We start from the raw sequence: 72,089 nt of genomic DNA, 5'->3' as shown, positions 1-72,089 counted from the left end.
AGGATGCAAACTATTTACTTCATACTTCGTAACAGCAAGGTAATGACCACTATGCCAGTATTGGGGCAAAGTTGTTTCTACCCTAAAGTACCATATCCAAAATGGCGCCAATGACGTCATCAAATGTGGGGGCCGTGACGTCATCTGACGATGTCGTTCAAGATGGCGGATTTTGGTGGGAAGTTTGAATTTCGAGATACTTCAATTAACCTAATCCCCTCCCCCACAAAATGGTAGGAAGTTCAAATTCCATCAGGACAATGCAAGACACCTCTGCTAACCTAAGAAAATGGCAGGCAAGAAAGGGCAGTTGGGCTACGTCCACTAACCCAAGTCATCCAATTGCCACCTCTTCCTAGGGATTGGCGCGAAATTTGAAGTTTGGCGGTAAAGAAAGGTCACTTGGACTATCTCTACTAACCTAAGAAATGGCGGGAAAGGAAGGACACTTGGGCAACCTCCACTAACCTAAGTCACCCGACCGCCACCTCGTCCTAGGAGATGGCGGGGGAGGACAGACTGTGCTGGGCTGCTGGAGTGAGGAAGAAGTGTACTTCATTTATTTTGGAACAATTTATTTAGGGATGGATTTTGAGAGATAGTATATTTATCACAGTGATACAGAACACACGCTCTGGCATGCTTGGGGTACGCCACACAGCATACGGACCTGCAAACAACTCGTAAATTACCCATGTATAATGCTCTGCTGATGCGCTTGCTAATTGTAAACAGCCAAAAATAATGCATTGCACAGCCTACAGATCTGCAAACCACTCATAAAATAATGAAATACATTTATGTCCAGAGACCCAAAAACTCGTAAATCGTCGAAATAATAATCCATTTAAAATACTCTGCAAACATGCTTGCCAATTGTCAACTCTCAAAATCATGCACCAGTTTTTATTTAAACAATTTGAGGTACTACAGCCACCCAGTGTGGTCCATTGGATCTAGAGTCCAACTGAATTACTACACAGTACTGCCACCAGAGGGCGCTATTGTCCATTCTGTGACATAATCCAAGATGGCGAGGGAAAATGTCGGGAAACAGCGTGGTCACCATGGGGTCTGGAGTCCAACTGACCTAGTACACAGTACCGCCACCAGAGGGCGCTGTTGTCCATTCCGTGACATAACCCAAGATGGCAGTCTGGTGTGGGGGAAAATGACGGGAAAAGGACTCTGCCTGTGCTGGACATAAGTCTTTATTTTGCAGTCAGTGTCTCCACCATGAGATCTAGAGTCCAACTGACCTAGTACACAGTACTGCCACCAGAGGACGCTGTCATCCCTCATGTGACGTAACCCAAGATTGCTGTCTGGAGAGGTAAATGACTCAGCCTGCGCTGGGCTGCTGGAGAAAGTAAGGAAGGAGTGCACTTTATTTATTTTGGAATAATTTATTTAAGGACCGATTTGAGATAGTATATTTACCACACTGATACAAAACACTTGCCCTGATGTGCTTGGGCTCACACCACACAGCCTACAGACCTGTAAACTACTCCTTAATAACACACCACAGACACACAAACAACTCCTAAATTACCGAAATAATTTCAGTACAAACATGCAAACTCCTCCTAAATAATGCAGTACACTGATGTGCAGAGACGAAATCAACTAGTAAATGGTCCAAACAATGCATAGCACAGCCTACAGGCCTGCTAGCAAAATAATGAAACAGGCACGCAATCAACGTGCACAAGCACTCTCTATCACCTCCTGTCCACTGGATCACACAGGAGGCTACAGGCAGACCCCACGAAATGACGTGGCCATCAGCTGCCAAGCCACACACAGGTGCCCTCAAGCATGAGGCGGCAGTATCCATTTCATTGTTGACACCTGAGAAATTCTTCTCGAAATATGTGATGACCTAGGCACCATTGCTGATGTGACTGGACAGGAGCAAACACCTATTTGCAGAGTGCAGACGCTCCAAGGGCGGGCGCCGTCGCTCTCACGCCGCTGCTGCCTACAACGACTGGCTGAAAGTTGGGTCTATTTTCTGGTATATAGTTAGAGTTCGTCGAGTGTTATACTGACGTCACAGAACTCCAAGGCGCGCTCACGCTGGTCCCATACGCGAGACGCCTCTGGGCAGCACACATGTTTACCATTGCTGATGCGATACCTATGTATACTGATGTCACAGAATAGCACAGGGTGCATTGCTCCTGACGATCCTAAGGGAACATGCAAGCTGCGTCTAGCCATGCAAGCATACCCAGCGTGACTGACACATCATGCGAAATGTTTGTCCTGCTATCCATATACGTTTCAGAAACGTTAAAGGTTCTCACCACTAAAAGCTTGTGCATGCTTGCGAAAACACCATTGATCATAAATGCATTCTTGTTCTTTAGAAAGAGATCACTGTCTAAGCACAGATGGGGGAAAATCAGAACAATTACACAAACAGAATTCGAAGCACTGTCTTACAGAAGAGAAAAAATGGCAGCAATTTTCGGTCTCCTACAGCTACAGGTCTCGATATGCCCTAATGTCACAGTGGTGGATGAGTGACAACATCCCTGCCAGAGATGGGTGGTCTGCTTCAACTTGTGTTTGAGCACTTGCTTTCTCTGAACTTTCCGTGTATACCTTGCCTCCGTTTTGTTCGAATCAGTTTGTAGATGCTCTTATGCCCTGGCACAAAGGATGTCTTGTGAATGAATAGAGCATTACGATTCTACTTTGTACAGATCACCATGCTGCACCAACAAATAAACCTTGCAATGTGCCCTACAGATCGTTAAATACAGAAAGACTCTTACTGAGTTACACTGCTCTCCCACTGAGGACAACAGCTTAAATATTAGAGTGCGAAACAGTTCTCCAACCCAGAAATACGAGGGCTATCCACAAAGTACATTACGCTTTCGTTTGTGTCCGTTAGGGGCGGGGCTAGCGCGGCCATCTTGGTGTCATGGCTTTCCGCCGCTCAGTCGGCATCCTGCCGTGCTAGTGAGAGGTTCGCGCTGTATTCCGTTGAGTTACTGTGACAGTTTGAAATGTCAGCGTTAATTGAAAATGCCGCGAAGTGTGAAGTGCTTGCTGTAATAAGGTTTCTGACTGCAAAAAACTGTACACCGATAGAAATCTATCGGCAGCTTTGTGAAGTGTATGGAGACAACATAATCACTGATGGTGGAGTGCGTCCATGGGTCATAAAATTTAAAAATGGTCGAACTAACGTTCACGACGAAGAGCGAAATGAAAGACCTAGCATAATGACTGCCGAACTTGTCGAAAAAGTCGATGCCGCGGTCCGTAGTTTCATAATAACGGAACTCTCTATGAGTTTTCCACAAATTTCACGAAGTTTGTTGCACGAAATCATTACCGAAAAGCTTGGTTACCACAAGTTTTGTGCAAGATGGATACCAAAAATCTTGACGGAGATTCACAAAAATCAGCGAATGGCTGCAGCATTAACGTTTTTGGACGCTTACGAGAAAGATTGCGACTCATTACTCGATCGCATCGTTACTGGTGACGAAACATGGGTTAAGCATGTGAACTGCGAGACAAAATTGCAGTCAGTGCAGTTGGGGCACACAAATTCCCACCAAAACCCAAGAAATGCATGCAGACAATGTCGGCAAGAAAGGTGTTGGCGACTGTCTTTTGGGACAGAAAAGGTGTGATTTTTGTGGATTTCCTGGAAAGAGGCACTACAATAAACTCTCAAAGGTATTGCCAAACTCTGCACAACCTCAGAAGAGCAATACAAAACAAGCGCAGGGGAAAGTTGGGCTCAAAGATCTTGCTGATTCACGACAACGCCCGGGCCCACTCGGCAAATGCCACTCGTGAAGTTCTCGAATCTTTTAAGTGGGAGTTGTTTCCTCATCCGCCGTACAGTCCCGACCTGGCACCGAGCGACTTGCACTTATTCCCAGCAATGAAGAAGTGGTTGGCTATGCAGCGTTTTGATGACGACGCACAGCTTCAGGAAGAGATAACCACGTGGTTGAAGGCGCAGGCGGCCGAATTTTACGACGAAGGAATTTCCAAGCTCGTCCATCGCTACGATAAGTGCCTTAATTTAAATGGCAACTATGTAGAAAAGTAGTATTTAAGTGTGGCTTTCATCTGTATATAATAAAAATATTTTCCAATACTTTATTTATTTTTAATTCCAAAATGTAATGTACTTTTTGGATAGCCCTCGTATATCACCTTGTACCGTGTTGATGTATAAACATACACTCCATATCCTGTGCCATACAAAATCAGTCCTTTCACATCATCCGTACATATACCGCGAAGACAGGCAGCACCATTTACACTCCTCTCAGCACTAGATATTTCCCTGCGATGTCAGCGGTTATCCACCACCAGAAGGGTGACCAGAGAGCCCTCAGTGGACCGATGTCACTCTCAGAGCTGTTCTACAAATTCGGGCTCGTCGCCCCCTTAGCACAAACGCGTTAGTGTTTCAGGTGCAAACATGCTTGCTTCCTTGCTCTTCTATACCCATCTCCAGACTCAGGGATTACAAGAACACATGTATTTTCGCATAGATTGCCATAATATTATACAATTTATTAGGTACTTCTAGATATCAAGCACACACCAGCATCCTACCAATCGCTCATGCAACATAGTTCAGAAGATACAGACTTGAAATTATTTCTCTACAAACACGAAACTTTAGCTAGTTGGGGCGATCAGTAAACCACTAAAAACTTGTCACGTCTGTGAAGACCTTTACGCGGAAGCTCGGAAAAAAAAGAGAGAGAGAGAGAAAATTGATATTTCCACTCGCTAATACCGATGTCGGTGATGTAGCAGATTTCAAATCATCCCTATAATTTACAAGGTCAACTAAGGTGATTATCAAGTCTAGAGAACTGGCAAACGTGTCTTCCACATGCTAGATGCACAACCACAATCAACCCTCTCCCAACTAAATAAAGGCGCGAAATGTGCAGAAGCAATCAACTGAACAATTTACATCAGAGGGAATAACGGTCCAGCACAAACACACCTCCATACTCAATCTTCTCAAATTTCCATGCGGTCACGAAAGCTATCCAACACATACCAAGTATTAGTTTGTTATTCGGCTATCTCCATTCGGACGGCCTCTATCGTTAGCTGGAAACGAACATCAGTCCCGCCACAGGCCACGCATAGACGGAATCATCCTACGAAATTGGTCAGATTATATTTGATCGCTATTCTTCTTTCTTTATTTCACCGGTTCGTCCGCAGCTCGTGGTCGTGCGGTAGCGTTCTCGCTTCACGCGCCCGTGTTCCCGGGTTCGATTCCCGCCGGGGTCAGGGATTTTCTCTGCCTCGTGATGACTGAGTGTTGTGTGTGATGTCCTTAGGATAGTTAGGTTTAAGTAGTTCTAAATTCTAGGGGACTGATGACCACAGCTGTTAAGTCTAGTGCTCAGAGCCGTTTGTTTTTTCGCTGGTGCAATGTCCCGCACTGACGCAAGGTCGGCATTGTTAGGAACGGATTTGGCAATGTTAGGATGAAGGGGTGGCCGGATGCCCTTCCTGCCGCCACCCCATACCCCCCGGGACGGAATCAGTGTACCCTAGCTGTCTGCGTCTAGTGTAATTCATGGAATAGTGCGAACGTGTTCAGACGTCGGACCTACCCGAGTCGAGCAAGCAGTGCGTTAGCGCTCTCGGCTTTCCTGGCGGGTATATACAGGGTGTTTCAAAAATGACCGGTATATTTGAAACGGCAATAAAAACTAAACGAGCAGCGATAGAAATACACCGTTTGTTGCAATATGCTTGGGACAACAGTACATTTTCAGGCAGAAAAAAAAAATGGTTCAAATGGCTCTGAGCACTATGGGACTTAACATCTATGGTCATCAGTCCCCTAGAACTTAGAACTACTTAAACCTAACTAACCTAAGGATATCACACAACACCCAGCCATCACGAGGCAGAGAAAATCCCTGACCCCGCCGGGAATCGAACCCGGGAACCCGGGCGTGGGAAGCGAGAACGCTACCGCATGACCACGAGATGCGGGCGCAGACAAACTTTCGAAATTACAGTAGTTACAATTTTCAACAACAGATGGCGCTGCGGTCTGGGAAACTCTATAGTACGATATTTTCCACATATCCACCATGCGTAGCAATAATATGGCGTAGTCTCTGAATGAAATTACCCGAAACCTTTGACAACGTGTCTGGCGGAATGGCTTCACATGCAGATGAGATGTACTGCTTCAGCTGTTCAATTGTTTCTGGATTGTGGCGGTACACCTGGTCTTTCACGTGTCCCCACAGAAAGAAGTCACAGGGGTTCATGTCTGGCGAATAGGGATGCCAATCCACGCCGCCTCCTGTACGTTTCGGATAGCCCAAAGCAATCACACGATCATCGAAATATTCATTCAGGAAATTAAAGACGTCGGCCGTGCGATGTGGCCGGGCACCATCTTGCATAAACCATGAGGTGTTCGCAGTGTCGTCTAAGGCGGTTTGTACCGCCACAAATTCACGAAGAATGTCCAGATAGCGTGATGCAGTAATCGTTTCGGATCTGAAAAATGGGCCAATGATTCCTTTGGAAGAAATGGCGGCCCAGACCAGTACTTTTTGAGGATGCAGGGACGATGGGACTGCAACATGGGGCTTTTCGGTTCCCCATATGCGCCAGTTCTGTTTATTGACGAAGCCGTCCAGGTAAAAATAAGCTTTGTCAGTAAACCAAATGCTGCCCACATGCATATCGCCGTCATCAATCCTGTGCACTATATCGTTAGCGAATGTCTCTCGTGCAGGAATGGTAGCGGCGCTGAGGGGTTGCCGCATTTGAATTTTGTATGGATAGAGGTGTAAACTCTGGCACATGAGACGATACGTGGACGTTGGCGTCATTTGGACCGCAGCTGGAACACGGCGAACGGAAACCCGAGACCGCTGTTGGATCACCTGGTGCACTAGCTGCGCGTTGCCCTCTGTGGTTACCGTACGCGGTCGCCCTACCTTTCCAGCACGTTCATCCGTCACGTTCCCAGTCCGTTGAAATTTTTCAAACAGATCCTTTATTGTATCGCTTTTCGGTCCTTTGGTTACATTAAACTTCCGTTGAAAACTTCGTCTTGTTGCAAAAATACTGTGTTCTAGGCGGTGGAATTCCAACACCAGAAAAATCCTCTGTTCTAAGGAATAAACCATGTTGTCTACAGCACACTTGCACGTTGTGAACAGCATACGCTTACAGCAGAAAGACGACGTACAGAATGGCGCACCCACAGACTGCGTTGTCTTCTGTATCTTTCACATCACTTGCAGCGCCATCTGTTGTTGAAAATTGTAACTACCGTAATTTCGAAAGTTTGCCCGCCTGAAAATGTACTGTTGTCCCAAGCATATTGCAACAAACGGTGTATTTCTATCGCTGCTCGTTTAGTTTTTATTGCCGTTTCAAATATACCGATCATTTTTGAAACACCCTGTATTTGATCGCTATACTTACAATTAAATGTTACGATTGCGGTTTCAGTTGAATGACATTTGGCAATGAGTGAAGTATCGGAAATACATCCTGCTGACGGCTGTGGCTATGGAAATAGAAGTATCTGTACCATTCTTATGACTTTACATACTCTTCCCTCTGCTATCACAGTGTTCCACAGTCATCTCCTTTTCACATGTCAGAACACAAACACATACTCTATAAGCCTGATGCTCAAGGTGAACCTATCACGCATCCCCTACTACTAATATGTATAATACTTCGTCAATAACTGATTGCCTACGATACGAAATAATACAGATAGTATTGGGAACAGAAAGCTGCTTTAAAACAGACGTTAATGACAACGAAATCCTAAGTTCAGATTGGAATGTTTATCGTAAGGATAGGTTAGTCGCCAACGGTTGCGGTGTGTTTATTGCAGTAAAAAATTCTATAAAATCTAGCGAGGTTACCACGGATTCCGAATATGAATTAATCTGGGTGAAATTGAGTATCACAGAACGATCAAAACTGGTGATCGGATTCTTCTATAAACCACTTCGGTCAGGATCTGTATTTGCAGAGCGCTTCAGACAGAACTTGCATAATATCATTAGTAATTTTCCTGATCATTCCGTTGTAATAGGGGGTAACTTCAACTTACCAGGTGCAGGTTGGGAGTGTTATGCCATCAAAACTGGTGCCAGAGACAGGTATTCGTGTGGCATTGTTCTGGATGTCTTGCCCGAAATTTACCTTCAGCAGATAGTTAGAGAACCAACTCGAGAAGGTATCGTCTTAGACCTCCTGGCAACAAACAGACCTGAACTTACCGAATCAGTTAAGGTAGAGGAAGGTATCAGTGATCATAAGGCTATGACAGCATCTATGACGACAGGTCCTAAAAGGAATGTTACGAGAGGGAGGTAGATATGTTTTCTCAGCAAGGGTGACAGGATACAAATTTCAGAATACCACAGCAGTCAGCATCAAATATTCGGTGATGAGGACGAAGATGTGGAGAACAAACAAGTATGTTCCAAGTAATGTTTTACAGGATGGGAAAGATCCATCATGGTTTAATACCCATGCTAGAAAAGCGCTACGTAAACAAAGAGCACTTTATCTCAGATTCAAGAGAAATAAAAACCTAGCTGACAAACAAAAGCTGAACGAAACGAAAATGAGCGTGAGAAGAGCAATGAGAGAAGCGTTCAATAATTTTGAAAGTAAAACGTTGTCAGCCACCCTGAGTATAAAACCTAAGAGATTCTGGTCGTATGTAAAATCAGTAAGGGGGTCAAAATCACCTATTCATACTCTCAGCGACCACACCGGCACCGAAACGGAAGATAACACTGAGAAGCCCGAAATACTGAATCCCATCCTCCGAAGCTGTTTAACCGGGGAAGATCTTAACACTGTCCCTCCTGTCAATCATTGCGCGAACGTCGAAATGGCAGATATTGAGATAACCGACGATCGCGGAACTGAAAAGCAGCTACAATCGCTTAGTAGTGGAAAGGCGTCTGGACCAGATGAGATACCTATAAGATTCTATAAAGGTTACGCAGAAGAACTTGCTCCCCTTCTACCAGTAATTTATCGTTGATCGCTTGAGCAACGAAGGGTACCTAACGACTGGAAAAGAGCGCAGGTCATTCCCGTTTTTAAGGAAGGCCGTAAGACGGATCCATAGAATTATAGACCTATGTCGTTGACGTCTATCTGTTGTAGAATTGCCGGCCGTGGTGGCCGACCGGTTCTAGGCGCTTCAGTCTGGAACCGAGCGACTGCTATGGTCGCAGCTTCGAATCCTGCCTCGGGCATGGATGTGTGTGATGTCCTTAGGTTAGTTAGGTTTAAATAGTTCTAAGTTCTAGGGGACTGATGACCTCAGATGTTGAGTCCCATAGTGCTCAGAGCCATTTTTTTGTTGTACAATTATGGAACATGATTTACGATAAAGAATTATGACGTTCTTAGAAAATGATCATCTCCTCTATAAAAATCAACATGGATTCCGCAAACAGAGATCCTGCGAAACTCAGCTCGCCCTGTTCCCCCACGAGATCCACAGCACAGTGGACAACGGCGCTCAGGTTGATGCCGTGTTCCTTGATTTCAGCATTTGACACCGTCCCGCATTGCCGTTTGATGAAAATAATACGAGCTTACGGAGTATCGGAGCAGACTTGCGATTGAATTCAAGACTTTCTTGCAGGTAGAACTCAACACGTCGCTCTTATCGGAACAAAATCAACATATGTAAAGGTAATATCCGGAGTACCATAGGGAAGTGTGATAGGACCGTTGCTGTTTACAGTATATGTAAATGATCTAGTAGAAAGCGTCGGATGGCTCAAATGGTTCAAATGGCTCTGAGCACTATGGGACTTAACTTCTGAGGTCATCAGTCCCCTAGAACTTAGAACTACTTAAACCTAACTAACCTAAGGGCATCACACACATCCATGCCCGAGGCAGGATTCGAACCTGCGACCGTAGCGGTCGCACGGTTCCAGACTGGAGCGTAGCGTCGGATGATGCAGTCGTCTATACCAAAGCAACAACACCAGAAGATACTAAGAGTATGCAGAATGACCAGCAGAGAATTGATGAATGCTGCAGACTCTGGCAGTTGACCCTGAACGTAAATAAATGAAACACATTGGGCATAGATAGGAAAAGAAATCCACTACTGTACAGCTACATTATTGATGACAAACAGCTGGAGACTGCGTCTGCCGTAAAATATCTAGGCGTAACTATCCAGAGCGACCTTAACTGGAATAACTACATGAAACAGATAGTGGGAAAAGTAGATACCAGAGTCAGATTCATAGGGAGAAATTAAGGAAATGTAACTCATCCACAAAAGAAGTGGCTTATTAGACGCTTGTTCACCAGATTCTTTTGTGTTGTTCATCCATCAGGGATCCCTATCAGGCAGGACTCATAAAGGAGAAGATCCAACGAAGAGCGACTCGTTACGTGACGGGATCGCTTAGTTGGCGAGAGAGCGTTACGGAGATTCTAAACAAACTCCACTGGCAGACGTGCAAGAGAGGCGTTGTGCATCACGGAGAGATTTACTATTGAAATTTCGGGACAGCACTTTTCAGAAGGAGTCGGTCAACATATTACTTCCCCCCCCCACACACACACACACATACATCTCGCGTATTGAACACGAGGAGAAAATTTGAGAAATTAGACCCAATACAGAGCTTACCGACAATCATTTTTCCCACGCGCTATTCGCGAGTGGAACAGGGTTGGAGGGATCAGATAGTCTTACCGAAAGTACCCTCCACCACACACCATTAGGTCACTCTCGGAGTATAATGTAGATTTAGATGTTTCCCAAATCACACGCTCACAATACCGTAGTCTACAGGCTTGTCACATAATGCTAAGAGAAATAAAGTCGACTGCACACTTGCGTATTACGTTGTGTAATTATGAAGCCGTCGAAATTTGTTACTATTAGAATCCTTAAATCATTGCATGACACACACATATTTCTCAGGTTTTCAGATGATGTACTATTCTGTATTGCAATATCCTGAAGTTCTGCTTTAGCGATGTACTAAGCACAAATTGTAATTTTTTTAACTACGTCATACTAAAACATTTGTATATTTATTGTTTTTAAAATCTTAAGAATGTGTAGTACTTTAATATCGGGTGACAGAGAGAGGCGAGGAGGGGCGGGGGGTGGGCACCACTGTGGTAATGGATAATCTACAGCCGGCCGGAGTGGCCGTGCGGTTCTAGGCGCTACAGTCTGGAACCGAGCGACCGCTACGGTCGCAGGTTCGAATCCTGCCTCGGGCATGGATGTGTGTGCTGTTCTTAGGTTAGTTAGATTTAATTAGTTCTAAGTTCTAGGCGACTGATGACCTCAGAAGTTAAGTCGTATAGTGCTCAGAGCCATTTGAACCATTTGACAATCTACAGTGAAAGCAGCCTACACACTGAAAAACATTAACAAACTCTGGAGAGGTTGTAGGCGTTTTGTGATGCCCCCTAGCCGTAACAGAGACACCTAAGATCGAACATATTGGTAATAATTACTTAAATAATAGTCAATTTTTAATATACCACGTTTTTAAATCGGACTAAAAAGTATAAAATAATTGTTTTCTTGCCTGTTATAGATTCCTAACGCGATACAGATAGCTCTGCAAATTCGTGATTGTGAATTTTTATTAGCTATGACAATACTTGTATGGTTCAAACGAAAAAACGTGCGGCACATGCAACAAATAATAGTAAGCGGGTGAACTGTTTAAGCATCAGTTAGTAAGTAATGTAAGAGTAAGGAGGTGTACTTTTCATGTGTCAATTATGTATCGCATGTGCCTCACGTTTTTTGTTTTAAATCTAACGGTATTTTCATATCTCTCAGAAAGCTACAACTACAAATTTTCAGAACATTCTGTATTGAATTCACAAACTGTATGGAGTTAAGGGAATTTCTTTTATACTTTTTACTGATTAACAAAAACGTGGTTTATTAAAAATGCATTTTTATTTAAATAATTATTTTCTGGTTCCTAATCCTGTGCCTGTGAAATCTGTAAATAGATATCAAGCATTTTGTTGGGATTATAAGGTAGGCATCTATCAAATTTCAGCTTTACTTCATTTTCTTTTCACATGACGGAACCAAGACATTGCTCCTTCCAACGTATATCTCGCGCAAAGACGGTAAAGCTAAATATTATAAAGATACCAGCTCACGTGGAAGCTTACCAGCGATCGTTCTTCACGCGAAACATCGCGAGTGGAAGAGAAAAATACGCGAACGGCAGTGGCACACAAAGTACCCTCCGTCACACACCAGACACGAAAGCGAGTTAAAACTGCATTATCATCCAGTTCTCGGCTATGTTTAAAATTTCAAGTCTATAGCTCTTCGTGAGGTTAGTTTCAAAACAAACTGAAAAATTTTTACCGAAAAGACGAGCAAGAAAGCGACCTAATAAAAACGTGGTATAATCACCATAAATCACAAGCACTCTGTGACTTCTCTCAGAAGTGAGCTCAGGATCCGCACCTGGCGAGAAGAGTGAAGATCCCTCCACAAAAAAAGACGATTCCAAGGGCTCGGGTACGAAATACTGCAACTCGAGGAAGACGGTGGTACGCTGCTCGGGCGAGGATAGTGAGTCGAGTTGTGCAGGCCCTAATTGGGCGCCAGAGTGCATAGCGCTGGCCCGCTGCTCCCGTCCTGATTGGGGTCGAGGGGTCGGCATGAAATGTTGAGCAGCGTGGCCCGTTTCCCACTCTGCCGGGGCTGACAGTCGCAAGCTGAAACGGCAGGTCTGCTGCGCTGCAAATGGAGCCGGCACGTAGCCACTACCGCCGCTTCTCAAAGCCCTTCGATTCTCTTCTTTTCCGGTTTTCCCACAGTCCATCATTCACTACAGCACAATGCTGTGCTCCAAACGTCTTCCCCAAATTAAGGCCTATGTTCGATAACAGTAGACTTGAAACGGTACAGTAGTTTCCGCTCTATAAGCAGCAGGTTTCGCTGCTCGCTCGCACCGGGAAATAGAAACAGGCGGCCGCAGCCAATTTTTTTACACGACGCGGCCGGCCGCGGGTGCAACAGAGCCCATGTGGACGGGTGGAAAGAAATGTGTCAGGCTTCATAATACGTATTTATATGTGTCGGGTATTATGCATTTCTTGTACGTGAATGTGAATCTGCACATGAACTTTCCTAATCCTCCTCACACCTTTCCGTAAAGCGTGGCCAAGTCTTAGTTGGGAAGTAGTTCTGTAGTATAGTAGTGCCAACCTTACTCCTGGGTAGGGGATCAGAGAGACATCACAGGCAGGTAAAAGTCAAAGACGTTCCAGCGTCACAAGATTTGGGGTGGAGAGGTTGGTCACGGAAAAGTTGTTCGACCATCCCCTCCACCGTGGTCCAGGAAGATCTCTGGGTGCCCGCCATATTCTGGGAGTGTTACAGAAGACGGGTAAGTGAGCAGACGTGCCCTCAGTGCGTCTGTCTCAGTGTTCACGCATGGAAGACAGGTATTTGAATATTTGTACTAATTCTTTTATTTCCAGCTTCGTATTGTGTAAGGAAATGAATGTTCTCGTTTAATTTCGGAAATTTGACCCCCTGTGTTAATGTATCTGGTCCCCAGTTTGCCCGTTATCCTCCTCATATAGTGGATGTCCTATGTAAAATATTGGGAGACTTTGGTGGTATACATTTGCCAACGCAATTCCGTCTTGCCCGTAGAAATGTGCGTGCAGATTAGTATATAATATACCCGAGCTATAATTTGTAAAATTGTAATATCTGTAAAGTGAAACAATTGCTGCAATCGCTGTAAAATCGAGTGATGATCTTTAAAATAAATAGGTAATCAATTGTCATCAATCTTTAACATACCTTAAAAATCACAGAGAAGTCAAGTTAAAAAAATTCATTTAAGATAAAAGCTATAGAATGCAGGGACCCACACATCAGCGTGTGAGCCCTCCAGCCCCTTGCCTAGTATCGAACAGAAAGGACACGCTCTCTAGGTAGCGTTCTCAAGATCCCCTCCCCAGTCATCCGTTGCGCAATTTTCATTCAGGGCTTGACGACATCAACTTTCATCTGGCGTCCCTAGGCAAGGAGGTCTGACGGTAATATTTCAGACTGTTCTAGGACGGGAATGCCCTCTCTGCCTCTGCTAGTCTCGTTTTTTGTGGCCTCCTTGCTTCGTCCGTCATATGTCATTTCCATTTCTATGCAACAAAATTCGGTAACTTCGTCTACCTCGTGATCACTAATTTTGATGTTGTAGCTATGATAAGCTCTTTTCTGCTACCTCTCATCACTTTCGTGTTTCTTTGGTTTACTATCAATCCATATTCTGTACTCATTACATTGTTTAACAAATTTAACAAATCCTGTATTCTTCCTCACTTTCACTGAGGACCTATACGGTGAGAAAAGTGACAGATGACTTTAAATGACAAATGACTACTATAAGGAATCCGTTAAATTTCAGTCATTCGATAAATCAAACAAATTTAAAGATTGTCAGTTCAACTAAATACGGGATTACATTGCGAACAGATTCAGTTTCAACGATTGCATAGGTAATGTTGTGGAGAAGGCGAATGATACGCTGCGCTTTATTGGCAGAATACTTAGAAGATGCAATAGATCTGATAAAGAAATAGCCTACGACGCACTTGTCCGTCCTCTGCTAGAGTACTGCTGTGCGATATGGGATCCGTACCAGATAGGATTGTCGAAGGACTTCGAAAAAGTTCTAACAACGAGAGTTAGTTTTGTATTATAGCGAGGTAGGGGAGAGAGCGTCACGAACGTGATGCGTGACTTGGGAAGTCGATCATCAAAACAAAGGCGTTTTCGTGTATCTGCGTATGTGTCTGTAGCGTCTTGTTACTGATGTTAGAAAAAAGAACCATTCATGTGAAAATGAAACACACTGAACATTTAACTGCAGCCAGCTATTATGATCAATTACTGTCATTACTATCATTAACTACTATTATTAACTCCTTCCGCAACATAACAATAGCTCAGAAATTTCATGGTATCAGGATGTACACTGATGACCCAAAACGCTACGACGACCTGCTTAATAGCTCGTTTGTCCGTCTTTTGAACGAAATACTTCACTGATCCTGCATATCGGGTACCCGACAGTTTGTTGGTAGGTTTGTGGAGGTATATGGCATTAGATGTCTATGCACAGGTCATGTAATTCGTGTAAATAACGAGCCACTGATTCGCCTACGCGGCGTTGGCGCCCTCTAGCGACCCGGGTGGGTTCCATAGGATTTACATCAGGCGAATTTGTCACTGAGACATCACCGTGAGTTCACTACAATGTTCCTCAAACTACTGTAGCACGGTTCTGGCTCTGAGACCCGGACAATTACACCGCTGAAAGGTGGCATCGCCGTCGGGGAAGACATCAAGCATGAAGGGACGCAGGCGGTTCGCAGCTGTCAGAGTAATAATCGACGAGAAGCAGGTGTCTTCGATTACTACCACAGGTCCCATACGAGCGCAGGAGAATGTCACCCATAGCATAATTTTGCTCCCGCCAGCCTGCGTCTGTGACGCACTTCACATTTCGAGCCGCAGTCCACCTCGATAACGGTGTTTCTGGAGAAGCCCGTCGACCGTGCGTAACAAAGATGTGATTCATCCGAAGAGCCGACACGTTTCCATCGATCGACGGTGGAATCCCGATGGCCCCGTGCCCGCTGCAATCGTAACTGACCATGTCGTCGGGTCAACATATGAGCACATCGGGGTGGTCTACTGCAGAACTCCATGTTCAACAACGTACGACGAACGGAGTGGTCCAAAACACTTTCTCTGTGCACCAGCATTGTGCTCTTTCGGCAGAGGTGCCACGGATCACTATCTAGCCAACTGTACAGAGCGGTCAAGCCTCCGAACCCGACGTTCTGTAAACAGTCGTGGAAGTCCAAAAATTTAGCACTTAGTGGTAGTTTCACATTCCTTCTGTCTCCTAGATGCTTACGACAGTAGCACGTGAACATTCCAACAGCTTCGCCGTTTTGGAGATATTCATTCACTGCCTCTGCATAATAATTATCTGCCTTTTGTCCGAGTCGTTTATCTCAATGGATGTCTCCATTTTACAGTCCCTATTTTCCCCCAGGGTGATGCCCCATTCGTGTCTGCTCCGCTTACAGACTTCTGTTACAGCGTCACGTGTCCTCAACGCTACCAGGCGGCATCCAACGTCGCGTTGGTGAGCGGTCACAATGTTTGGGCTATCAGCGTAAGTATTCAGTGCTGTCTCTTTAAGGTGTTTCTCCTTGTACTTCTGTCTTGTATATCCTCTTCTTCTGTACCACTTCTTCTCACTTTCAAATGTATATTTTGGAGCCAGGTACTCATGGGTCGTCCTCTCCTCCTTTTTTCTTCAGGCCCCACCGAGTATAAGTTTTGCTGTTGTCGTTTCCTCCATTCTTCTTACATGCCTATGTTACTGCAATATCCTTATATCGGATACATATGCCTTCTTTCACTTGTGCTCTCTTTAACACTTTTTGTTTTCTTGAAAATCATTTATTTTCTACAAAATTCCATCTTCAATTCTTTCAGCTTCTTAATGTGCTTCTCATTGGTTGTTCAGGTCTCTACTCCATAGAAGACTTGAATACGATTCCCCTTAGTTCTACTCATCACATTCCTGCTGCATAAGATTGAGATGAACATCTTACTGACCTTCTGGCAGCTACTAATTCTTTTATTAATTTCAGTATCTGATTTTTGACTCTTTCTCTAAAATACATCCCAGGCAGCAAAAATGTTTCAGCTTTGGTTTTGTTCCCATTATACACAGTTCATGTAGATCATCGGTAAGGTATTTTGTTTTTCGATAATTATTCTTCAGATCCCAGATATATTCCGTCTGTAATTATTACATTCAGATCCCATAAATTCAATTTCTATCTGGATGGGAACTGCAGATAAAGAGGTGGTGCGAGGTTGGAATGTGAGTAGGCCGAGAAGCGGGCAAGATGCTCCAGGCTTTTGTGATTTACACTGTGTTCAGGTGGTGCAGTGGTTAACGTAACTGCCTAACAAGCAGTCTGCGTTCGGCAGGGCTGCAGTGCGCACCGCGCTCGGCCGTCCACGCCGCTGCGCGCGCGGAGTGTTTTGTTTACTTCGTCGTCACCGCGCTTCTCAGTCGAACGAGCTCTAATGGCCAACTCTTACAGGAAGAACACTCTTAAGTTCACCTTCTCAAATGAATACGCACGACCCAAAGCACTGGCCGTCGAACGCTTCCTACGCGAAGACGTGAAGATCCCCCGTGACGAACTCATCGGCATACACCTATCGATCATTAGCAGCGTCGTTTATGTTAAGATGACTTCCGACTCTGCCTGCAATGAGATTATTCAAAGGACAACGACATGGACTAAAATTTCGGCACTCCGACGGAAACGTCGGGCCTGTGGATGTCGACCATGCAGGACTTGGCCTTCGGACGATCCGTATATTCGAACTGCCTTTCGAGGTGAATGAAGATGAAGTCATCGCGGCGCTAAGCCCGTTCGGAAAAGTCCAGAGCCACGTAGCCGAGACATGGCCACAGTTTACGACGTATCCGGTGCTTAATGGTGTGAGACAAGTCCGAATCGATCTCAAACGGCACGTTCCATCGTACATTTCTATCGGCGGCTGCCGTGCGGTGGTCATTTACGACGGACAACCTCGAACATGTTCCGGTTGTGGGAAAGAAGGCCACGTCCGTAATGAATGCCTGCAACGCCGCATCACACAACTAAGGCACGACGACACGAACACCGACAGAACCACAACCACCCTTCCAGTCACCTATGCGGCGACACTGCACGTCCAGCCCTCAGAAGACGCCATTGATGAGCGTCTCTCTGGTCCGATTAACCCGGAGGCGTCCCAGCACCTTGACACCGGCGACGCCGCCCGTGAACATGTCCAACAGCCGGACACGCCCACGCTAGAAGATCACAAGGATACTAACGAGACTGTTCTGGAGAATGACGACCGATTCATAACACCCGCGGCTTTTGTACCGGAACGACGTGAATCTCTTCCTTCCTCAGACACCGAAACTCATTGCCGAAAGCAGAAGTCGCCCAAACGACGAAAAAAACTTCGCAAGACATCAGAATCGACCATTGAGCCCCCTCCACAGGACGAAGAGATGGCACATCGCTCTGACGGAGAACACGATAACACTTTCTCCTCTGCCACGGAGACGCGTCATCCGCAAGACGGTGAACCGTCCAACAGAGATCGTGCGCAAGCCCCGCGCCCAGAAGCCATGGAACATAGCACGCCTGTTGTCACCGACGCAATTGAGCCGACTCGGCCAGCGCTGCCACCTCTCGCCGATGTCAAACCTGTCGGACATTTTTCATGGGCGGATGACACGGATTTCCCACCTCCATCCGATGCGGAAATGAGATCTGTTCCTCCGTTAGACCAACACTAAAATGGGAGAAGTTTCTACGGCGACTCTTGCTTCTATGGACTTCACGCATCCACCACGACAATCTTCACCAGCTACGAACCTATCGGCAGCACGGATCTCCCATCAGGCGTACCGAATAGCCACTATCAATACTAATAATATCGGCTCCCACGTTAAACTTCAACTGCTCCGTGACACGCTAAGAGCAGCGGACATCGACATCGCCCTGTTACAAGAACTGAGGACAGCAACTTGGACTGGGTGTTATGGATATGAGACGTACGCCGCCCCTGCAGCTATGGAACACACAGGCGCAGCCATCCTCCTACGAGAAGGGATCGCAGATTCCGATGTCGCATACATCCCAACGGCGCGAGGGGTGGCTATAACAGTTGAAGGACTCAAAATCATACATCTCTACGCCCCATCGGGCACTGATAAACGGAGGGATCGCTCCCAGTTCTACGCAGAAGATATCACGCCTTTATTCCTCGGCCGATACGATCACCTCATCTTAGGTGGAGATTTCAACTGTGTTCTCGAGCGCACAGACCAATACCCCCATTTCACCACATGTCCGGAACTTCGCTTCCTCGTCCGCCGCCTTCGTCTCCTCGATGCTTGGCGAGTGGTACACGGCGACCGCCCGGGGTATACACACATCACGAGCCACTCCGCCAGCCGACTTGATAGAATATACATCTCTGACTCTCTGAAATCAGTTCTCCTCGACGCGGAACGTTGGCCGTCTGCCTTTTCGGATCATGACATCTACATCTGTACCATGAACCTACGTCGACAATCTATATGGCGCAGTGCAGGACCTTGGAAACTCAATGCCGCGCTACTGCAGGACCCTGAATGTCGACAACAGGTTGGTTGGTTGGTTGGTTGGTTTGGGGAAGGAGACCAGACTGCGTGGTCATCGGTCTCATCGGATTAGGGAAGGATGGGGAAGGAAGTCGGCCGTGCCCTTTCAGAGGAACCATCGACAACAGGCCACCGACACGTGGCACACCTGTGTTCAACGCATTATGCGTTACGAGACCACACTGCAGTGGTGGTTGCTGTGCGCCAAACCGGCCATCCGACGCACATTGACACACTATGGCAGAGCCAAAGCCAGGTGGAATCACCATACAACTGATTTCTACTATAGCGCTCTACGTGAACTCATGGATCATCCTCCATCCCCGGATCGTCTAAAAGAAGCTCAACGCATCAAGGCAAAGATTTTAACCTTGACCAGATGCCATCTACAGGGAGCCATTGTACGAGCATGCAGCCAAGATAGGATTAACGGTGAAGAACCTTCCATGCATCATATTGTTCAAAATGTTCGTCGACGCCGACAGGCTTTAATGACAACTTTAGACTTACCTGATGGACGACGGTTGACTTCGCAAGCTACCATTGCGGATGCATTCACAACGCACTATAGACTTTTCTATCAAGAAGTACCTGCCGGTGCAGAGGCCATTGCTGAGGTTGCCCAGGAGACACTTGGTACTCTCGACGCAGCAGCTGCAACCCTCCTGATTGCTGAAGTGACCACCGACGACGTCCAAGGCGATGTGGCCAAAGGGTCTCTGAATCGATCTCCCGGCCCGGATGGTTTACCTCTCGAATTTTACAGAACCTTCCAAGATTTGATGATGCCACGATGGAGGGACATGTACTGGGAACTTTTGTCCGGCGCGGCGAACCCGCCACGAGTGTTCAAGGAAGGCTTACTTGTACCAGTCCCGAAACCCGCAGGAGGAACACGACTCGACAGTTATCGGCCGATCACGTTACTCAATTCCGACTTCAATATTTTCACACGCCTTCTAGCAGTGCGACTCAAACATGTCTTACGAGACATTGTTTCCCACGATCGTAATATACAGACAGCCCTCAGTGAATATCGAGATGTGATAGCTGTGGCAACACACTCGCGACTGCCAGGCGCTTTAATCTCCATCGACTTCAAACAAGCGTTTGACCGCGCCAATCATGCATTCCTCAACGCAGTGATGGACCGAATGGCAATTCCCCCGACGCTCACGCAAGGCTCCTTCGTGGAGCAACGTCCAGACTTCTCGTCAACGGCAGACTTACAGAACCTATACGGATTGAACGCTCAGTACGGCAGGGTTGCCCTTTGTCTACGGTGCTTTATGCCACTGCGATGGAACCACTCATTTGTGGATTACGGCGACGTTTGACAGGTATTCCACTCCGGGATCATATGTTCCGCTGCCGATCTTACGCGGACGACTTGGCCCTCGTCGTACGTTCAGCGGCCGACGTACAAGCTGCGATGCAGTGGATTACCCGTTACAGTGCAGGGCAGGGAGCGCTATGAACGTGGAAAAATCATGCGCCATGAAGATCGGCCGCGGCCTTCCCGCAGACAGCGTAGTCCCATTTCAACTGGTGGACACCCTTCGTTGTCTCGGATTGGTTTACACGCGAGACATTCGCCGCACCTCGGCGGTCAATTTTCGGGCACTACTGCAACGCATCCGGGCCAACATACAAAATCACATACTACGCCCGCTGAATATGTGCCAGAGAGTCACCTTCGTCAATACACATCTGGCAGCCCGGATACCTCATATAGCGCAGATTCTGCCCATCACTGCGACAATGGCGGCCAGATTACAGGCGGCTTTTGGCTATTTTATTTGTTCTGGACACATCTTCAAAGTCCAGTATGAAGCTCTCACCTTACCGAAGCGGGACGGTGGCCTCGATCTGGTTAATGTGAGAGCCAGGACTACGGCACTTTACACCAAAACTATGCTCCGGTTATGGAAAAGCCAAAATGCTAGTTTTACTGGAATGTTGACCACTGAGCTCGCACCTGTTTCGAGACGCCCACCGACGTCTCTGGCACACATCCCACCTCCGATGTCACATATCGGCCGTTTCTTTTTGGAGTATAGCTACATATGCACCGAGCTCCCCAGGACCAGGAAGACGACCAACCGCGACATCTATTGCCTTCTCCGAAAGTCTCCACCCCGCAACCCCGTCGAAACACGTCACCCCCAGGTTTCATAGCCTACAGTTTGGAAAGCGATCCACCAACAATATCACACCACTGACACCACCTCTACGTGGTACCTTCTCGTCAACGGCAAGTATACTACAAGATAGAAACTGCATCGCATCGCACTGGTGGACTCACCCCTGTGCCTCAAGTGCAATGTCGAAGATACAGATTTACATCGTTTTGAGTGTGGGCCAGCAGCAGCTGTCTGGACCCTCGCACAGAAGATTGTGGCTTTCTACCTCCGAGTACCACCACATCACGTTTCTCCTACCATGATGATATATCCCGACTCGACCTACTTTCCATCGGCTAAGTGGCACGCCATCACATGGATCAGTGGCATGGCTGTCAACTACCTCTTCCGGGACGACATCGTCGATCCGGCGGACTTTTGGACACGCCTCCAAGTACATCACCACACCCTTCGCCGACATCGACACTATCGGGCCACTTTCGCGAACTATTTACAGAGTATTTTCACTAACCCGCCTCAAAGCTGGAATCTCAACGAAATGTGCCAGCCAAGACTGGACGATCCCACGTTCCCCTTTAATGGTCAATGATAGAATGCATTTTGTTCTGATGGCGCGCCAAAGTGGAGCATGGCGCGGAAAGTATTCCTACTTTTATTTCACTTCTCTTTTCTCCTCCTCTTCTAAGTTCTTTTTTCCTTACACATGTAACAAACACATAATTAAATAAATAAGTAAATAAATAAAAGAAGGTCGTTGCGGAAATATAGCTACCTTTTATGTTTTACGTTTTCAAAGGATATTGTTATTTTTATGAAGAATGTCGTCTTTTATTTACATACACAAGAGGTTTTTTGTTTTCTCCTTACCTGCAACTTAAAAAAAAAAAAAAGACAAAAAAGTTGCAAAAAGTTGGTAAAAAATAAAAAAAATAATAAACAAAAAGAAAAAAGCAGGAGAACCGAGGTTCGAATCCTGGTCCAGCACACATTTTCACACTTGACTGCTGATTCCGCATAAAGTCCTGATGCAGCTGATATAATTGGTTTCCTTCCTTCTATTTCCTTTTCTTTCTTCCCCTTCAGTTTACATAACGTGTGTCACTGCTGCTGCTTCCGGGTGACGTCTGTTCTTCCAGATACGTCCAAAATAACAGTTGCCACGCATTCACATAAATCGTATATTTCTCGTTATCACTTTGAGACTCTATTCATCATAATTCAACTTTTGTTCATGTTTCTGGACCAGAGCCTGAGCATCATCCTTGACCATTAGCCATTAACCGTCTTACTTCATACGTCTCGAACGCGATCTGTGTCTACCTAGGATTCTCCGACCTTTAGCTTCCAGAAACTTCTAGGACATCAGCAATATCACAGCCACCGGAAATGAGTTGCTAATCTTTAGTAAGGGTATCGATAATGGCACCCCTACTACTTTAAGCGGTCGAATCCCTTCAGGCATTTCCTTGGATCCTGCCCAGCACTGCTGGGTGCCTGATCTGATCTCACTTCTTTCGTGTCCTTCAGTAATTTGGCAGTGCGAACCATAGGAGGAATCCACTCTTTATGTTGAAGTTCCTGTCCATGAAGGCAACGATTTTTGCGAAACGTTTTGAATCCATAGTGATGTCGATGTCTGAGATATCCATAGTGTCCAACAAACTGTGTGACACAAAACAGGGAACTGAGTGCCAGTTACGAGAACTGGTCATCAACAAGAACAGACATTTAACTCTAGACATATAGGAACATACAGACCAAGCTGAACTGCCTCCTTCAACAGAGAATGCTCCTATTCAAACACACAGACAATTTTATAGTAAGCTTCAATATTCGATAAGCAATTATGTCTCAGAACCCACCAGAAACCAAAAATTTTGGCTTGTCTATGAACGGAGGTTGTGGGAATCGAATCAGTGCCCGCATTTCGCCAGCCAGCCACAATAACCACCACGCTATACCGTACGACACACAGTATGCGAAAAAGTCTTGGGATAATGGCCCTGTTAAATATGGAGTGCTTTGCCCTCGTCAACCTTTGAAATGCGGTGCCTAGCCAGTTCTAAAAAAAATAATGAACGTGAGATAAAAGCCTTGTGGAAATAGAGGTCAGTGCATGTCACAATGTCAGACACAGACGTTGTCCCAAAACGAACTGTGAAAAGGCTGTAGGACTAAAGCTCCATTCTTCCCTCTGTCAGCAACTGCACAAGGCAGTTGTTCTAAACGCCTGCAGAATAGTGCATCTGCTTTTTGGAGAACTTACGCAACGTAGTGATGACTTGTTTAAACTGTCATCATTGTATCAATACTATGTAAAAACGAATGAGCCAATAAAGATCGGTAATGTGACTAACAATGATGACACTAGTGAAAATAATAATGATGATGATGAAACCAAATTGTATCATCAGTTAACTAACTGAATTTTAAAAAAACTGAATCAAATTAAAAACAGATATCATGAAATGGAAAGAATATATTGAAAAATCCAAAATTCACAGGAATGATACAAGACAACGTTTAGAACTGGAAAACTTTCTGATCCAAAGTTCAGCAGTGTCAAGATGACAGGCTGACGAACCGAAAATAATAACAGGAACAAGCTGGTCCAATATGAGACAAAAGACTACATGTAGGCAAACAGAATGATCATCTGACATAGTACTTTGTGTAGTCGTAGCCAGGCTTTGTCGGAACCAAATATCAAGAAATCTGATTGCAAGACTAAACTGGTCTTGCGGTTTGATTTGAAAGACTATAGGCGACTGTAAATTTACACCCTGACAGCAAGCACTTTAACTTGCAAGCCTTCCACCTGTCTACCTGGCCATGCATCTGCTAAATTGATTCTGCCCTCTGACAGTGGTTGTTGTTGCTAGCCTGTACTGGAGGTTATCATTTTCATCAGATTCTTAAATGAAACTCGAATGCGGAGAAGAATTTAATAAAATAGTGTCCCTGTCAGTACTGTAGTCAATTATTGATGGGTGATTAGTATATCAACAAGGGATTTATCTTTTATAAAAAGTGGCAACAGGATATTAACTATAAAATAGCGCAAGCAACACAAGTTAAGCGAGATGACAAATGTGTCATGAACTGCGGCATCACAAATAGAAGCCACAAATAATTAGCATACAACTGAGAGGCGTTTGATTGGCAAAGACTAAGGTTTATCTGTTTAATCTATTTACCCTGGCTCAAAAAATGGATAACGCAGACTGAAATTATCTAACGCTGAATAGATTTTAATGTATTTATTCTAGACAGAAGCTAAAGTTCGTTGGTGCAGCTGAGAACAGGTTGTGAGACTGTGATTCTATTTGCCCTAACAAGACAGAGCAGCAATACTATACTCCTTTCTGGATGCATAGTGTAGTCTCAGTTGACGGTCGTGGCGCAAGCGTAGACAGAGTAGCGATGTGTGGTGAATGTAATTCGTTATCGCAGGCACAAAATACATGGTGTTTAAGTCATGGGCAGGTGATCTGTCAGACAGATCGCAGTTACTCCCTTACGCAGCACTAAAATCTCGGTAAACTCCAATATGTGGCACACCTGTTTGCCAGTCACACCACGTACAAATCTGGCTCACTTATACGGCAGTCCCAGCCGGTGTGGCCGTGCGGTTCTAGGCGCTTCAGTCTGGAACCGCGTGACCTCTACGGTCACAGGTTCGAATCCTGCCTCGGGCATGGACGTGTGTGATGTCCTTACGTTAGTTAGGTTTAAGTAGATCTAAGTTCTAGGGGACTGATGACCACAGATGTTAAGTCCCATAGTGGTCAGAGCCATTTGAACCATTTATAAGGCAGTGCTCACAAGGAAATCAAACGTCAGTGCGGCAGACCTGATACAAATAAGACCATCCTTGGCACAGCGGATTGTCTGAGATGAGAGGTCTAAACTATCGGTAGAGCTTAGACTTCAACACAGCATCCCCAGTCAAGACAGTGCCAGGGTGAACTCATGCTCAGGACAAGTGTTCAAATGGTTCAAATGGCTCTGAGCACTATGGGACTTAACATCTTAGGTCATCAGTCCCCTAGAACTTAGAACTACTTAAACCTAACTAACCTAAGGACATCACACACATCCATGCCCGAGGCAGGATTCGAACCTGCGACCGCAGCAGTCCCGCGGTTCCGGACTGCAGCGCCTAGAACCGCAAGACCACCGCGGCCGGCGCCAGGACAAGTGTCCCAAGTGCAACCCACTCCTAACAAGAGTTAAGAGCGGAATTTCTTCTCCTGACTGAAATCTGGAACAGAAGCCACAGAGTCTGAATCAGAAGTCACAGTTAATTCGCTCGTCCCCTTCCATCAAAACTCGGTGAACTCCAAAAGTGCACCAATGCAACGGTCACCACATGTGTTTCGTGCCAACCACAAGACTCCACGAGCACCAAGTCTTCCCTCGAGCTCGTCTGCTCATCCTCCTGCCCAATAATAACCGAAGTTAATAACATTCTTTTTCTTGCTGGAAGAGGAGCCAGTCCCTGACTTATAAATTTCTGCACTGGAAGGAAAAGACATTACAATGCTAAATTGTGTATACCCTGGCCACTTTAGGCAGCATGTTCTGCGAGTTTTTTTTAGGCCTAAAGTGAACGACACAGTTATCACAGAGATCATTACCAGGAAGGGCCGAAGGTTACAACATGTCTGACCAGGGGCCTCAGCTAAACAAAGAGAAGTGTTTTTGTGTCCCAACGTAGACCATTTCAGAGCTGCCATAAATGTTGCCTTCCATTGTAAGATTCTCCCGAAGGCACAAGGTTTCCCAAAAAAATCGGCAGGGGGGGTGAGGAGGGGGGGGGGGGGGAGACACCACCTTATGGCTCCGTCTATACTGTCCGGTTCAAGGTAAACGCAGAAACTTCCGGATTTTTATGGATGCTAGTTCTTCACACAATGGGCGTTTACAAATGGATGCTAGTTCTTCACACAATGGGCGTTTACAACACTTGATAGATAACGTTAATAAAGTAAGAGGTCCTGGCAGGGGACACCAACTGAAAACCTTCTACTTACGTTTCAAATCTAGACTTTAATAATAAAATGGGAAGGTACTGTTAACCAGAACTCAGGGATAAGTTGTGATCTAAATCACAATCGATTTATTCAATCTGAACATAACAAGACCAAAAGATGACAAAAGAAAGTCACACAAAAGATCTTTATTTGACAAACGCTTTCACTAACATGGGCTCCATGGTGGACAAAGTGATCAGCTAGGTATCGACACACGACACTAACCGGAACACTAATCGCTTTATCTGCCCTCATACACGTGAATCCGGGATTTGGCACAAAAACTACGCCACCATCAAGCATCTATGTTCTACCATTCCAAAAAGAAAAATATGGTTCGAAAGAACAGGGTGCTGAGAAACATATATTGGAGCCCTACGCTGTAGCAGCGAATACCTTACCCTCCTGCTGGTCAGGACGGCACACCACAATGCGTTCAGTGACTGAAGTCATGGACGGCCGCAATCTGTTGTTAATGGCGCGCACCCAGAAAATGCAAGTACGCGGGCTCGCGTTGGGTTAATTCGGAACTCAGGTACTTTACTATGAGCCTCTGAAACCCCAGTGGATTCCAGTGTGCAGGTGGACCTGTTTGCTGGTCTGCCAAACCAATTTGACTCCGTGCCACGACTATGCGTGACAGAATATGTCAAATGTTTAGACGGACGACTCATGGTTCAAATGGCTCTGAGCACTATGGGACTTAACAGCTGAGGTCATCAGTCCCCTATAACTTAGAACTATTTAAACCTAACTAACCTAAGGACATCACACACATCCATGCCCGAGTCAGGATTCGAACCTGCGACCGTAGCGGTCGCGCAGTTCCAGACTGAAGCGCCTAGAACCGCTCGGGCACCAGCGGCAGGCGATTCAAGTCAAATAGTACACCTATGCATCACTCGTTGTGTGCGTGATGCTAGAAGCAGTACCTCTGACGGTTCAGAAGGTGACTGGCACAGGCTCTAAGTGGCACACTAGCAACGGACACAAACCTCACTGTTTTCGTAGAGACCTGCAGTTCTTTACTAGCGGAGTCCCAGTACAAGAGTGTGTTCCCTTCTCTTTCCGGTGGTCTAGCGGTTCTGGCGCTGCAGTCCGGAACCGCGGGATTGCTGCGGTCGCAGGTTCGAATCCTGCTTCGGGCATGGGTGTGTGCGATGTCCTTAGGTTAGTTAGGTTTAAGTAGTTCTAAGTTCTAGGGGACTTATGACCTAAGATGTTGAGTCCCATAGTGCTCAGAGCCATTTGAACCATTTTTTCTCTTTCCGTCCGCTTCCTCCTCAGCTTGGTAGCAAAGCATATTTACATCTTAAGACTTCCCCCACTAGCACAAGCCAATCACGAGCTGGAGCCCGGCATTCGAAGCTGGGACAGCGGCCTTTGCTTTGCATACAACGATTTGACCAATCCGAGACTTTAAAGTTAATTGGTAGAAAAGGAAAAAAGATTCAGCCTTGCGGCCTCTTTCCCACGCATTTGCCCATGTCTTTTGCTAACAACATGATCAGGATGGAACTACATCCCTCCATAAAAGCTTGTTATCTCCCCTGTGGCGTCCATTTCAAAGTTTCCAAAGAACGGCCATAAACTAGCTAAAAGCCTCATGCTTTCACAAGTTTGTTTTGTAACAGAGTCTGGACATCTGGGCGCCAGTGGCCCTGTCCCATGGAATTTCGCAGAACGCTCACATTTGTTATGTCGGCTTCCTCCCGAATAAGGGCCCATCCTCTGCTTTATTGGCGGTCTACAATGCGCTGGCCATTGCAGCGGCGACTTCTCGGTGCTAGTCAGTCTACCTGGACACAGCTGCCTCCCTACCGGCGCCAACCAAAGTGCTTGCACAATGAGACAGCGGAACTTGGCCATCCGGAAATGTCTCCCCCAGGTTCCACAGAAAAAACGCGTTTTCCTCGGCCCGCCATAGCCGTGCGCTTTTACTGCAATCGTTTAAATCGGCATCCTATTCCTTTGAACACAGGTAAAGCTTAGCGTTATTCCTTCCCCAGAGCATGCAAGCGAGAGCACTAACTGCTTCCTACCATGATCATGATGTATGAAGTCAAAATTTGCAATAAAGATAATTTTCCCAAAGAACATGATGCGGCATAACACCGAATCAGAAGCGAGAGTGCTCTGCAATCCCTCACACTGTCGAAACGCCTTGATCAGATGACCCTCTTTCTCTCCTGTGCCCCTGTCCCTACTGTGGCCAGAAAAGCCTAACAGGCAGATCCAGATAGGCAGTTCGCCTCTTTGACCGAAAGAATTTGTCTCCACATGAGTGCGAAATATTCTTGGGACCAACATTCTGGCCCTGATACGTGGTTTGAGATGTCCCTCTCCCTAACAGCTGCATGTGGCTTCAAATGGTCCAAATGGCTCTGAGCACCATGGGACTCAACATCTGAGGTCATCAGTCCCCTAGAACTTAGAACTACTTAAACCTAACTAACCTAAGGACGTCACACACATCCATGTCCGAGGCAGGATTCCAACCTGCGACCGCAGCAGCAGCGCAGTTCCGGACTGAAGCACTTAGAACCGCTCGGCCACAACAGCCGGTGCATGTGGCTTCAAAGATCCAAATGTCCACTACCAGATTTACTGTTAAATAACCAAACCACCTGCTTGTTCTCAACTCCAGAAGATACCATTCGAAGGAGAGTTACAATAAAGATCCCGCATGCATTAACAAAGTACATGCTGATGGCAAAGAACATGCTGGTAACTTCCTGTTATCTCACAAAAATGATGTTGACGGTGCAATAACGACATTAAAGAATAGCCTTGAATATGGAAATAAGTGAGAGAGTAACTTGTCCTCTCTCTCTGATCACAGTCTATAAACGATCAACTTTTTAAAAAATTACTTCTCTTGCAACAGAGCGCATATTACCCAGTCTATACTCATCCAGTTTTCCACTTATCTCAGTGTTTATGACGTTATATCTGCTTAACTATGTATCATACGATGATATAATCTTTCAGACATATTCAGTGGTACACTGAAGAAACTGGTATATGCATGCGTATTCAAATACTGAGATATGTAAACAGGCAGAATACAGCATTACGGTTGGCAACGCCTATATAGGACAACAAGTGTCTGGCGCAGTTGTTAGATGGCTTACTGCTGCTACAATGGCAGGTTATCATGATTTAAGTGAGTTTGAAAGTGGTGTTATAGTTGGAGCACGAGCCATGGCACACAGCATCTCCGTGGTAGCGATAAAGTGAGGATTTTCCTGTACGGCCATTTCAAGAGTGTGCCGTGAATATCAGGAATCCGGTACAACATCAAATCTCCGACATCGGTGCAGCTGGAAAAAGATCCTGCAAGAACGGGAGCAACGGCGACTGAAGAGAATCAATGTGACAGAAGTGCAATCCTTCCGCAAATTGCTACAGATTTCAATGCTGGGCTATCAACAAGTGTCAGCGTACGAACCATTCAACGAAACATCATGGCTATGGGATTTCGGAGGCGAATGCCCACTCGTGTACCCTTGATGACTGCACGACACAAAGCTTTGCACCTCACCTGGGCCCGTCAACACCGACATTGGACTTTTGATGACTGGAAACTTGTTGCCTGTTCGGACGAGTCTCGTTTCAAATTGTATCCAGTGGTTCAACGTGTACGGTTATGGAGACAACTTCATGAATCCATGGACCCTGCATGTCAGCTGTTGGAGGCTCTGTAATGGTGTGGAGCGTGTGTAGTTGGAATGATATGGGACCCCTGATACGACTAGATACGAGTCTGAGAGGTTACACGTATGTAAACACGTCTGATCACCTGCATTCATTGATGTCCATTGAGCATTCGGACGGACGTGGGCAATTCCAGCAGGTCAACGCGACACCCCACACGTCCATCATTGCTACAAAGTGGCTCCAGGAACACTCTTCCGAGTTTAAACACTTCCACTGGCCAGCAAACTCCCCAGACAAGAACATCATTGAGCATATCTGGGATGCCTTGCAACGTGCTGTTCAGAAGAGATCTCCAACCCCTCGTACTCTTACGGATTTATGGACAGCCCTGCAGGATTCATGGTGTCACTTTCCTCCAGCACTAGTCCAGACATAAGTCGAGTCTATGCCACGTCGTGTTGCAGCACCTCTGCGTGCTCGCAGGGGCCCTACACGATATTAGGCAGGTGTACCAGTTTCTTCGGCTCTTCAGCGTAAATGCAGATACTGTCTGCAAAAAGTGTTGCAAATAGTGTTAGTACTAAGAAAATAATCAATTAAAACGTCATGCCTTATGCTGAAATATTACTGCATGAGCAGTGAAAATGTAGCGGTTAACTGTTTCCTTTTCACTCTGATGCAAAACACCATTTGATTAATTTTGTATCAGCGAAAAATGTTTCACTGCTTTCTGTGGTATCGTCAGCGGGTTCTTTTTGTTTTTTTCTGAGAACTATTATTAGTTAACATCTTATGGAGATTGTACAGGGTGTTACAAAAAGGTACGGCCAAACTTTCAGGAAACATTCCTCACACACAAAGAAAGAAAATATGTTATGTGGACATATGTCCGGAAACGCTTACTTTCCATGTTAGAGCTCATTTTATTACTGCTCTTCAAATCACATTAATCATGGAATGGAAACACACAGCAACAGAACGTACCAGCGTGACTTCAAACACTTTGTTACACGAAATGTTCAAAATGTCCTCCGTTAGCGAGGATACATGCATCCACCCTCCGTCGCACGGGATCCCTGATGCGCTGATGCAGCCCTGGAGAATGGCGTATTGTATCACAGCCGTCCACAATACGAGCACGAAGAGTCTCTACATTTGGTACCGGGGTTGCGTAGACAAGAGCTTTCAAATGCCCCCATAAATGAAAGTCAAGAGGGTTGAGGTCAGGAGAGCGTGGAGGCCATGGAATTGGTCCGCCTCTACCAATCCATCGGTCACCGAATGTGTTGTTGAGAAGCGTACGAACACTTCGACTGAAATGTGCAGGAGCTCCATCGTGCATGAACCACATGTTGTGTCGTACTTGTAAAGGCACATATTCTAGTATCACAGGTAGAGTATCCCGTATGAAATCATGATAACGTGCTCTATTGAGCGTAGGTGGAAGAATATGGGGACCAACAATGCCTGCCCAAACGTTCACAGAAAATCTGTCTTGATGACGTGATTGCACAATTGCGTGCGGATTCTCGTCAGCCCACACATGTTGATTGTGAAAATTTACAGTTTGATCACGTTGGAATGAAGCCTCATCCGTAAAGAGAACATTTGCACTGAAATGAGGATTGACACATTGTTGGATGAACCATTCGCAGAAGTGTACCCGTGGAGGCCAATCAGCTGCTGATAGTGCCTGCACACGCTGTACATGGTACGGAAACAACTGGTTCTCCCGTAGCACTCTCCATACAGTGACGTAGTCAACGTTACCTTGTACAGCAGCAACTTCTCTGACGCTGACATTAGGGTTATCGTCAACTGCACGAAGAATTGCCTCGTCCATTGCAGGTGTCCTCGCCATTCTAGGTCTTCCCCAGTCGCGAGTCATAGGCTGGAATGTTCCGTGCTCCCTAAGACGCCGATCAATTGCTTCGAACGTTTTCCTGTAGGGACACCTTCGTTCTGGAAATCTGTCTCGATACAAACGTACCGCGCCACGGCTATCGCCCCGTGCTAATCCATACATCAAATGGGCATCTGCCAACTCCGCATTTGTAAACATTGCACTGACTGCAAAACCACGTTCGTGATGAAGACTAACCTGTTGATGCTCCGTACTGATGTGCTTGATGCTAGTACTGTAGAGCAATGAGTCGCATGTCAACACAAGCACCGAAGTCAACATTACCTTCCTTCAATCGGGCCAACTGGCGGTGAATCGAGGAAGTACAGTACATACTGACGAAACTAAAATGAGCTCTAACATGGAAATTAAGCGTTTCCGGACACATGTACCACATAACATCTTTTCTTTATTTGTGTGTGAGGAATATTTTCTGAAAGTTTGGCCGTACCTTTTTGTAACGCCCTGTATAAATTACAGCTTAAAGCTATCTACATGTACAAAGATGTGCTCATTAGTCGTCAAATCATACTCACTTTATATAAGCAGCTAAAGATATATCATAGAGCAGATGCATTAGACATTGTATGCTTATGCTTTGGTGAACATTCGGCCTACAATATTAATTTGGGAAATATGGTAGCACCAAAAAATTGAAAGCAAAACACTAAATAATGGGGCATAATAAAGCGATTTTCTGACTGAAGTGGAAGAAAAACAGAAAACGTTTCAGTGTTTGCAGATGACAAGCGCTGAAATGAGTGGAAGATACAAAACTATCAACGTGTATAAATGGGCAACGTTATGCGAGGTGTATGAGCAGTTGTATGAGTGTCTTTTTGTTCCAAACTAGTGTCGTAGGCCTAATTTTCAGCAACCTGTTGAGAGATATACACTATCCCATCTGGAGTAGCCGGACGCCTGTTAGCGGACATTAATCTTGTGAATGTCCTCTCTTCACCTTTATGATGGACTGAACTCTGCTCAGGGCGCTTTCAATAATGTGTCTGAATGCCTGTGAAGGAATGGCGGCCCATTGTTCCTCAAGAGCAGAAACAAGATATGATCGCTCGAGTATGGAGCGTAGTCCACGTCCTAACTCTTTCCAAAGGCGTTCCATGGAGTTCAGGACGGGACTCTTGCAGGCCAGTTCAAATCAGAAGTATCATTGTCCACAAACCATTGCCTCACAGAAGCTGCTCCACGACAGTGTGCATTGTCATGCTGATACCAAAAAAAAATCATCGTTCCTCTTGTCATTTAATACCTCAACTCTGTATCTTCAGCTGTTTCTGAAAACTACCGTAAAATTTGGCGCCTAATTACACCTCCATTCATAAAGCCTCCACAAGGTGTTATCATGTACCAGTAATTTGCAGAAAGAAAATAGATCAAAAACCACTGAGGTGGCAGATAAAATATTGAAATATGTTTGTGTTTGTATAAAGCAAAATTATTTAGATGGTGTCTTAAATAAGTAGAAATTTTTCTCCAACAAAATTGGCTTGCAAGCGAATGTCTGGCTGATCGTGGTCCTCCTGATGGTCTATCTTCGCGCCTGCATGCCCGGACGCGGCTCCAGCTCAAGGGGGCTCGTCCCCATTTGACAAAGCGGGCAGCTAGTGTCCCACTGGCCGATCCTTTGAGGCGGATTTAGCTGGCCGCCCGCCGTCAGAGCTGTGCTGTCGCCGCCGCCGGAAAGGGCCGATCGCGCAGTGGCGCGTCGCCGCTCGTCGCGTCCTACGGCCGGAACAGGTCGCTGCGGCCCCCGGCCCTGCGCCATGAATAATTCGCCGCGCGGCCCGCTGGCGAAACGGGTTTTAATCTTTGATGAGCCCCGGCGCTCGGCGGTCGCGGCGGACCCGCTGCGGCGCGGCGCGTTGCTCTGCGGCGTACGCCACGCACCTAGCGGCCGGTGTTGTGACGTCACCACAACGCCACCGCTGCTGCTGCTGCTGCTGCCGCGCCGTGGTCCCGTCCACACTCTGCGGCGACCGGTTTGAGATGCACTCAGATAACAAGTGTTAACTAAAATTTTTCTTCATCAGAAGGACTCTTCCAGGCCCTCAGCTGGATCTTCTAGACAACCACTGAACTGGTCAATCGCTGCATTAGCATCACTTTTTATGGTTTCGGTTTGAGTTTGTGGACAGGTCTGTGATACGATGCTGTTAACTGGCTGGTCTGCAGTGATAAAGGGAGCAAGTGTTTTCTCAGACTTCTTTTCAGAGCCGACCCTAACTTGTCTAGTTCGGCTAAAGCCAATATGACACCTACCAAAGTCCGACGAACGGGCCGGCACGTATGCAGTGACAGGAGTCTGACACCCAGTATTACTTGGGAAAAAACTTTCAATAGCCATCATCACATAAATTAGTCTCTATTATTGACAACCGGTTTCGACAGTTGTAACTGTGGTTTACTGGTCTTTAAAAAACGGTTGTTATGACACGAGTTCCATTGCGAGTTAGTACATCATGCCATGTTGTCATTGTGGCGGATAAAATGCAGTACATTACGCGAAGGCCCGCAGCTCGTGGTCGTGCGGTAGCGTTCTCGCTTCCCACGCCAGGGTTCCCGGGTTCGATTCCCGGCGGGGTGAGGGATTTTCTCTGCCTCGTGATGGCTGGGTGTTGTGTGATGTCCTTAGGTTAGTTAGGTTTAAGTAGTTATAAGTTCTAGTGGACTGATGACCATAGACGTTAAGTCCCATAGTGCTCAGAGCCATTACGCGAAGGTTTGTCAAGAGTAAAACCATTTACATTTCTATATATATTTACATTTATCCATTAATTCGTACTCATAACATGGCATCAGATACTAACTCACAATGGAACACGTTTTATAACAAACATTTTATGAAGATCAGAGGAAGATATTTACAAGTTTCGAAACCGGTTGTCAATAACAAAGACTAATTTTTGCGATATTAGCTATTGAATATTTTTTTCCAAGTAAAAAATAGATCGCTCCTTCTAAGTTCTCGATATGAGAAAATTCGTTCCCCAACTATTGGCTAACATGCAACAGTAGACATAGTGCTTGCCTCGTATTTTAAACAATCTGCAGTACCCTTAAGTACAAATTACAGTCCTGAAGACAAAACATTTAATGTCCTGTTGAGATAAATATACGAGGATTGCCCAGAAAGTAATGCACCTCATTTTTTCAACCGAAAACAATGTTACGAATGCGAAACGTTGTTTATGTATTATCTGAAGTCTCCTGAGTGAGCGCGCCAAGTTTCCGTCACTTCCGACAGATAGCGTAGGTGCAGGACAGTTTCAAAATGGCGTCTGTAGGCGATGTACGTTACAAGCTACGTGCCGCCATTAAATTTCTCACTGCAGAGAAAGATAGTTCGGGGAATAATCACAAATGCTGTACGTTAATCGGAGAGTAAGGTCATCAGAAGGCGGTTCGGCGGATCTCCACAACTTGCAGTGGTCTGGAGACCATCCACGTTGGCACACCTGACATGCTGCACCGAGCTGATGTTTTCATGCCATTGTCATGCCATTAAAGGATGCCATTCGTGGAAGGCATATCGAGGATGATGAAGTGATTCACACAGTGAAGCACTGGCTTCGCCACCAGGACAAGGATTGGTACCGACAGGACATACACGTCCTTGTTTCGCGCTGGACGAAGGCCGTAGAACGGGATGGAGATTACGTGGAAAAATAGGGTGTGTAGATAAAACACCATTCTTTCGTGTGTGTAATTCTCATTATGTTCAATAATGAATTGTTGAAGGAAAAAAATGCGGTACATTACTTTCTGGGCAACACTCGCACTATCTCATCAAAAGTAGCTTGACACCTATTAATGGACATTAATATAGGGATCGTCTACCATACGCCTTTATGAAGGCTTGAACTATGATGGGGACACTTTCAGTGAGGTGCTTGAATGTCTGTGGAGGAATGGCAGTCCATTTTTCCTCAGGATTCGAAACCAGAGAAGGTCGTAACGCAAAGGTCTGGAGTGTAGTCGCCATTCTAGCTCATTCCTAAATCAGGTCGGAACCCTAGGCGGGCCACTCCAAATCAGGAATGTTATTGTCCACAAACCATTGCCTCACAGGCGCTGCTACCGAGCTAGGTGACACAGTGGTTAGCACATTGGACGTCCATTTGGGAGGACGATGGTTCAAACTCGCGTCCGGCCATCGCGATTTATGTTTTCCGTGATTTCCCTAAATCGCTTCAGGCGAATTCCCTTCCCCGTCTTTCACTAACCCGAGCTTGTGTTCCGTCTCTAATGACCTCGTCTTCGACGGGACGTTTAACACTAATCTACTCCTCCTCAGATGCTACTTCATGACATGTTGCATTGTCATGCTGATACAGACGGACGTCTTGCTCCGAACTGGTCCTCTACTGAATGCAGAACACAACGCTGTAAAATGTTTCAAATGTTGTTGTTGTGGTCTTCAGTCCTGAGACTGGTTTGATGCAGCTCTCCATGCTACTCTAACCTGTGCAAGCTTTATCTCCCAGTACGTACTGCAGCCTACATCCTTCTGAATCTGCTTAGTGTATTCATCTCTTGGTCTCCCTCTACAGTTTTTACCCTCCACGCTGCCCTCCAGTACTAAATTGATGCCTCAGAACTTGTCCTACCAACCGATCCCTTCTTCTAGTCAAGTTGTGCCACAAACTCCTCTTCTCCCCAATCCTATTCAATAACTCTTCATTAGTTATGTGATCTACCCATCTAATCTTCAGCATTCTTCTGTAGGTCCACATTTCGAAACCTTCTATTCACTTCTTGTCCAAACTATTTATTGTCCATGTTTCACTTCCATGCATGGCTACACTCCATACAAATACTTTCAGAAACGACTTCCTGACACTTAAATCTATACTCGATGTTAACAAATTTCTCTTCTTCAGTAACGCTTTCCTTGCCATTGCCAGTCTACATTTCATATCCTCTCTACTTCGATCATCATCACTTATTTTGCTTCCCAAATAGCAAAACTCCTTTACTACTTTAAGTGCCTCATTTCCTAATCTAATTCCCTCAGCATCACCCGACTTAATTCGACTACATTCCATTATCCTCGTTTCAAATAACTTCTGGGAATTCAGCCACGTAACACTTTCAGCGACCGCCGATGTTTCTGCGGGAGAACATCCCGCCATTTCCAAGCCAAACTGCAACAGATAGGCAACGTAACCCTTCACACTGAGCCGGATGGTGACAACTATTAGCCTGTAGGTACAAGTCGGTGTGAGTACGTTTCCTGTAGACTGCATGTCCCAATGTTCCATCATCCTTCCTCCTAATGTACTCACACCGACTTGTAATTACAGGCTAATAGTTGTCACCATCCAGCTCTGCGTGAAGGGGTACTTCGTACCTTGGTACACAGGGCACATGTCGTTTCCGACGCTGAGACTTTGCCAACTGACCTGTCCCATCTTAAAGTTACGTTTCGTCAAAATGGTTGTACTGATAGACAGATTGAACATGCGTTGCGCTATCGACCAACTGTGCATCGGGTGACTGATGATAATTCTGAGTCGACACCTAAGTCTACTGCCTTTTTGCCTTACGTAGGAAACAATTCCAACAAGATCGGTCGTATTTTACGGAAATACGATGTGAAATGTGTCTTTTTCGACCTCCATCTAAAATTATATTGCTTTTGAGTTCTGTTAAGGATGATCTCGGTCTGCGTAAGGCGGGTGTATATCGCATTCCTTGTAGCTGTGGCATGGCATATATTAGTCAAACTATCATGACCGTGGAGGACCGATGTACTGTGCATAAACGGCACGCACGATTACAGCAGTCAAGTGGATCTGTTATTGCCGAACATTGCTTGGATACTGGTCACCCCATGTTATACAATAACACCGAGATATTGGCATGCACGTCCAGCTATTGGGACAGTGTTATTAAGGAGGCAGTTGAGATTGAATTAGCGAGCAACCTCGTTAACAGGGATGGAGGTTTCTGTTTAAACTCTGTTTGGAATCCGGCTCTCTCCCTTGTCAAAAAACAGAGGGACAGAGTCAATGCTCCCTCACTTGCGAGTTCATAGTCTCACTATCGATATCTCTGACTTTGGTCATCTTTGGTGGCACTGGTGTTCAGTGTGTGTGTGTGTGTGTGTGTGTGTGTGTGTGTGTGTGTGTGTGTGTGTGTGTGTGTGTTAACTTTCCTACATCAGTCCGAGAACCGAGGTTTTAAATTTGCATGTACGTCGTCTGTCGGTTGCAGTTTGCCTTGAAAATGGCGGGTTGTTCTCCCGCCGGAATATCGGCGGTCGCTGAAAGGGTTACCTGGCTGAATTCCCGGAAGTTAATTGAAAGTTGTATACGCCTGGAGAAACTCAGGTCTCACACTGTAAAATGCGTTCAGATACTTCCGTATTTAGCGTTTTCTTAAGATCGATTAGTCCCACCATAACCACGAAAAACACTCCATGCCGTATCACTACCTCCTCTGTAATTCACTGATCGCAATGCACATTATGGCAGGTAATGTGCGGTACGTATTCGCCAAACCTAAATGCGTCGACCAGAAAACTATGTTTTAAATATAAACTTCCTCAGTGACAGCACCACTTATGTTCAAGGTGTCAACGACATGTCGTTCTCGGCAGCGCTAACAAACCAGAGAATTGCTTCACTGCTGCTTGTGGAATGCGCTCTTTAACGTACAGCATATTTCATTTAATTCTGTAACACGTTTGTTCCTTTTGTGATAATCTTTGTTTCTGATGTCACAAAGACACGACTTCAGTACATGCTACTACACACAAATATTCAACAAAGGTAGTAGGAGTAATCCACTAAATTACAGGCCCATATCGTTAACGTCGATATGCAGCAGGATTTTAGAACATATATTGTGTTCGAACATTATGAATTACCTCGAAGGAAACGGTCTATTGACACACAGTCAACACGGGTTTAGAAAACATTGTTCCTGCAAAACACAACTAGCTCTTTATTCACATGAAGTCTTGAGTGCTATTGACAAGGGTTTTCAGATCTGTTCCGTATTCCTGAATTTCCGGAAGGCTTTTGACACTGTACCACACAAGCGGTTCGTAGTAAAATTGCGTGCTTATGGAATATCGTCTCAGTTATGTGACTGGATTTGCGATTTCCTATCAGAGAGGTCACAGTCCGTAGTAATTGACGGAAAGTCGTCGAGTAAAGCAGAAGTGATTTCAGGCGTTCCCCAAGGTAGTGTTATAGGCCCTTTGATTTTCCTTATCTATATAAACGATTTGGGAAACAATCTCAGCAGCCGTCTTCGGTTGTTTGCAGATGACACTGTCGTTAATCGACTAACATAGTCATAAGAAGATCAAAACAAACTGCGAAACGATTTAGGAAAAAAAAAAAAAAAAACATCTTTATGGTGCGAAAAGTGTCAGTTGACCCTAAATAATGAAAAGTGTGAGGTCATCCACATGAGTGCGAAAAGGAACTCGTTAAACTTCGGTTACACGATAAATCAGTCTAATCTAAAAGCCGTAAATTCAACTAAATACCTAGATGTTACAATTACGAACAACTTAAATTGGAAAGTACACATAGAAAATGTTGTGTGGAAGGCTAACCAAAGGCTACGTTTTATTGGCACGACACTTAGAAAATGTAACAGACCTACTGCGGAGACTGCCTACACTACGCTTGTCAGTCCTCTTTTAGAATACTGTTGCGCGGTGTGGGATCCTTAGCGGATAGGACTGACTGAGTACATCGAAAAAGTTCAAAGAAAGGCATCACGTTTTGTATTATTGTGAAATATGGGAGAGAGTGTCACAGAAATGATACAGGATTTGGGATGGAAATCATTAAAAAAAAGAGGCGTTTTTCGTTGCGACGGAATCTTCTCACGAAATTCCAATCACCAACTTTCTCCTTCGAATGCGAAAATATTTTGTTGACACCGACCTACATAGGGAGGAACGATCACCACGATCACGGGAAATCAGAGATCGTACGGAAAGATATAGGTGTTCATTCTTTCCGTGCGCTATACGAGGTTGGAATAATAGAGAATTGTGAAGGTGGTTCGATGAATCCTCTGCTAGGCACTTAAATGTGATTTGCAGAGTATCTATGTAGATGTAGATGTAGATACTCAAATAAAACACGCGTGTGTTCTTTTGTTCTCGAAATCACTTCGTCTGTACGCCGCGGGACCTGCGAATGGCACAGCCACAGTCGGCCTCACTGCTTTAAAGCTCCGGTCACAATGGCACCGATATCGGTGCATTCCGACGACGACCGACATAAGCCGAAGACGGCCGATCTTTTCAAATCAGTACGCCACTAGGCAGGCCGGCCGCGGTGGTCTAGCGGTTCTAAGCGCTCAGTCCGGAGCCGCGCGACTGCTACGGTCGCAGGTTCGAATCCTGCCTCGGGCATGGATGTGTGTGATGTCCTTAGGTTAGTTACGTTTAAGTAGTTCTAAGTTCTAGGGGACTGATGACCATAGACGTTAAGTCCCATAGTGCTCAGAGCCATTTGAAACTAGTATAGGCATGCGATTCAGATACAGAGATGTGTAAACAGGCAGATTACGGCGCTGTCGTCGCCAACGCCTATATAAGACAAGTGTCTGGCGCAGTTGTTAGATCTGTAACTGCTGCTACAATGGCAGGTTATCAAGATTTAAGTGCGTTTAAACGTGGTGCTATAGTCGGCGCACGAGCGATGGGACACTGCATCTCCGAGGTTGAGATAAAACGGGGATTTTCTCGTACGACCATTTCACGAGTGTACCGTGAATATCAGGAATCCGGTAAAACATCAATCTCCGATATCGCTGCGGCCGGAAAATGATCCTGTAAGAACGGGACGACGACTGAAGAGAGTCGTTCAACGTGACAGAAGTGCAGCCCTTCCACAAATCGCTACAGATTTCAATGGAGGGAAATGGGACACCTGATACATGTATCAGCGTGCGAACCATTCAACGAGCACAATCGATATTGGCTTTCGGGGCCGAAGGCTCATTCCTGTACCCTTGATGACTGCACCACACAAAGCTTAACTTTACACCAGGTCTGGGCCGATCATCACCAACATTGGACTGTTTATGACTGGAGACACGTTACCTGGTCGGAGGATTCTCGTTTCAAAATGTATCGAGTGGATGGACGTGCACGGGTATGGAGACAACCTCATGAATCCATGGACCCTGCATGTCAGCAGGGCACTCTTCAAGCGTCTGGAGGCTCTGTAATGGTTTGGGCTTGTGCAGTTTGAGTGATATGGGACAATATGGGACACCTGAAACATCTAGACGCGACTCTGACAGGTGACACGTACGTAAGCATCCTGTCTGATCACCTGCATCGAATTGTGTCCACTATGCATTCCGATGGACTTCGGCAATTCCAGCAGGATAATGCGACGCCCCACACGTTCAGAATTGCTACAAATTGGCTCCAGGAACATTCTTCTGAGTTTAAAAACTTCCGATGGCCACCAAACTCCCAAGACATGAACATTATTGAGCCTATCTGGTATGTCTTGCAACGTGCTGTTCAGAAGAGATCTCCACTCCCTCGTACTCTTACGGATTTATGGACAACCCTGCAGGATTCGTGGTGTCAATTCTCTCCAGCACTAATTCAGACATTAGTCGAGTCTATGCCACGTCGTGCTGCGTCACTTCTGCGTACTCGTGGGGGCTCTACACGATATTGGAGAGGTGTACCAGTTCCTTTGGCTCTTCGGTGTATTTCGTTTTATTGGACTGAGGCTTATTGAAAACCACGAGGCGGCAAATCTTTAACGGATTTTTAGGCGTAAATTGTAACGTCAAAAGTAATTTGTTCAAATGAGAAGGGAGGTGTACGGTACTTTAAAGTCACTGTAATGGTTCTAATTTGGGTTGTGACAGGTGGGCATTAGCTGTCTACAAATTATTATTACTGCTTATTGGGGTTTCGATGGCATTAGGTGGTTACTCTGTTATGTGAAGTAGTTTGTAAATGCAGCAAATTTTCGTCCATTTTTCAGAGGTTTAGAGTACCTTATGTCTTTCGCACATATTCTAATTGATATCATTGGAGGTTAATTGATATATGTCGGCACAACTTCGAATAAATACACCAAAAGAGAGTGTTTGTAACTTTGCTTTAAGAGGTCACCACGAATCATCTCCCTTCGTCCCACATTTACGTAAAATTTATCTGTTTAAAATGGAAACTGAGGACAGAGAGTACAGTACTCGCCACGTTCTTCTGGAGGCAGATACACCTCATTCACATGCATTTCCGTCTTCTTAAGAGCAAAAACCGCAATGCAGCGCTGATCTCCAAACACAGAGGCGTTGTGGTATCCACCCAACCTTAGGAGGTTAAAGTCTAACTTGCTTCATACATAGAATTGACTCTAAACTAACCTAACCTCCTTGACCCCGCCCAAAGCTGAAGAAGGAAGCACTGTGACCAAACTGTTGGCCGATTTTATCGGACAACCCCTGGCAACGACCTCTGACGACCGTTGTCGGTGCTACCGTGAGCGCAGCCTTACAGAATGCGTCTGAGCGAACACTTAGGCTTCCGTCGGCAACATTCGTGTATTATCGGATGCTCTTTCTCGCACTGATAATAGACCTGCCTTTCAGTTCCGTGCAACAAGCGGAAGCAGAAACAGCGACCTCAGTGGAAGCTTCTCTTGTCCTAACAGGACCGTGAAAATTGACACGGAGATCTCAGGGCCTTGAAACACTCTACAGTCGGCTTAGTTATCCACATTGGGTTATCATACCGTGTAGCTACCCTGTACTGTCACGTTTTGTAGTTAATAAAGGGACGGGATTTCAGTTTTCGGGCAGAAACTGCCTTCACTATTAACTGAGTAAATCTTACAGTAACTTTAATATATGTCTATGTCTAACAAAACATTGTATTAATATCGGTTTAGTCTAGATACAATAACAATAGTGCTGTACGTTACACTGTTACATCATGACGTAACAGTACGGCACCTATCACTGTACAGATGTTAAAGCTACATTTCTTACGGAACGGATGTCCTTATTCAGCTCAATACCACGTGTCACCTCCACAAGTACGAATACAGTCTTGGAGATTAGTGTCTAACGTCCCGTCGACAACGAGGTGATTAGAGACGGAGCACATGCTCGAGAAAGATTAGGAAGGAAACCGGCCGTGCCCTTTCAAACGAATCATTGCGGCATTTGCCTGAAGCGATTTAGGGAAATCACGAATACAGTCTTGCATTCGTTATAGCATGGAAGCAAACAGCTCCGAATGTCATCTTGAAGAATTTCTTGTCATGCTGTATGTTGATGATTTCTGACTGAAGGCTATTATGAAATATTTTTTTTTACCGTCACGCTATTATGAAAATTTTTTTTACCGTCCATTCCAGACAAGCTCTATGGGTGACGAATCATGGGACGCAGCAGCCAAGTGAAGGGTACGGACATTTATCAGCGGATTTTTGGCGTTAACTGCAGTGTCAGGTATTCCATCATCGTGATGGAACACGCCATTTGGTACCCTGGTCATGAGAGGTATGGCATTAGGGTTTGCTGTTCTCGTCATGTCCAGCTGAGCATACAGCCTTCTTCCAAGAATTACCAAATCAGAATTGTTGCCATACCCTCTAGTTCCCCACACTATATTTCCTGAATTTGGACAGGTATGATTCACTGCTTCCTGTGAGCTTTCACCAGGCTGTCTACAGGCAAGTTGACGTTGGTCTGACCGTCACAAAAGAAAGTGTGACTCACCGCTGAAAACTTCAGAAAGCCACTTAGTGTCCCAGTTGACTGTGGATGCACGTCTCTATTGTCTGTGGTAGGTGTCAGCATTGAACAACGCATGACAACTAGAGACTTCAACCCTGCTTCCAGTTAACTGTTTCCGACATTTAATGGTTCAAATGGCTCTGAGCACTATGGGACTCAACTGCTGTGGTCATCAGTCCCCTAGAACTTAGAGCTACTTAAACCTAACTAACCTAAGGACATCACACACACCCATGCCCGAGGCAGGATTCGAACCTGCGACCGTAGCAGCAGCGCGGCTCCGGACTGGAGCGCCTTGAACCGCACGGCCACCGCGGCCGGCCCTCCCGACATTTGGCAATGACATTTTGCGCTTAATCTCTATCTGTATTTCACCTGTTATTCTCCGACTATGTGTCAGAGCCAGTCTCGGACGTAATCCTTCTGAAAGGCCGTGTGCCTGCTCTTCTCGCCAAACTGTAGTCCTGAGTCCATTTCTCACCAGTCGTTGTATAATCTTTGCACTACAGCCAACTGCTTGGGCGATATGTCGGTGTGATGCTCCCCTGTCGCTCACACCTGTGATTCTATCTTTCACAAAGTCAAAATCATGCAAATAAGCTATACGTGTATTTTCTCAGGGCATGCCACGTTGAAATCTCTATCTGAAAAATTCCAGTTGGTTAGACACACTTAATAGACATTGTGTACTCACAACACACTTCATCTGCAGATGAGACTCTTATACTGAAAATAAGCTCGAATACAGAGTTTTGCCGGAAAGGAATACAACACCTCAAGGACTGTAGTCAGGGGCACCAGGGTGTGATGTGTGAATACTAAGAGGCTGCAGTGTTAGTTATTTATTTGTCATGGTCATCAGACACCAGGTGGCACCCAGGAGGCCTGTCTGTGCGTCCTCTGTTTTGACTCTTCTTCTTCTTCTTTTTCTTCTTGGTTGGCTCTACAGTCCTTGAAGAACCTTGGCCTCCAGTATCACCTATCTCCATTCATCTCTGTCCGTCTCCTTCCTTCTCCAATTTCTTATTCCCATCGCCTTTACAGCTGCTTCCATATCGTCCAGCCAACTTTTCCTGGATCTACCTCCTCTCCTTCTCTCGTCAGGTTTTCCCACAAAAACTTTCTTGACACTCCGAGTTTCTAACATTCTCTCTACATGTCCCGCCCATCTTATTATTCCCTGCTTAATTTTAACAAGAATATCCATCCGTCCAAAAAGTGTTTGTAGTTCTACATTTGTTCTTACTCTCCAGCCATCTTCCTCTCTCACTGCTACAAAAATCCTTCACAGCATCTTTCTTTCCCATCTCAGTAACCAGTTCTCCTCCTTTAATGCGAATACCCAGCCCTCTGATCCATATATTACTATAGGTCTTAATATGGTATTTTGATTTTTGTATTCCGACTAACATTCCTGGAATTAAATACGTTCTGCAAGGCAAAATAGCAACGATTTCCACTCGCTGTCCTTTCTTGGATTTCTACTGCTACTTTATTGTCCTCCATTATTACTGAACCTAAATATTTAAATGTTTTCACTCTCATATTCTTTCCCATTCATTACTATTGAATTCTTTTGACCGTTTATATTGGACTCCCCAATACCATATACTTTGTTGTGTTTATGTTTACTTCTAAACCTACTTCTCTCGCTGCTTCCTCTAACGTATCGTAATTACCCTTTAGTGCCCTTACATTCCTTGCATTAATGCTACGTGATCCGCATATACTACCACTTGAACTAAGTATTGTTCCTCCTGGGTTTATCGGCATTTGCCGCATAAACTTCTCTAAAACTAAATTACATAACATTGTAGAGATCACAGCTCCCTGTCGTAGCCCCCTCTGTACTTGGAATTTACCAGACAGTTCTTGCTCTATTCTTACATTACACACTATTGCTTTCCTTGTCATTTCTGTTAAATTGACCAGTTTTAGTGAGATTCTAAATTCTTTCATGATCTGTATAATTTTCTTACTATGCAGGCTGTCGTACGCTTGCTTAAAATCATTGTACAACTGATGTAGTTGCTTGTCATACTCATAAAACTTCTCTAACACTTGTCTTAATAAAAATATCTGATCAATTGTGGATCTGTTCCTCTTAAATCCAGCCTGATAGTCCCCCAATATCCCTTCTATCATAACTTCAAGTCTGGAGGCTAAACGTTTACTAAATATCTTACAGATTTTTGACTCTGCAGGCAGTAACTGTGCTGAGTTTAGGGATGAGCAGTCTTTGCACCATTAATCCTAGAGTACAACAATGCTGCACAGATGTACAGTCATGTTCAAAAGTATCCGAACGACCTGAATTGCATTTCGCCTGATTCGCATGCAGCCCACATAACGCAGCTGTCTAGCAGGTTCTCTAATCGCTCCTTGGTACAGTCGTTTGACTATTGAAAATGGTTCCAACAAGTCCCCAATAGAAAACACTGCTATGTCTCGCAATAACTCAAATGTAAAGTTATACCACGACACTAGAAATATCAGGGAACACCTTATCACAGATAAGACTGTCCTTAAGGCTTGTAAGCTCACATTTATTGAAATAAATGACATACCTGAAATGTTACCATTCTCATTATTACGTCAGATAGGTAACGCACGTAGCACGTTCGTCGTATTCATGATAACTGAAATAACGACGCGAAACATTAATTTTTTCCTTCCCAGAACTCCAACCTGGCACCTATCGCTGTTATATTCTAGAGAAAACAAACGTTAAATATGTGTATATTACACCAGCGGCGATATGTGAGCATGTTTGAACTAGAAATAATGTGACGAAGAGTTCAGTACTGACTGGGAATCGAAACCCACACATATCGTTGTCGACTACACACAAAGAGACGTCAGCTAACGAATTTTTCTCCGCCAGCAGTTCGGAATAACATCCTTGAACTTAGAGTGATCTCTCAAATAGTTCTGTGTCCCACTGGGAGTCAAAAACGTCAGATTTCGTTAGTGTTGACAGCGAATGAATATGCATTAAAAGTCAAAATTATTATCCACCAGCGGGTAAGTGTTCTTATGCTAGAGCTTGATAATACATAATGAAAACTTTAGTGCCGGGTCAGGAATCGAACCCATTCACGCGCAATATGTGGAGATGTTGAGGAATCTGCAGTTTTGAACAAACAACAAATAGTAGTCGAGCTGTATTGTCACGAAGGGATCAAATTCCGCGTTAAGGGCGGTCTGAGTTGCATTCCAAGTTCAGAACCAATTTCATCGACATACAGAAGCTCAAATAAAAGATGGAATAAGTGTCCTGTGACCCTACATAACTAGTATAAGAAAGGTTACTGGTGATAGAGTTCCCACATTTCACCACTACTGATTTTATTGTGGTTCAACCTAACGTCTACTTGGTAGAGAAGGAATATCATGTTTAATGTGAATTTCAGACCACAATGCGATTATACCTTCTTCACTTGGCATAGCCAGAAGAGAATAGAATCTGTCTCTCCCTATTAAAAATCATCCGCATATGTTGAAATCGACCCCAGACCATCAGCATAGCAGCCAATCATCAATCCAACAGACCACCAAATACTTTGCGGTGTGACACATTTTTCTATCATAACACCGTTGCCGCACACTCGATGAGAATTCTGACACACAGCCTCCCTGTAGTGATATGCAGCATGTTCAGTACATTCATTTACTCGGTCGACTGAATCGCCATGAACTAGCTGCCTCGGCTACCCAGTCCATACATTTGACTCTATTTTGTAATCACCGAAATAAAATCACGTAACTGCCACCTACATAGAACTGCCAATAGTGTAGAATGCAGAAATTTAAATAGGAAGTGTTCCTTTCCATTTGAGCTACTCTACTGCGCTGTGTGTTTGTTGAAAACGTCGTGCAGTGCAAAAGACAAGCTGTAATCTCTGTCTCTCAGAAGTCTAGATCCGGCCATACGCATTATCTCACAGCGTGGAATGCGGAAGTTCTGAAGGAACTGTTCTTGACTTATGGAGCTGCTGTAGCTACATGGTAGGTAGTAGCGTAACAGTAGGTAAGACGTCGCGAGTTCTGTGACTTTTGCTGCTACATTTTTTAAAACGCAATTCTGCTGTCTGCTGAAGTTATCAATTTAATGGAACTTTAAACATAATTCCCTTCACATCTTAACCCAAAATAGCCGCATTTGGAAAAAGGGCTAACTTCTGCAACATCTTGTTCTTTTCAGGTTTAATAGGCGGCCAGGCAGCAGATGCATCTCGAAGCTTTTGTATTATGTATGGGGAGAGCGCATCGTACCAAAATACAAAAGTATTTCCTACATTAGCTGTCGTCTAGTAGTGGCATTTTATTCTTCTTCAAACCTTGTTCGACAGTTTTAACTCAGAACAAGTTTTCTACGTGTATGTAATCAGTAAACTGCATGTGCATTGTCAGACTGTTATAGATAACACCAGAGAATTCGCATATATCCTTGATTATTAATCTCTCTCTCATGTTTAGTATTGTTTTAAGAACACTAAAAGAAACCTTACGAAAATTGTGCACTCTATTATAGGAAATGAAATAAAAGTACCCACGTTAACCTTACGACGAAAGTCTGTTTTATTAAAACAGTATCTGTATACAAGCGTGCCTCTATCGGCACGAATTAGTAAAATACTACTCACTTAGATTTCGATTAGGTCTGTGTTTAATTGGTATGCATGTCATATCAACAGGTATGCAAATGTGGCATTTCATAAATAAAGTTTTGTATTCCTAAAAGCCCAAAATTTGCTTGTCAGCAGCGGTAAGAGGCGTCACGTGTTCTGCAGCAATTTAAGTTTTTCAACATTGCACTATGAGCTGAAAGTATTTTCTTGCGATTTCCTTATCGATGTTTGATCTGACTGCTTGTAGCTCTTTCACAGAAGCGATAAAAACGTTACAGTCTGCAAGACTGGGACTGCGAACCATAACAGACGCTTATTCACAGTTCAACATGTCACTACACAGCTACTGAAGAGGTATGTGCTGTGCCTTCCTCTTACGAGGCCAATAGCGTCTATAACTCGTAAACCGATATTTAAAGGACGAGATTAGTTGCGATTTCCACGTGCAACGGCTTTCGTGGGCTGAAAACCGTAAATTTACAATCTTTTGTTACACCTCAAGCGATAATAAGGCAGATTATTCAATGGAAATGACAGGAAATATCAAGTGAACTTTGAGGCTTAATTCCGTGCACACCAGGAAGTAACTCGTCGATCACAGAGTTGCCAAACATACCTTGCCTTGCTGCCAAATCTCAGTTACAGTACCAGAAGGAAGAAGACGAACTTATGTGATCCTACAGTGGGCTGGGAAGTGACCATAGCTGGCATCTCAAAGACACGGCTGCTACGGCCTGGAATACGTAATCCGTCTGGTTCGCATTTCTGTAACTAGGTTTAGGGACTGGAGCGTAGTTACTAATAAAACTCAGAACTGACTGCAAACTAAGCATCATAAATCAGTACCTCTCATACTTGTTTTTATATTTCATTCGTAACTGTACTCAAAACTAAGAAACATTCACGGACGTTTTCGTGCCTCGCCGATAGTCGAGCACACCAAACAAATAAAATAAAAAAATGTGTGTGAGTGTGAGTGTGTGTGTGTGAGGGAGAGTAGAGAGAGAGAGAGAGAGAGAGAGAGAGAGAGAAAAGAGAGAGAGAGAGAGGGAGAGAGAGAGGGTAAATAATTCTTGTAAGGAAACTGAATACCGCTATGTAAAGAAATCTTTCATTAAAATGACACGTTCCACATCATTACGAAATGTCGTATTCATGATCTATGGAACAAGTATTAATCTAACCTAATCTGATCATATCATATTGCTGTCTAGCCGTGAACAGACATGAATTACCGAAATTTTCGCCAGTATCAGTTAACAAAACTAAACTTGAAAATAAAAGACAACAGTTATTGTAATAAACCGGGACTCCTATCAAGACCCTTTCATCCCTGTTAACTAATCACGAAAGATGTCTGATATACCTCCATTCAGAAGTAACACAGTGTATTTGCATTTTAAAAAAAATGGTTCAAATGGCTCTGAGCACTATGGGACTTAACATCTATGGTCATCAGTCCCCTAGAACTTAGAACTACTTAATCCTAACTAACCTAAGAACATCACACAACACCCATTGCATTTAAAGACGAATCACGTGATGTGAAGTTCTGTGACAGAGATACGAACCCAACACGTAATCGGATTGTTAACTAAGTAAAATCAAATGTCACGTATCGGTTTTTCTTACCAGCTGCTAGGTGTTTGAATCTCAAATAAGGATACAAATTTTTGTGCCTGAGCGACAATCGAACCGCACTGCTATCGTTCTTCTTAATTCAAATTTTATATTCGTTTCTATAATGTAGGAAAGTATTTCACAGTTGCAAAACCCGCATCCGACTCATTGTCCTTACACTTAGTCGCTGACCATAAATTCTAGCTCAGAGTGACACTAGTTTAAGTAACTTGTTTGCCAGTGCTCTTTCTCACCGGAAAATATGCAATTCAATCATTGGGCTCCATAAGTAAACTGTAACAGTAATTTCTGTGCGTATGCAGTGCATACGGTTTGTACAATTTAGTGGTGCTCTCTCTTCCGCGTCTGTATACAATATGCCTGACCTAAATGGGCCCTTTATCATTACAGGCTCTGGGCGGTGTAACATCATACTGACAACAGTAATGTGCTTATACTAACAACCTCACTGTTCGTTATACCTGATTTTTTAATCATTTAAATAAAACTACATGACCTTCCAGTGGGAGTCATTTCGTCCCCCTTGTGTGAAATTTGTCAGTAAGCTTTTTGCCTTCCAACCAGCGAAATGCGGCAGAGTACAGCCAGTAAACGATTCACAAACCACGATTTAGTGCCGTTAAGACGATTTCTTTAAACACTGGCGTAACTGAAGGAATTTAGTTTCTTCTTAAATCGTCCAATGCAGCAACATTCCCAGATATCTCAAATCGGAAAAGCTCTTTATCCAGGTACGAAGGTTTTAAAACAAACTTCCCGCAGTTTGTATTACGTTGATCTTTTCGTCTGATAGCACTGTGTCAGTATTTTGTCTAAGAGGTATCACAAGTAGTGTTCCTGTAGCTATGGGAATCATTGGTTGAAAACGAGTTTAACACCAGTGAGTACAGCACTGCTAAATATTCAAAATGATTATCAACCTTAGTCTGAGTTCATCCACAAAGTGAGGTGTATTTATAATATTGAAACTAGACTGTGTATCCTTGTCTTCATTGAGTGGACGCTGGAAGGCGTTGACACACATGTATACAATACACTATAGTTAACGTTGCTTTCATAAACTAATTTTTTTTAATTCTTCTGGTTCTTAAGTGTACATTATGTGTTTTGGATACAGTCTTAGAGAAAAAAAACTGACCGCCGAGTCTGACGTAAGCTGGACAGTAAAGTCATGCTCCCCTCAGAATTCTATGTCCAGCAATATGCTCAATCTGGCAACATACACTGCTGGCCACCGTAAATGCAACACCAAGAAAGACAAGAGGTAGCACAACAAGATTTATTTTGTAGATAACATGTTGACCAAGTATCAAATGATTACGTTTACAGACGTCTGTGACATGTGGTTCCTGCCAGAATCAGTAGCCAGAGTAGCCGCCATTGTTGGAGATCACCGCTGCCACACGTCTCGGCATTGAGTCAAAGAGACGTTGGATGTGTTCCTGGGGTACAGCAGCCCAAGCAGCTTCCACACGTTGCCAAAGATCATCTGGTGTGGCAGCTGGGGATGTAATCTGGGTCACTCGTTGAGCAACCATGGACCACATGTTTTCTATCGGCGAAAGATCCGGAGAGCGAGCCGGCCAGGGAAGCAATTCAATCTGGTTATTGACGAAGAACCTTTTGACAATGCGTGCCACGTGTGGTCGCGCATTTTTCTGTTGAAATATGGCTGTGGCCGAGCCCTAAAGGTAAGGAAGAACAACTGGCTCCAGCACCTCGGATATGTAGCGTCGGCTATTTAAAGTACCGGCAATGCGTACTAGAGGTGTGCGAGAGTAATATCCAATGCCGCCCCATACCATAATACCCAGTGCAAGACCAGTGTGGCGGGCAAATGCAGCTGTCCAGCATCCTCTCTCCACGGTGTCTCCACACTCGAATCCGACCATCGTGGTGCTGCAGACAGAAGCGTGCCTCGTCAGTAAAGACAACGTCATTCCATTCTGCCGTCCACATCCGTCTGTCATCACACCATTGGCGATGGAGACGTCTGTGGTTCTGCGTCAATGGTAGACGAAGCAATGGACGTCTTGCGGACAGACCACTCTGCTGTAAACGGCGTCGAATGGTACGCGCAGACACTGGATGATGCGTTACAGACGCAATGTGCTGTGCTATGGTTTGGGATGTCACTGAGCGATCCGCCACTGCCATGTGCACAATTTGCCTATCAGCACGTGCAGTGGTGCACCGAGGTGAATGCGATCGACCACGTCGGTCCGTCGTACCCTCCTGCATCCAACGGTCACATATCCGCATTACAGTTGTTTGGTTTCGTCCAACACGACTAGCGATTTCTCTGTATGATAATCCACAATCTCGGTAAGCCACTATCCTTCCTCTGTCGAACTCGGATACTTGATCAAAAGATGTTCGCTGTTGTCTACGAGGCATAACTGATCGTTTTGTGAAACAATCACAAGGTAAACACACGTGCCAAACGTACACTCGTCGAAATCGCCAAGACTTAAATGGCGCTATGAGGTGGCGCCACAGGCGCGCGTGATGTGCGTCTGCGCTGAAATTCTAATCAGTTGCATATCTCATCGCTGCAAACCCATGGTGTAAATTTCACTTGATTCAGATGCTTCCTTCAGGGTGTTGCATTTACGGTGGCCAGCAGTGTAGTAGACTGCTACACTTCCCGGAGGAACTCTTGACTGCAGTCTGAGTACATCACTCTTGTCTACGAGGCTGGCCTTGAGTAAAACGCGAGAGTAGCTAATACGACGTCTGGTAACCAAAATCACACGTCGACAAGATTTTTATCGCCTCTTTCCTCTCAGTGCTGAAGTTATAATTCATGCGAATCTACAACATATTTTGCTTTCTGTCACATTGGTAATAACAGTTTGGTTCAACAATATTTAAGCGAGAGATTTCTTCGCCGACCATCTGCCTCTGAACACCGCATGCGTCTGAGTTCTCTGGGACCCGTTTGCTGCCTACCGGCGGGGGCTGAGGCACTGCACTGCCTCGCCTTCTGCGACAACGTCTGCTCCACTCCTCACTCTCGATGGTGTAAATACTTCTATCTTGTTGAGTGGTGACCCATGAAATCTTGCTACAATTTGTGTTTCATACTCGATAGCAATGGAGGCACAAAACCGTTTTTATTTGATGAGTATTTTATTACACTAGTATGCAATACATCAATGTGGCACAGAATTAATTTCATTGCTTCTGATCCAGTTTCCATTACCAATCTTGGCCCATATAAAAAGGTACTCGTCTGCATTAAATTTTTTCTTCTTTCTGGTACTCGACACAAATGGCATACTTGGAACAAGTGTACCATAAGGCTGTTTAGCCAAAAGTCCTGTTGTCTTTGCTATACTCCATGTCTTCCATGTCAAAATATTTGCATCTGGAAAAGCTTCAAGGCCACCATAATCTGCATGGTTGCCCCATACAACAGCAAGAGTGAGCCATGTACTACCTCCAAAAACTGCTTGTACATCACATGTAAGGTTCAAATGGAGTCCACGAAACACATTTGGACCTCCAATTAACTGTTGTTTATTAAACTGTCCAGCCATATCAGTGTCAATAGCCTTCAAACTGCGATACACAGGAACGCTGCGCCGCCAGCGACGACGCCATGCACGTCGCCTAGGTATTGCTGAGGCACGGTAACACAAGTGAACAGGAACGCTGCGCCGCCAGCGACGACGCCATGCACGTCGCCTAGGCATTGCTGTGGCACGTTAACACAAGTGAACACTTTTTGTTTGGTGGCCGTGCGAGTCTTGGTTGCTAGCTAGGCGGGTGACCTTGAAGCGGACTTAGTCGCTGCGCTCGCTGCCGTGCGGCTTGTGATTGGCTGGGTAGCCTGTGGCGCGCGATTCAAACGGGCTGGGCAACACGCTCCCTAGTTTTACTAGGAGCGTGTTGCAGAAGAATTCGCTTCCGGCTGATTGCGCAAGACGCTGATAAGACGCGCGCGCTGGCTCAGGCCGGAAGTTGACGTCACGATAAGGGCCGCCGGCTGCAGCTGCGCCGCAGCACCGAGCGTCATTCGCTCTGCGAACGTCGAGGAGTGCGGACGCATAGCTCTGGGTGTCTCGCTGGGCGTTGGCTTGCTATGTTCACTTGGGTTAACGTGCCGCAGCGTTCCTGTGTATCGCAGTTTGAAGGCTATTGTCATTGATTTGGCTGGACAGTTTAATAAACAACAGTTAATTGGAGGTCCAAATGTGTTTAGTGGACTCCATTTCAACTTTACATGTGATGTACAAGCAGTTTTTTGAGGTAGTACATGGCTCACTCTTGCTGTTGTATGGGGCAACCATGAAGATTATGGTGGCCTTGAAGCTTTCCCAGATGCAAATATTTTGACATGGAAGACATGGAGTATAGCAGAGACAACAGGACTTTTGGCTAAACAGCCTTATGGTACACTTGTTCCAAGTATGCCATTTGTGTTGAGTACTAGAAAGAAGAAAAAATTAAATGCAGATGAGTACCTTTTTATATGGGCCAAGATTGGTAATGGAAACTGTAACGGGGAACACGCTCCCTAGTTTTACTAGGAGCGTGTTGCAGAAGAATTCGCTTCCGGCTGGTTGCGCACGACGCTCATAAGGCGCGCGGGCAGGCTCAGGCCGGACGTTGACGTGACGATAAGGGCCGCCGGCTGCAGCTGCGCCGCAGCACAGAGTGTCATTCGCTCTGCGATCGTCGAGGAGTGCGGACGCATAGCTCTGGGTGTCTCGCTGGGCGTTGGCTTGCTATGTTCACTTGTGTTAACGTGCCACAGCAATGCCTAGGCGACGTGCATGGCGTCGTCGTTTATTGTTATCTGTCATGTCACCACTGTGGTGGTTATTGGTCGCGCCAGACCGCTCGTGAAATTTTTTTTTTAATTAATAAAGATTAATTTATTTAAATACTTGTTATAACCTCAATAGAATAAGAACCTCAGAGTCCTGCTCAGACACACAGTCACCACAAAAATGCCTAGGCGACGTGCATGGCGTCGTCGCTGGCGGCGCAGCGTTCCTGTGTATCGCAGTTTGAAGGCTATTGACATTGATTTGGCTGGACAGTTTAATAAACAACAGTTAATTGGAGGTCCAAATGTGTTTCGTGGACTCCATTTGAACCTTACATGTGATGTACAAGCAGTTTTTGGAGGTAGTACATGGCTCACTCTTGCTGTTGTATGGGGCAACCATGCAGATTATGGTGGCCTTGAAGCTTTCCCAGATGCAAATATTTTGACATGGAAGACGTGGAGTATAGCAGAGACAACAGGACTTTTGGCTAAACAGCCTTATGGTACACTTGTTCCAAGTATGCCATTTGTGTTGAGTACCAGAAAGAAGAAAAAATTAAATGCAGACGAGTACCTTTTTATATGGGCCAAGATTGGTAATGGACATCGTAAAATAAAGATTAATGGTGTCTGTATGTTATATTACAGACAATAAAGTTTCCCAGTTCTTTTTCCTTTCATAAGAGATTCTTCAAATGATTTATTTTTGTCATGGATTCATATGTGTTAGTCGAGGCACAGAGAATAAATGTAATTTAATGCGTTTGGTTTCTTTCTTTGATTCGCTATGGTAAATGGATGTGAAAAATTGTGTCAATACCTTTCAGAACCTGCTCTATAGCTACTAAAGCAAATTGCTTGTTTTGAGATCCATACATTAAATAATGGAGAAGTGAACACTGTTCAAAATTGATATTTAAAATATTCAATTGGATTTAAGGCGACAAAATTGCTCATATTTGATGCTACCCAGAGAAAAAGTAAGTTGCTAGAGCCACTGTTAGCAAATGTCTGCAGAGAGTTCTTAATTGCTACTGTGGAAATTTAGCATAAAGGCCCTGTAGTAACCAAGAGGTTCCTTTCCTTCATACTTATCACCCTGGCATGTGAGTCTTAAGTGAAGAATAATACTGAATTTCATATCGTTGACGGTCGATTCATATTTCTTCAGAGACGCTTGTATTGTGAAGCAGCTTTGCAGTCAGAAAGCCGAGATCTATGACCATTAACACAACTTACTGTGTTGAGCTACTAAGAGGATTTGATGTGTAAAGGTTTTCTGCTGATTTCGTTACAGATTTTTTTCTGGAAATTCGCAGCCCCATAAAATAAATCAGAAAAAAAGCTTGCACATGCTGGCCCCTACCACAATTAGAAGTGACGACTCATTGAGCTGTTGCAACATGAGATATGGGCGGTACCACGGGGCTACGAACACACTCCTGCCAGCGTGCCACTCTTATCATGGTGTTGGTCACTCAGCCTCATAATGCAGCGTGAAAGATAATAAAAGTTGTCACTTATGTGAAGAATAGCGTTTCTTTAGCCAAGAAATTGAATTTTCTGTCTCAGTGTCTTAGATTACATGAGGATTATATAGCATGAGTCATTCAAATGGAAAGGGAATATCAAGTAAATTTAGCGAGTCAATTCAGTACCATACAAGTATGTGATTGCACTGTCACAGTGTTGCCAAATGTTTGTGACGATGTTGCCAATTCTCAGCTGTGCTAGGAACAGCTCTGTAGTGTTATGGGAGGAGAATCCCGTGCTTGTGTCATAGGAGGATACGTAGAGGAGGCGCGGGGTTTGGTTAATATGCAGCGTTTTCTCCTACCAGTGGTGTCAAACACTCAGGTATGTAATCTTCCATCACGTTTACAGTTTCCCACAGAATATATACGAATAAAACACTTACCTTGTTAATTTGTGACAAAAGATTATTTCAGTACATAGAAAGTGTTTGGAAATCAACTTCGCCCATCTGTCACGAAAAGTAAGATAACAAACACTTTGCACCTCGAAATCGATTGCATCTATGTGCAGTCTTGTGATCATACAAGTAGAATTTCATGAATTGCGCGAGAATGTAGAAAAATGTTGGTGCGAATGGCAGCTGTAAGAAACACAGTTAACTCATTATTCTGTACCACGTAATAATCAATTAATTTGAAAATTCAGAAGAGAACGAACTAAAAAGATAGAAACTAAAGTGAAGATGCGGGCACTGTGCATCTAAACATTCTGTGTGGTGTCTGTTTGTTCTATATCGTGTCTCCCTACCACTTTCGCGCAACGACGCTCTGAGCATGTTTTTTAGGGAATTGACTAGTTTGAACCTGGGACCTGTTGCTGGTAAGGAGACGTCAGACCACTCATGACATGTAGAATTCAGAAGAGTTCAGTGACACTAGCGATGATATAACCAAATACTTAATGATCTCAGCGTCAGCTCCACTGCACTCCCTGTAAAAGAATCTTAATACTAACTAAATTTAGTGGAAGGGGTTCAAGGCCTTCCAATTTTTAGTTAGCTGGTAAAATAACGTCGAAAAAGCAGTTAAGTTTACCACTGGAAATTTTATTCTACTCACAAAACATCGTTTATAAATTGCACTATTGATAAAAGGAAATGTTTTAATACAGGATGGTAAAAACCAACTGCGTTCAACAAAAATGTGAACGAATATTCCCTGAATGGGTTTCCAAGTTCTACAATGGATCGAAGGATGACCCACGCCATATCACATCTATAATCTAGGTTTAAATTAAGTTTCACAAAAGAGAAAACTATCTAAATGGTCTACAGTGACCCTCAATATTGTTACACTAACAAATAAGAATTATTTCCAAGAATCCTAACAAATGGTACAAATGTTAAAAAAAAGGAAAACATCCAACAAGATAGTTTTTTATTCTTTGTTTTTATAAGGAGAAAATAAGTAAATATAGATATTCTTTTATTTTTATGAAGAGAAAATAAGTGGCATATAGTTTTAGTGTTTATTATGCCTTACTTTTGTTCTTTATATACTGTCCATTTCAGAACTAATGACTTATTTTTATAGATACTCTATTTTTTATTTAAGTCCATAGTCAATGACTGTTATTTTGTAGTTTACTAGCTGTCTGGTGTGCTTAACTTATTTAGTTTTTTCACACATTTCTTTTGCACAATTCCTACATCACATAATTTGATTTCACACATTCACACAATCCTATGGATGTTTAAGCATGAGGTTGGCAAATGTTTTTGCACGAAGGTGATGGACTTGAGCGAGATGGATGTGGGCAAGTATTTGATGTACAGCTTCGTTCATCATTCCTTGCTGGCTTTGCAAGTATGTGTTGCTGTTGTGGAGGTCCCATAATGGAATGGAGCTGTGACTGCAGAATCTCGTGGTTAACTGGCTTTGTATGCGTGAAAGCCATCATTATGTGTCGCTGAAAGTGGTCGTTTTTCGTTGTCATACTTCACAGACGACTAGTTTCCAATAGGATAGGGATTTGGGAAGGTATGTCGTCTATTCTTCACCCATCTTCTTTCTTCGCCTCAATCTTGCGAATCTTCAACTTCTGTTCTTCCTGCTTTTTCTCTGCTTCTTACTTGATTTTTGGTTCTTCTCTGGCCAGGATACGGAAATATTTATTGATAACTAGTCGCTTTGAAGTTCTCCTCTTAGTAACAGTTTGATAAATTGTTTGGGCATGTCATTTCTACTTTGTGGACGTTTTCTTCAGTTTCGTGCATCAGCGTGCTGTTTAATAGCGGTAGTGTGATTTTTACACAAATTTTTGCCAGTGGTGGCTTGCCCAAGCGGTCTTCTCATCGGGCCGTTTTTTGCTCGCTCCGTTCATTCGGGGCGCTCGGAGACCGTTCCGGCGTTCAGCGTCCTGTCGCGTCACTGCAGGGTGTTCCGTCCCAGCAGGGTTCCGCCTAGCGGTTAAATTTATTGCCCACTTCGGTTACAAGGTCCTTCTGTTGGTCTCACTGTCCTTCCCCTTCTCTTGATGCTTCTGCCTTGTAGGAATCGTGTCTTGCTAATTACGTCCTTTTCTTTCTTGATACTTCTCGCATTGCAACTTGTGGGTCGTTGCATCTGGTCTTTGGTGGAGTTTTTACAATGGTTCTTACAAAAAGTTTTACTTATAATCATCTAACATATGTCTAGTACCTACATTATTTTACGCCTTCTTAAAAAGCTTTACAAATTTCGGCGTCCTTTCCATGTTACAATTCTAAAATATTTTGAATCTTAACTTATACAAGAAACCTCAAATTCGTTTTTTTATTTTTTTTTTTTTTGTGTAGTGTCGTGGTGTATAGCATTTTAGTATTTCATGCTGTTAGACTATCTACGCTTTATCCCTTTACCTTAATCTATGGTACCATTGGTGTTATTATTGAGACTACTTTCTTTTTCCCACCTTTCTCTCTCTTCATTCTTCTTTCTCCTGATGATCTTATCTGCAACATAATCTTGAAATATTGTGCTGATTATTTACCAGTAATAAAATTAATCTTCAAACTTGTACTGAAAGTGTTTAATACTGCCAGTCTTAGGTAAAATACTCTCTAATTCTCTTTTACTGTGTTCTGAAATACCTTGAACTTCTTGCAATTTTTCGTCGATTTCTTTATGGATTTCTAACATGAGTTGAGGCGATTCCCCCTTTTGTGCATACCATTCTAATTCTTCATCCTCTTTATCTCGCATCATTCTTAATTGTTTGTTTATAACTGGTATTTCTTCTAATTTTAGCTTTTGCTCAAAGAGAAGTGTGACATTCCCGAATGTTACGCTACCTTTCCCCATATCTATTATCGCTCATCTCTCATTTAAAAAATCTGCACCTATAATCAAATCTACAGTTAGTTTAGGTATAATCACGAAGTTGGCTTCGATCTTTTGACCTTGGCACGAAAGAGTTAACCTTGTTTGTCTTGTAACTTCCGCAGCATTATTTCTAATAGGACCTCTTACTTTAATCTTACGTGTTTTCAGAACTGGCAATTCCTCATTGGCATTACACTGCATGAATAAATTTTCTGAGATCGCAGTCAGTTCACTTCCGCTATCAGTTACAATATTGACTGGGATATGCTTTACCATGGCCTACACAATTGGTTGAATTTGAAAGGGTTGGTTCTGTTCTTCTTCTTCTTGCACCAACGAATCCTCCACTGAATCATACATGAGTCTTTTTAGGAATTTCCCTTGTGAATTCGAACTTTCTGTAGGATAAGCTTCGACTGCTACTTCTCTCTCTTCTATTTCCTCTTCTCTATTTCTTCCTTCATTTACGCTTTCTTCAACATCCTCTACTTTTTCCTCATCCTCGTCTATCTTCTCTTTCTTCGTCGCTACTTCCACATAATCGCATCTAAATCCTCTAATTATCGCTTCATAACTTCCTTCATTATATACGTTGGGTCGTGTGCCCACTCGTAACTTATTTTCAACTTCTGTCGACTGCGCATTATCCTCGTTGAAATCGCTTTCCCTGGTTTCCATCTCAAATCGCTCTGCAATACTCATTACTTCGTCCTTTCCTCCTACATTCGTTGTGCATGCCTCTAGTAATTCATCTTCCTCGTCAGTATTCTCCCAGTTAATTTCGTCCCAACACGATATTGTTATTTTCTTGTCTTCATTTTCATCTGGTTCCTGCGGATTTGTTTCTTCCTTCTTCTCTTCTCGTGATAAGATTTTTACTTCTCTGTTCAAGGTGCTGCAATTGTCCTGGGTCGGTGCGTCATTCTCTTTGGCATGGGCGCTTAGCTGTCAATTCGAACGTTTATCGGGGTTTGGTGGTCTTACCTCCACCTCTTCTATCTTTATTCTCTTTTCTTGTTCAGCTTGTTGATAGTGGTTTCTTTGTTGATAATTTGTCGGTCTATTGGTTCTCCAGTACCCGTTCCGGTTATCGTTATTCCCTCTGTAATAGTTGTTGCCGTTCCTGGGTGAATTATAGTTATTGCCATATTCTCTTCTAAATCCATAACCGGTTCTTTGTTGAAATCTATTGTCGTTTCTTGGTGCGAAGTTATCACATGGTTCGTAATTGTAGCTCCTTCGTACTGTGTCTTGTGGATTCCACTGCTTTTTGCTTTCGTTTTCACGTGCGCTTCGTCTTTTTCTTGCGTCATCTTCCGAAAATATGAACTCTAGTTCCCTTAGAATACCTTTAAATGCTTCGACGCCATTGCCTCCGCGACCTACTAATGATTGCTGGTATTTCAATGGTAGCTTCATCGCGCATAATTTAATCAACTCTCCGTCACTGTATGGTACATCTAAGCATCGATTTTTCTTTGCCATTAATTCGAAAAATTTCATGGGACTTTTCTCTCCTGAATTTTCAAAATATGGGTTCTGTAATAATTCGTACTTCACTCTGTTCTGTGCTTCGCTGGACCAATATTGTCAGAGAAACTTCTCTCTGAAATCTTCGTACGATCGGCATGTCGCTGCAACATTCTGCATGGTTTCTGCGACTGTTCCTGACATGTGTGCACATATAAAGTCTAATTTGTGTGCTAGCGTCCAGTGTTCTGGTAATCCTACTCGGAATTGATCAATAAAAGTTCGTGGACGTAATGAGTTTCCTTCTCGAAAGTGTTGAAATTTTCTGACTGTGAGGAAATGATCGTTGTCGTACTTCGTCATAGTTCCATATGAAATTCGCGATTCTTCGCCACTTTTGTTTCTGATCATTTCTCCCGTCGTTCTTTCGGGTTGTGGTAGATCCATTGGATATTGTCCACTGTAACATTTCGGTAATTCATGTCTGTTCACGGATAGACAGCAATATGATATGATAAGATTAGGATAGATTAATACTTGTTCCATAGATCATGAATACGACATTTCGTAATGATGTGGAAAGTGTCATTTTAATGAAAGATTTCTTCACAAAGCGGTATTCAATTTCTTTACAACAATTATTTACCCTCTCTCCCTCTCTCTCTCTCTCTTTTCTCTCTCTCTCTCTCTCTCTCTCTCTCTCTCTCTCACACACACACACACACACACACACACACACACACACTCACACATTCACACACATTTTTTTATTTTATTTGTTTGGTGTGCTCGACTATCGGCGAGGCACGAAAACGTCCGTGAATGTTTCTTAGTTTTGAGTACAGTTACGAATGAAATATAAAAACAAGTATGAGAGGTACTGATTTATGATGCTTAGTTTGCAGTCAGTTCTGAGTTTTATTAGTAACTACGCTCCAGTCCCTAAAACTAGTTACAGAAATGCGAACCAGACGGATTACGTATTCCAGGCCGTAGCAGCCGTGTCTTTGAGATGCCAGCTATGGTCACTTCCCAGCCCACTGTAGGATCACATAAGTTCGTCTTCTTCCTTCTGGTACTGTAACTGAGATTTGGCAACAAGGCAAGGTATGTTTGGCAACTCCGTGATCGACGAGTTACTTCCTGGTGTGCATGGAATTGAGCCTCAAAGTTCACTTGATATTTCCTGTCATTTCCATTGAATAATCTGCCTTATTATCGCTTGAGGTGTAACAAAAGATTGTAAATTTACGTTTTTCAGCCCAGGAAAGCTGCTGCACGTGGAAATCGCAACTAATCTCGTCCTTTCAATAGCGGTTTACGAGTTATAGCCGCTATTGGCCTCGTAAGAGGAAAGCACAACACATACCTCTTCGGTAGCTGTGTAGTGACGTGTTGAACTGTGAATAAGCGTCTGTTACGGTTCGCGGTTCCAGTCTTGCAGACTGTAACGTTTTTATCGCTTCTGTGAAAGAGCTACAAGCAGTCAGATCAAACATCGATAAGGAAATCGCAAGAAAATACTTTCAGCGCATAGTGCAATGTTGAAAAACTTAAATTGCTGCACAACACGTGACGCCTCTTTCCGCTGCTGACAAACAAATTTTGGGCTTTTAGGAATACATAACTTTATTTATGAAATGCTACATTTGCATACCTGTTGATATGACATGCATACCAATTAAACACAGACGCAATCGAAATCTAAGTGAGTAGTATTTTACTAATTCATGCCGATAGAGGCACGCTTGTTTACAGATACTTAAAAAAAATGGTTCAAATGGCTCTGAGCACTATGGGACTCAACTGCTGAGGTCATTAGTCCCCTAGAACTTAGAACTAGTTAAACCTAACTAACCTAAGGACATCACAAACATCCATGCCCGAGGCAGGATTCGAACCTGCGACCGTAGCGGTCTTGCGGTTCCAGACTGCAGCGCCTTTAACCGCACGGCCACTTCGGCCGGCTACAGATACTTAGTTTTATTAAAACAGACTTTCGTGGTAAGGTTATCGTGGGTAGTTTTATTTCATTTCCTATAATAGAGTGCACAATTTTCGTAAAGTTTCTTTTAGTGTTCTTAAAACAATACTAAACATGAGAGAGAAATTAATCATTAACTATACGGGGTGTCCCAGCTATCTTGTCCACCCAAAATATCTTTGGAATAATAACAGCTATTGGAAAACGACTTTCACCGGTGTCAATGTAGGGCTGTGGCCCATGAATGTACATATTTGGAAACATTCTAAAACGAAAGCATGTGTTTTTTAACACAAACTTATGTTTTTTTTTAAATGGACCTCCTATATTTTTTCTTCAGCAATCCATAGTATGACAAAGCACATACACAATGGCGTTGATTGCATCGCAATATTCCCATTACATCCCGAGATATTAAGACGCGAAGTTGACGCTTGAAACACCCGACATGCGCTGCTAGCGTAATCGCGATGTGATTGACATGCGTAATCACACTTCCATACTTATCAAGAGGTCCGAAACGAATAATACGGTCTGCTGCCCTCCTGCATTAACGTCGTACATTCCAGCAGGCTAGGGGTGATGCGGTTCTGTAACATATCTGTGTACCGCAACGTTAGTCACAAAGTTAACTTCGCTTATCGTTAATCCGTTACTAAAAAGGTAATGCCGTTCAACGTTAAAACTTTACTTTACTGTAGATATAGCGCAAGTGACAGTTAATCATTCACTCGTAATAGTAAAATTCATGTTGATGGTTTTAGTGAAACGAGCAAGTGGACTAAAAGTCTTACCGTTGTTTAGGTAAAAATGTTTTGATTTGGGAAGTTCAGGTAGGACTTAGAAGATGAATGTAAACATGTTTAACCAATTAGTTGTATTATCACATAATTATCAATGTTATGTTTATCTAATGCGTTAAATGACAAATTGTTGCAAACAAATGTTTCTTAACATCACTGGGTAAAATGGCCCTTTGTAGAAACTTCCACTGTGATACCAGCACTACATACTAAACATAGCGTTCACATCTCATGCTCAAGATGCCCATTGGCTTGCATACATAGGGTCACTCTGCGGATGAAGGATGCCCTACTTCGTGCTACTGTTTCCTCTTTGATGGCTGTGCAAGCATCAATAATGCGTTGCTTCATGTCCTCTGGTGTTGTTGGTTCATGTTGGTAAACAGCATCCTTCACTGCTCCCCAAAGAAAATAATCCAGTTGTGTAAGGTCCGGAGATCAGGCAGGCCACCTAACTGGGCCACCTCGTCCAATCCACCTACCAGGGAACTTACGGTTCAGAAATCGTCGTGCTCGTAAGGCGTTATGTGCAGGGCATTCGTCATGCTGATACCACATGACCATTCTCCGGTTCAGAGGTACGGTGTCCAAGAGAACAGGAAGATTGTGCCGTATAAATCTGGAGTATTGTCTGCCATTTTGGATGCCATTTATAAAGAAAGGTCCGATAATGGTATCTCCAATAACCCCACACCAAACATTAACTTTCCACGGACGTCGATGCTCTACCTGACGGAGCCATTTTGGATTGTCTGCGGACCAATAATGCATATTCCTCATATTGGCAATTCCTTTGTTGGAGAATGATGCTTCGTCAGTAAAGAGAACATCTGCAAAAAAATTTGGATTAATCAGAAGTTTTTGCTGAGCCCACCGACAAAATGTTACCCTATTGCGGAAGTCATTTCCATGAAGATCCTGGTGTAAATGAACATTGTAAGGATGAAATTTATGACGTTTAAGAGTACGCTGTGCACTTGATTTCGACACACCAACTTCACTTTCAGTTTGACGTGTGTTGATTTGAGGATTCACAGCTATGGTAGCGAGCACAGCAACTTCAGCACGTTCATCTGTGCGTGTTCTAGGACGATGTCGAGGTCTTGGATTTAAGCTTCCCGTTTCACGTAGACGAGATGTGAGACGACCAAACATCCGGCGCGAAGGCGATGGCTTGTCAGGGAATCGTCTTCTGTACAGTCGTTCTGCCTGAACAGCATTTCGTCCACCTACAACAGGGTACAGTACAGGTATGTATGTAGAGTAGGGTAGAAAACAGACATATTAACTTAATAATCATAATGTTCGCTAACAGTACTATCAACAAACAAGCAATCTCATAACGTATTTCCCGTCAACGTACATTCTCCATAGATCAGCAGCATTTCTACCATATCTTCATGTGTGTACATTATGCTGTACAGTATGAGTTCCACAACACAACGTTTATTCACAATGTGTACTACCTCCGTGCCGTCACTAGATTACTCTGATGCACGACTACACTGGCAAGCGGTGTACTGCACGCCAAAGCAACAACAAATGGGATGCTCGGAGGGTGGTGGAGTACAGGAGTTTGCATGGGTCGCAAATCATAAACAAGGCGAAGTGGTAACTGTGGCAGTAGTGGGAACTACGTTCGACACTTGACTAGGTAGAGCCAGGCCCTGCGCGACAGGCACAATGGGTCATATAACGCATTAGATAAACCTTATTTTGGGTGTGCAGGATAAATAAGACAACCTGACGGGTGTACACTGATCAGTACTGGTTCATATTGTGTATGTAGATACGTAAAACGTGCAAGAGAGAAACCATTATGTGCTTATGAGAGTTGATGGCAGCGGACTGTATTATTCGTTTCGGACTTCTTGATAAGTATGGAGGTGAGATTACACATGTCAATCACATCGCGATTACGGGCAGCATGGGGTTCACGCCTGAGCCTCAGGACGTGCGCTAGCAGCGCATGTCGGGTGTTTCAAGCATCAACTTCGCGTCTTAATAACTCGGGATGTAATGGCAATATTGCGATGCAATCAACGCCATTGTGTATGTGCTTTTTCACGCTATGGATTGCTGAAGAAAAATATAGGAGGTCCATTTACAAAAACATAAGTTTGTGTTAAAAAACACATATGCTTTCGTTTTAGAATGTTTCCAAATATGTACATTCATGGGCCCCAGCCCTACATTGATACCGGTGAAAGTCGTTTTCCAATAGCTGTTATTGTTACAGAGATATTTTGGGTGGGACACCCTGTATATGCGAATTCTCTGGTGTTATCTGTAACAGTCTGACAATGCACATGCAGTTTATTGATTACATCCATGTAGAAAACTTGTTCTGAGTTAAAGCTTTCAAACAAAGTTTGAAGAAGAATAAAATGCCACTACTAGACGACAGCTAATGTAGGAAATACTTTTGTATTTTGGTACGATGCGCTCTCCCCATACATAATACAAAAGCTTCGAGATGCATCTGCTGCCTGGCCGCCTATTAAACCTGAAAAGAACAAGATGTTGCAGAAGTTAGCCCTTTTTCCACATGCGGCTATTTTGGGTTAAGATGTGAAGGGAATTATGTTCAAAGTTCCATTGAATTGATAACTTCAGCAGACAGCAGAATTGCGTTTTAAAAAATGTAGCAGCAAAAGTCACAGAACTCGCGACGTCTTACCTACCGTTACGCTACTACCTACCATGTAGCTACAGCAGCTCCATAAGTCAAGAACAGTTCCTTCAGAACTTCCGCATTCCACGGTGCTGTGAGATAATGCGTATGGCCGGATCTAGACTTCTGAGAGACAGAGATTACAGCTTTTCTTTTGCACTGCACGACGTTTTCAACAAACACATAGCGCAGTAGAGTAGCTCAAATGGAAAGGAACACTTCCTATTTAAATTTCTGCATCCTACACTATTGGTAGTTCTGTGTAGGTGGCATTTACGTGATTTTATTTCGGTCATTACAAAATAGAGTCAAATGTATGGACTGAGTAGCCGAGGCAGCTAGTTCATGGTGATTCAGTCGACCGAGTAAATGAATGTACTGAACATGCTGCAAACCACTACAGGGAGCCTGTGTGCCAGAATTCTCATCAAGTGTGTCGCAACAGTGTTATTACATAAAAATGTGTCGCACCGAAAAGGATTTGGCTGTCTGTTGGATTGATGATAGGTTGCTATGCTGATGGCCTGGGGTAGATTTCAACATCTGCCGATGATTTATAATAGGGAGAGACAGATTCTATTCTCTCCTGGCTACGCCAAGTGAAGAAGGTATAATGGCATTGTGGTCTGAAATCCACATTAAACATGATATTCCTTCTCTACCAAGTAGACGTTAGGTTGAACCACAATAAAGTGAGGAGTGCCGAAATGTGGGAACTCTATCACCAGTAACCTTTCTTATACTAGTTATTTATTTCTAGTGACGAAACAAATGCTATGTAGGATCACAGGACACTTATTCCATCTTTTATTTGAGCTTCTGTATGTCGATGAAATTGGTTCTGAACTTGGAATGCAACTCAGACCGCCCTTAACGCGGAATTTGATCCCTTCGTGACAATACAGCTCGACTGCAATTTGTTGTTTGTTCAAAACTGCAGATTCCTCAACATCTCCACATGTTGCGCGTGAATGGATTAGAATCCTGGCCCGGCACTAAAGTTTTCATTATGTATTATCAAGCTCTAGCATAAGAACACTTACCTGCTGGTGGATAATAATTTTGACTTTTAATGCATATTCATTCGCTGTCAACACTAACGAAATCTGACGTTTTTGACTCCCAGTCGGACACAGAACTATTTGAGAGTTCAAGGATTTTATTCCGAGATGCTGGCGGAGAAAAATTCGTTAGCTGACGTCTCTTTGTATGTAGTCGACAACGATATGTGTGGGTTTCGATTCCCAGTCAGCACTGAACTCTTCGTCATATTATTTCTAGTTCAAACATGCTCACATATCGCTGCTGGTGTAACATACCCATATTTAACGTTCGTTTTCTCTAGAATATAACAGCGATAGGTGCCGGGTTGGAGTTCTGGGAAGGAAAAAATTAATGTTTCATGTCGTTATTTCAGGTAAAACATCTAGCTACTGCCGAGAAAATCGGAAATGTCACAGTTGATTGTGCTTCGCTAACAATTCGATTAGGTTCTGGCTTCGAATCCCTGCCCAACACAAAGCTTTACCTCACGGCCTTTCAAGTAAGTTACTTGCGAATAAGCAATATTTGACATCTCTCGTAGTTCGTTAATAGTGACAGTAGATGCTGGGTAGGAATTCGAGTCCGTTAAAAATGTTTACGTTATGTAATTTAAAGTTGATATTTGCTAACTGATACTCTCTAAAATCGACGTATATCACTCTCTGTATGCCTAGTCAGGAATGATTGTTAGTTTCCGTCAGTTGCGAAATCTTAGTCTGCATGACCTGGGTTTGGATCCATACGCAGAACGAGACGGTTCGTCGTGTCATTTGAAATTCATACATATTCTCAACTACCTGCTCGTGAATAACATAAATTTTTAATGTCATTTTGTGTGAAATATTAAGTACGATATGCTACTTTGAAGTGGAAATCATGAATACGACGAACGTACTACGTGCGTTACGTATCTGACTTAATAATGAGAGTGGTAACATTTCAGATATGTCATTTATTTCAATAAATGTGAGCTTACAAGCCTTAAGGAAAGTCTTATCTGTGATAAGGTGTTCCCTGATATTTCTAGTATCGTGATATAACTTTACATTTGAGTTATTGCGATACATAGCAGTGTTTTCAAGTGGTGACTTGTTGGAACCATTTTCAATAGTCAAACGACTGTACCAAGGAGCGATTAGAGAACCTGCTAGACAGCTGCGTTATGTGGGCTGCATGCAAATCAGGCGAAATGGAATTCAGCTCGTTCGGATACTTTTGACCACGACTGTACAGTCGGCCTTTGGATTTGCGCCTCCTGTGGGCCTCATTCTCAGCAACTTTATCATGAATAATTTTCCTCACTCTGTATGGACTACAGTGTACGCAAAAAAATTTAGATCTTAGAAATTAGCATCAGGTACGGCGTTTTGATTTATTACTTCTTTACTGCCGAAGAAAAAACATTTATGAGACAGTGCCTACATATACCACTGAATGTACCTGAAAAATTATATCATACGTATAGTTCAGGAGATACAACGTCATAAACATGCTTTTTGTTTAAAATGGGGCGCAAATTACCATGCTATTTTCATTCAGTGCTTCTTAATGAGAGCATATAGCTGCTTCAAAGAAATTTTAGCATAATCCTTTCATAAACTTTTTCTCGCTTACCTGTTTCAACTCAAATATTTAACTCATGAATTCATTTATAACGTAATCATCAATCTGCTATTTTTCAAAGAATCAAGGGTGTGCTGGTAGTACCATAAGAAGACGCAGTGAATACATGGTAAATAGAACAATATCCTTCTCTTTATGTTAGCTGAATAAGATATTTTCCCAAAGACAAAAAGAAGTAGTCTGAACATCTGGATATCTTAGTGTTGGCTTCTTGTAACTTGTTTTCCAGCGAGACTTCTGGACTTTTATGCACTGTGTTCCATGTAGCACTCGAGCAGTACTGGACTGTACTGTACTGTGCTATAAGGATTTCACGACATTAAGACTTGAACTGTTCACTGTGACCTGTTAGGGGCCTGCTGAACTCTCATCTGAAGGGTCTCTGCTAAGCTGAGACGAGCCACTGTGCACACACCGAGTCGTGTGCCGCTAGTGGGAACAGAGCGCCATGAAGCGGAACAGGGAAGCTCGTGAAATACATGTCGACTCTCATGTACATCTACGTCATACTCCGCAAGCCACCTAATGGTGTATGGCAGAGGGTACTTTTTGTAATCTTACATCTGTCGATTTTGTTCCGTTAAGAGTGACATTTTGAGTTCTATCATCAAGGGAGTCTAGAATCCAATCGCAAATCTGCTCTCACCAAATGGCAGTGCGGAACGGTCTCAAGTGCCTTCCTGAAGTCAAGGAACACGGCCTCAATCTGAGCCACATTGTCTGTGGCACCGTGCATCTTATGGAGGCACAAAGCGAGATCGGTTTCGCAAGATCTCTGTTTCCGGTATCCATGATATTTTTTACAGAGGAGATATGCATTCACCGAAAACGTCATAATTCTTGAGTTGAAACATGTTCCATAATTCTATAACGTATTGACGGGAACGATATAGTTACATAATTGTGTGCATCTGTCCTAAGACCCTTCTTAAAAACGGGAATGAGCTGCACTTCCTTCACGTCGCTAGGTACCTTTAGATGTTCAAGCGATCTACGATAATTTACTGCTAGAAGCGGAGTAAGTTCTTTCTTATGATCTTTCTAGTCTCTTGTAGGTGTCGTATCTGGTCCTGACACCTTTCCTGTACTAAGCGATGTAGTTGTTTTTCTGTTTCGTGATCGATTACCTCAATATCTGTCATTTCGAAGTTCCTGCGACGATTGTAAGTAGAGACCGTGTTACGCCAATCCGCAGTGAATCAACTTCAAAAGACGTAATTATGTATTTCAGCCTTCTCTCAGTTATCTTCCGTATCTGTACCAGTATGGTCACTGAATGAATCGATAGATGATTCTGGACCACTTATTGATTTTACATACGACCAAAACGGCTTAGGTTTTTTATTCCGTTGCGTGAATGAAGTTTTACTTTTAAAGGGATTGAACGCTTCTCTCCTTGCTCTCCTTTCTCATTTTCGCTTCTTTCAACTTTTGATTTTCAGCTGGGTTTTTACTTCCCTTGAATAAGAGATGTATTTCTCTTTGTTTACATAGCACTTTTCTAAGACGGCTGTTAAATCATGACGGGTCCGACCCATCCGTTAAGACCTAACTCGAAACATACTTGTCTAGAGCATATTGCAGGATGCCTTTGAATTTTTTTTCCATTTACACTAGTTTGCCACCTTACAGAGGGATACACACCAAGATTTACGCAGAAACAAAAACTTTGGTTAATTTGCAAATCACCAGTCTACACTGAAAACTACACAGCTATATATAACAACACTGAAGAAGCTCGTGAAAAAAAAAAGAAATCATAAACTAAACTAAATTAGTGTTTTCTGTTCCCGTAAGTGCATTTGAATCAAGTGATTGATCCTTGAAAAACTTCAGCTAATGGGTCCCACATATCATTTCACTCCTTAAATTTCATTTCTCAATTATCTCTGTCGATGTACGAGATTTCAGTGTGTTGTCTGGGATTGCAAAGAGCAGCGTACCATTCTGTACTGCTGTCGTTAGTTACATGTTATATGCCTACAACCAGCATATCAGCGATGTACGATGCTCAGTAGCTTTGTAATTAAACGTGGTGAGATAGGACAGAATTTACTCGAAGATTAAAGTGAGGTAAAAGTAATAAAAGGAGTTACTAATTCGTACGAGAGCGTGCTGAAAAACAGTGCTTCCGGTTTTCTTATGTGAATACTAGTAAATCTTTTTAAATAAAATTTTATTAATATTTTATATCTTTGTTCATCGTGTCTATACACTTATTTTTCAACATAGTGACCCTCGTGACGAACACATTTCTCTAAAAGACAGATCAGTTTTTTGATACCGTCCGCAGCTCGCGGTGGTGCGGTAGCGTTCTCGCTTCCCGCCCCCGGGTTCCCGGGTTCGACTCCCGGCAGGGTCAGGGATTTTCTCTGCCTCGTGATGACTGGGTGTTGTGTGATGTCCTTAGGTTCGTTAGGTTTAAGTAGTTCTAAGTTCTAGGGGACTGATGACCATAGATGTTAAGTCCCATAGTGCTCAGAGCTTTTTTTTTTTTTATACCGTCACTGTAGAAAAAAATGGTTCAAATGGCTCTGAGCACTATGGGACTCAACTGCTGTGGTCATAAGTCCCCTAGAACTTAGAACTACTTAAACCTAACTAACCTAAGGACAGCACACAACACCCAGCCATCACGAGGCAGAGAAAATCCCTGACCCCGCCGGGAATCGAACCCGGGAACCCGGGCGTGGGAAGCGAGAACGCTACCGCACGGCCACGAGATGCGGGCGTCACTGTAGAATATTTTCTTTGTTGATCGAGTTAGGTC

Source organism: Schistocerca nitens, chromosome 6 (genome assembly GCF_023898315.1).
Source record: "Schistocerca nitens isolate TAMUIC-IGC-003100 chromosome 6, iqSchNite1.1, whole genome shotgun sequence".
Lineage (NCBI taxonomy): Eukaryota > Metazoa > Arthropoda > Insecta > Orthoptera > Acrididae > Schistocerca > Schistocerca nitens.
This window is presented reverse-complemented; position numbering follows the sequence as displayed.